Here is a 65,155-nt window from a genome sequence, read left to right on the forward strand (position 1 = left end):
TAGTGAATTTAACCATCACATTCTCTCTACATATCACAATCAAATCAGCTTCAAAAGTTAAATTTTTTTTCATTAAAGATATAATAATTAATATTGTCTTCTCTCATTAAAATTTTTGAGATGAGTAATTTTATAATATAGTATCAGAATTCTATGTCAGAAAGGTCAATAGTTCAATCTTTAATGAAACCCAAAAAATAAAAAAATAGCATAAGACAAAAAAAAAAAAACAACAACATTCCCAAATTTTTTTAAAAAGTTTTTTTTTATTATTTTTTTATATTTTTTGTATCGAAGACTTTGAAACTAAAACGTTAAACATAGACGTCAAATTTGCATTGTTTCTATGGTCATTTTAAGTTTCCTTAACAATATAATAAGAGTTAAGATTGTTATTAGAAAAGAATTCATCACTAGAAGTGTTGTTTAATTTCTGTGACGAACTGTAAATATAAAGCACTACATTAAAATGGGATTCAGTATAGTATCATGGGTAATTAAATCCATCAATTCACGGGTAATTAATGGTGAAAATTAACACCGCAATAATTTAATTAATATAACGTATGAGATGCATTCACCAGCTAGGAAAATAAGTTATATCACTTTCTTTTTCAGTAGTATCTACTAATGATTGAGACTAATTAATAAATAAATTAAATAATAGTAATTAACTTGGCTATTTTGAAGTCATGGTCAATTAAATTTGTCTTATATGAAGAAATACTAGAGACGACTTTGGAATTAATTAAAATAAGTTAAGCCTTGTTTTGTTTATACATTAATGGGAGGGGGACTTGTGTGATCCATTTGCAAAGTAGAAAGATCAAGGAAAATAAGTTTCAAATTAACTTCATTGACACTTCACATTTTTCTTTCAACAAAATTCATATATTTATTTTTATTTTTCAGTATATTCAATTTTTTGTTTTCAAAATATTCTTCAATTCGATCGATTAAAGATTAATTTGTTATAAATCTAAATTTTATTTAGATAAAAACTCACATGCATTTATATTCACGTAAAATTGATAACTAAAAATTATTAATTAAATTTGTCAAAAATTATTTAACGATTTTTAATTATCAAATTTATATAAAGACACTATTTAATTGAAGTCATGGGTATTGTGAAGTCAACAGTCACCTTCCACCTTCTGTCACTAACATATGCATGATATGTTAATTAACAGCAAACACATTAATCTCCAGTTTGGGTAATTTACTTAATTAAGCTATTTTTGATAAAATAACTTAAACAATAAATGATTCTGTTAAAAGTAACTTATAAATAAGTTATTTTGTATTTGGATTTTTAACTCTAAAAGTGCTTATTTTATAGAAATATGATGAAAAGTAGAAGTATTATGAGAGAAGTCATTTTTTTTTTACTTCTCTATAAGCTCCTAAATAGCTTCTTAGAAAGTCGTAATTTGGTTTTGAAAATTGCACCAGACATTAATACTACTACTTTTCATAAGTCAAAAGTTAAAAAAAGTTACTTTTAGAGTTCCAAACGGGCCTAATTCCCACAATTGAAGTAATTTTAACTTTAATTTGTCTTGTAAACACGAGTTCGAGATAATCTACATACATACGTCAAAACTACTTTTTTTTTCCCGGAATAAAAGAGGGAAATATCATAATAACAAATCAATGCCAAGTTCAATTCATTTTTCGTCTCCAACTTTGATGTTTTGTAGTGAATATTCATGTATATTATTCAAACATACATTAACATATTTAGGGGTTTATAGCATATATAAATTATATTAATTATTTTTTATTAAAGTATATTTAAATTTATAATTGTTTCTCTGTGTACTTTTATAATTTTGCTGGGAGGAGCAAGATTGTTTTGTCTAAAAATATTATTTATTATATAATTTATAAAACTATTATTTCTAATTAAAAAATGTTAGAAGACTAATATTTTTAGAATACAATAATAAAAAATTGATTAATATTATTAATTTTAAAATAAAAAATAAAGAAAAAGTGTTGGATCACCTAAAATTTTTCTTTCTAATATTTAAACCAAAACTCTTAGTTGAGATACGTAGTTATTAATGAACTAATATATTATTATATTTTTTTATACCATAAAAAGACTTTGAGAATTGAGGCTACCACTATATATATATAAAGTAATAAAGTATAGGTAACAAAATTTATTAAGAAGATGTTGATGACATTTTTAAAGTTTATTTATGGTTTTATATGGGTTTAGGAATTGGATTTGCGTCAAGTTTTTCGACAGTATTGACTACAGTTTTCTTTAATAGAAGATTGAGCATGCTTATTTCAAATTCTTAAGCCAGTTGTATTACATATTGATCCAAAAGTTTAACTCTATTTTTTAAAAGAAAAGTATAGGTAGCAAAATTTATTTAACTTTTAATTTGCTATAATGCTTCTTTAAATATAATATCTTGTATTCAATGCAAAAGTTTAAAGTTTGACATAATTGTATTTTATTATTAACTAAAATAATAATATTTGAAAAGAATATTATTTTATTATCATCAACCGTTTTTTTCCTTTATTTTTTTTCTAAAAATAAATATTAATAGACTAAGATTATATTTCATTGATAAAAACGATTTGTTAAGTTATTTTTAAATATATATACTAAAAATTTTAAAAACAGAAAGGGTTACGCATATTTTTGGTTTTGTAAAATTAGTAACTTATAATAATACTAGTCCTTGTAACTCTTTTTTTGCTTGTGTTTTAGTGGAAAATATTATTAGATATACCCATTTTTAAATTGATACATACATATGAAAAGAATTAATGATGATAATAACCGATTTTATTTATGTTTTAATTTTTTTTACCAAAACTACACTAAAAAAATTATACAAACCAAAAACATACATAAACTGCAAATAATTTCACTTTAATTTTCTCATCTTTTTCTGTCCTCTATGCACTAGTTAATGAAATCTCAAGTCTGTACTAAACTTTAACCTTAAGTTAATAATATATATCATTGTTTAAATAAATAAACGTTTAAAGAATTCTAACTTATCGTTGTCTTTATATATGTACAAAATTTGCAAGTTTCTGGGAGTGCATTGTGCATAACATGATTGGACTTGTTATTTTACCAAGGTTGGATGTGTGATATCACTTAGAGAATAATAAATTAATGGTTATAATAACCTGATATGTATTCATTAGATTTTTATGGTAAAGTTATTTTAATTTTTCTATTATAATTTTATTTTTATTTTTATCTTTTTCATCTGTTAGATCTATGTTGTAGTAAAAATGTATTTTTAGAATATACTTAAAGAGTTAAAGTTGATTTTATTATTTAACAATATATTGTAATAACTCATAATATATATATATATATTGTCATCATGTTCATTTTACTTTTTTTTTTTCTTTTCACTTGTAATAATAATTTCCAATATGCCAAAATATAATGATAATAAACATATAAACCATTCAATCTCGGTCTTTAAAGCCTTGCTTAGTTTCATTCTTCAATTTTATTTAAATATTAAAAAATGATGATCATGATTATGCATATATACCAATAAGAAGCATCCATATTGCTTCTAACAATTCTTCTTTTTCTCTCTCTCTTTCTGGACATTAATGAATATGATACATTTTTTTTAATTATTTTTCTTTTTTACACAACACACTAACTTACATACCCACTTCTATTATTACTCTATTAACATGATTCTATATTCCTTTATGGAAATTTAAATCAGGTGCAGCTTCAAGTGAAACAAACAAAATTGCCATATGATCTAAGCCTTAACTCCATACATTTCTTCAACATACATTATACAAATGGGTTAATTATATATTAAGCTTAATTTCAGCTCATTTGAGACATCAACTGCATATTTTTAGTGAAATTACCCCAAATGTACATTGCACAATAATGATAATGCACTTCGAGCATAACTTACTCCATGGCTGATATGAGACCTCTACAGTCACACAAACAACAACAATTAACAAGTTCAGTGAACCAAATGAACCAAAAAACAACAATTAACAATTACCTTCTGTTGGTCACTCATGAAGTTCCAACCATGCACCCTATAGTTCTCCAAATCATGATGCAGGAGTTCTAGAAACTATCTCCAGTTATCTCTTGTCTCCGAGTCAACAATTGCATACGCAATGGAAGAGATCTGATTGTTAGCATCTTGTCCCACTGTTATAAGCAACTGTCCACTGTAATACCCTTTTAGGAATGTACCTTCCAGTTCAATAAATGATCTGCAACTTTGTATGAATCCTTGTTTGCAAACATCAAAACAGAGTCTCTTAAAAATTGGGAGGGAATCAGGCATAGGGGTAGCGTCCATGTCAATAGTTGCTCCTGGGTTAGCTGTCAACAGGGTAAGGATGTAATGCCTCAACTCAGCATACTGCTCCCTCTCCGAACCCTTAATATTCTTCCTTGCCTTCTTCATTGCTCTTTGTATCTTCTTGTAGTTAATGGTTACATTGAACTCTCTCTTAATATAAACTATGCCTCAGCTTCAGCAGTTTTAAAGACCCTTTGATCCTTCAACTTTTTCTCCAGCTGTTCAATAACTCACTTTCTATCAGCTGATTTGTTGGTGTGGCTTCTTGCACAAACATGTTGGTTGACAAACATCTTTACTTGAAAGATCTTTAGTTCATTAGACCTTGAATAGTAGATAGTCTAAGGACAGTTGGCTTCAAAATAAATTGCCTTACACTTCATAGGTTCCATTCGGCTAAACATGATACTCCTTCCAACTTGTATATTGAACTTCCTAACTGCTCTTTTGAATTGGTCCATAATTTCAAATTCCATCCCCAGCTCTAAATATATTGAGCCAAAAGCAGCATTCGGATTTCTTTGAGGCCAAACAGTGCACTCTGCCTCATAGTCACTATCACAGTCTGATGAATAACGGTTGTGCAGCTCCTCAGATTCATATTGATGATAATATGGATCAGAGTCATCATCATCACTCTCTGAAGACTCATTGGTTGTACGAGGGACAAATATTTTTGGAGCTTCACCTTTTTCTCCTTGCACAAAGGTCTGTCCACTAGGAGCTGGCCTCTTGTAAGAATTTCTTCTGTTCTTTTGTTTTCCTCTTGATTCCTGAGTAGGGACCTCATTTTGTGCAAGTTTGGGTTGTGGTTGAGTTCTAGCCTCAGAATGTGTTGGTGGTTCAGTTTATGTGGTTTGGGTTTGGGCCACAGGTGGTGTGTGTTGGGCTTGGGCCACAGGTGTTGGATTAACTTGTTTGGGTTGGACTTGGGTTGTGGGTGAGATTGTTTTGGGTTGAGATTGGGCTCCAGTGGTTGTATCAAATTGTGTGGTTTTTTGTTGTCTTTCCCTTGGGTTGGTTCTTCTGGTTGAAATTAAGGATGTTTGGAATGACTTCTGACCTACTGTTGTTGTTAGTTTTCTTGGCCTCAGAATCCTGGCTGGTTTAAGAGTCCTTTGTGCCCTCTTTTTCGTCCTTCCACTAGGTGAAATTACAGTATCTGCGTTCACATTGGATGGTTCTGTTTCAGAGATAGGCACCTTTTCTGCATCTACATCAACCACCTCAACCTCAGTTGGAATGTCTACAGTATGCTCCCAATACACATGTACCACCCTATCATTATTTCTAATTGCATCTTCATACATGTTCACTACATCCCTGTCAAGCCTAAGTAGCTTAAGAGCAACACCAGCCCCAGCATCAGGCTTTTCCCAGTAAAAATCTTTCCAATGAATATATCCCAAATCCTTGAATAACCCTTCAGCGTATCCACATTGACTCTCGGTATTAAGGACACTTGACCACCACTGTATACTGTAACCCCTTTTGAATTTCTCTCCAACCTTCCCCTATGGTGATACACGAGCGTGATGTGACTTGACATCTACAAAGAAAACAAAACCCTCATAATCACTCCTAAACCCAGAAAACCCTCATTTTTTTCGGACAATCACTAACTAGTAACTAAACAAAGATGTAATAGCATGTTCGATCATAATCGGTATAGTCGAAAGTTCAAAAGATATTACCTTTAGATCGTCGCTGACTCCAGTGCGTGATCGTCACTGTGGTGGTATGGATTGCCTTCTTCGAGTAAACTAGCAAAGTATTCCTCCAACGATCAAGTGAGTGACGACTTCAGAGCAATGCCATTACCTCTCTGCTAGGGCTCTCTAACTCTCTCAACGTGCAAACTATCTTACATTGAACAACAAGCGACCTTGAAGGTTCATAATTCAATTAAGGGAGAGTTTTAGCCTTAATTTTGTTTAATTAATCATTAAAATAAAAAGTTTTTTCTGTTGGCACTAAATGGACAGCTCACTCAAACTAAAGGTGCCAGCAATGAGTAAAGAGAGCCACGTGTCCACTCAAACTAACAACATCACACACTGATAATCGAAAGGGTGAATGTGTCTGTTGAAGTGTATAATTACTGTGCACGCGTAACTCATTAAATGATTGAAGTGTATTTGTGTCTAGCGTTCCTAATAAAAATGTATTTTTAGAATATACTTAAAGAGTTAAAGTTGATTTTATTATTTAACAATATATTGTAATAACTCATAATACATATATATTGTCATCATGTCCCTTTTACTTTTTTTTTTCTTTTCACTTGTAATAATAATTTTCAATATGCCAAAATATAATGATAATAAACATATAAATCATTCAATCATCGGTCTTTAAAGCCTTGCTTAGCTTTATTCTCCAATTTTAGTTAAATATTAAAAAATAATTATCATGATTATGCATATATACCAATAAGAAGCATCCATATTTGCTTCTAACAATTCTTCTTCTTCTCTCTGTCTCTTTTGGACATTAACGAATATGATACATTTCTTTTTTTATTATTTTTTTCTTACACAACACACATCAACTCACATACCCACTTCTACTATTATTCTATTAACATGGTTTTATATTCCTTCATGAGAATTTAAATGGTTTAATTACTCTGCAGGTCCCTATAGTTTCACCGAATTTTCAATTAGGTCCCTATACTTTTTTCTTTTCAATTGGGTCCCTAGACATTAATTTTTTTTTCAATTTAGTACTTTCCATGACAAAATCATTTGAGATAACAGAATATTCTATTAAAAAAATCGAATATTCTTATAATTGGGTTAAAAAAAAAAAACTAAACCCACCTCTGATTTTTCAAAATTCCAAAACTACCCTTGACATTTTGTAGAACCCTAGCCAGCGCTTGAAGTCAGTGGCATTTCTCCTCTGTTCGCTGGTGTCGTCATCCATCTACGTTGTCGTCGTCCTTGGCGGTGTGAGCATCCGTCGTCGTCCGTCGTTCTTGGTCTATGCTGCACTGCTCTGCACTGTTAGTAGCAACTCCATAACACAGACGTCACTATCAAAGTCTTGGTTACCTCCAATTTCTCTTAAACTGAATTCATTGAGTTGAAGAATTCAAGAAAGAAAGAAGAACGAAATCGAAAATGGGTAATCAAAAGCAAATTCTCAAAGATCTCCAATTTGCACCCTTTCTCAGTTCACGTTCCAACATCAACTTCAAGGTGCAAAATACTCCTAATTAGCCTTTTCAATTTTGCATCTTATCTCAATTTAGGGTTTTAAATTTCATCGCAATGTGCCTAATTCCCTTTTATGTATTTTGTTTTTTTGGATAAATGGTGAAATTTGAGTGTGAGAAAACTAAGTCAAGGGTTTAGGATTTTTAATTTTTGTTCTTCTGTGGTAATTTAGGATAAGTGGCGAAATTTGAGCGTTAGCAATGGTACTCAAGGATCCAAAGAAAAATCTAGGATTCCTAGAATAAGGCCGCGGCCCCTGCTGCTGCTACCCAATTGTTGCTGGTAATGCTATTGTTGTTTTTGGGAAGATGCTACCCTGTCACGACTATGATTCATCAACCTGATCCTTCTGTTGGTGTAGGTGATTCCTCTCAAAATGACGAAGATGCTAAGAATCCTCTACAGTATGTGAATTAATGTCACTAATTTTATATGAATTATTGCAATTAAATGATGTGGATTAAGATTGTAATTCTGGTTAAAACTGTTGTATGCCTCAACAAAATAAGAAAGGTATTTTGTTACTTTTGAATTGTCCTGAGACTTGGTTGCTTTTGTTTATCTTCTCCCCAGGTACAATGCAATAATTTTAGAAGCGCGGTTAGCTCTGAAAGATGTTAAATCTGACATGAATGTCATTGTTAACTTTATTGAGGTCAGATTACGAACTTATAGCAAGTAAAGGTAGTAGTGAAGAAAGTGATGCTAATTCTCAGATTGTAAGTTAGTTTACTTGTCAGTTGTCAGCTTACCACTGTATTTCCAAGACATTTCTGTGGATTTTTTTCATCAATTATAAACTTGAAGGACTATAAGATATATAAAAAAAATTTAATTAAAAGTTTGTTATAAAACAGCATAACATATCATGAGGCATAGTGTTAATTCAGGAGTGTGCAGAGAAAATTTTGAACTATTTGTGTCTTATCTTTTGTTGATACTTGAGAAAATATGTATTGCTTGTTCTAGCCTGAATATAGAAAAAATTCATACCTTCAATATACTTTTGAATTTTTGTCAGTCAAATGGATTCTCTTGTTTGAAGAACTATATAGAAATAAGTTTTTTTAAACAATTCTAGTTATTTTTTTAAACAATTCGATCTGCAAAACAGGTAACGATTTCTGAATACTTATTTTTTGAATTGGTTTCTAAATTTTTTTTATGTAATGGTTTAAGGTTTCTAAATTTTTATGTAATGATTTCTATATATATTAGTGAGAAAAAGATTGAGCTGAGGAAACCTCATTTGGGTTTGGTTGGTAATGCGAAAATAGTTGTAGAGATTCTGGATAAGGAGACGGCAAAGATGAAGGCTTAGATTGCTAAGGATGTTATGCCATTCAATTTCTTGATGCCAATGAGTATCATAAGAATGTAATTCTTGGAGTCAGAAGCCGGCTCCGATAATGGTGTCTGAGGGTGCAAACACCATGGATGTAGGTATGACTGTGTTGGCTCAGACAGAGTCTAAGACGAGGTTCAGGTTTAATGCCATTGAAGTTAAGGTAGATACTACTGAACCCATGCTTATGTTTATCTATTTAATTGTCCTTCCATTGTGTTACATGGATTAATACCCTTATCTTTAGTTATATTTTCATCATCATATAATGAAATGGTTCTTATTTTAGTCTATACATGAAATTTTTACCGCCATTGTTTTGAATTAGGATCTTCTATGAACTATTTTATCTTTCTCTGTCCATAGCTAGTAGTTCTGTGATAGAGAGAATTACATAAGTTGGTGTAATTACTATGCGCCAACCTAAAATCCAAATTCATAGGAGACTTTTTCTACTAGTTACTAGTGAGTACTGAGTAGTGGTAAATGTAAATTATAAACGAATCTTGTTATCCTGAATTTGTCGGCATTATTTGCAAGAATTCCTTCTTTTGAAAACTAAATTATAAACAAGTCTGTGACTATTGATGATGTTTGTAATCGTTTAATCCAGGAATCTGGAGTGAAAATTCTGGACTGCTGCCTTATATGTCTTATCTTTTGTCGATACTTGAAAAAATATGTATTGCCTTATGTCTTATCTTTTTTTTTCAATCCAGACTTTAGTTCAGTACCAGTTACCTATGGTAGTGATTGTTTTCAACAATAGAGGTGTATATGGTGGTGACCGGAGAATTCCGAAGAGATGAATGGACCTCACAAGGATGATCCTACTCCGACTTCCTTTGTTTTGAAAGCAGGCTACTATGCTTTGGTTGAAGCTTTAGGTGAAAAAGACTATTTTATTGGGACACCTGATGAACTCAAGTTTGCTCTTTATTGTTGATTCCTATGTTGGTTGTGGGAGGCTTCAACACAAGAACTGATTTCTAGATTATCTGTATTACATTGAAATTACGTTTTCTATGATTTTCGTTTTTAGATTTCAAATTTCAATAACACAAATTACATAGCTTTGTGATTTTTTATAGTGTACCATGATATAATAAAGACACAAACTATATTCTATGAATCCACACAAATGTAAAATGTTACATGATCATAATAAATACTTGAATGATGAAAACTGAATTTTATACTACTATTTTTGTTTCATTTTATCCATTCTTTATTGTCTGTATGTTCTTAAGATAAGGTATTTTAAAAGCAAAAAAAAAAAAGAGAAAGTATTTTTAGTACAATTTGTATATAAACAAGCAAAAAAATGATAGTAACAAAATAAAAAGAATTATAGAAATATCTTTCATGTTGTAGAATCATTGAATAGGGATTATAGGAATATCTTTCATTGAATATTTATAGTTTTGTCGAATTTTCAATTAGGTCCCTATACTTTTTTTTCTTTTCAATTGGGTCTTAAGGATATACAAGTAATTTCATAATTTACTAATATTTTTTTTACGTTTAACATTAATAAGGACTAAATTGAAAAAAAATTAATATATAGGGACCCAATTAAAAAGAAAAAAAGTATAAGGACCTAATTAAAAATTCGATAAAATTATAAATAATTAAACCAATTTAAATTAGGTGCAGCTCCAAGTGAGACAAATAAAATTGTCATTTGACCTGCATACATTTCTTCAACAATACATTATACAAATGGGTTAATTATATATTGGGCTTAATTTCAGCTCATTTGAGGGCTTTTCTCTTTTGGGCTTTTAGCTATTCAAAATACTAAAATTTAAAATGACATTGTATCCTGACAAAAAAAAAAGTAACATTATATATCCCCACAAGTGTCACACTGTCACATGTTTTTGTTTATAAGCTAAACTAGCCTAAAATAAATTGAAGCCCAAATGTCACATGTTTTATATTATTTTATTATTTTAGCTTTTAAAACTTGGAATTACAATAATAATACAAGTCAATCAATTTAGGTTAGTCTAGTGATTAATTTACTAATCTGCTTAAATATTATTAGGAGTTTGAAATTCACATTATGCATATAATAATTTATTGACCAATAACCAACTCTTAAAAAAAATTAATTACTATTCAGTTTATAAATCGAAAGATATTGACATGTAATTATATTAAGTTAATAGTTAAAAATTATTAAATAATAATTTAATTAAATATTTTAAATTTCAATTATTATCTTCAAATAAAAATATTAATATAAAAATTTTTACTTTATAAATTTTTTCTTATTTTAAACTAGTGGTTAATCTTTAATATGTCTTATTTTACTTTGAGGTTTTATGGTGATCGCTCAACTTCTTTTCACTTTGCTTTCTTTAGTTAAAACTTAAAACACTTTTTTTATATCCATATATATCTATACCAATATATAATGAGGATATGGAAGTTTGGTATCCAAATCTTTCTTCCTATTTTACCCCTGTTTCTTTTTTAAACCAAAATGAGTTGACTCATGACAAACCTTAAAAATTGAACTATTTCCACGTACTCAAAAGACATAATATTTTGAAATTAAATTTATTAAATGTATTTTTATTTATAATAATTATTCATGATCATTTTTAAAAATTATTAAAAAATAAATAATTAATATAAATAACATTATACTACAATCATTATAATAATCTAAATAAAGTATTTAAAGTATCGAAATAATTAAATCTACAACACATGGTTTACATATTTTTTATGTCCAATATTTATTTTTTAAACAAAATTTACAGATAAAAGTGTACTCATTAATTAAATTTACAGATTTACAGATATATAAAAAAACTTGGTATACAATTTTTTCTTACTATTTTATCTCTGGTTATTTTTTTATTTATACACTGGATTCAATATATAAAAAAACTCTTACTACATCCTCCATATTTCTTATTTTTTATCAAGGAAAGAATTTACTCCACGATAGAATGTCAAACTAATTCCCATCAACCCACGATATATTTTAAAACTGTAAAAAACTGCTACTACTAAGTACTCGCTTTAAAAACTAACTCACTTTTAACTCTTAAGAGACTCTTTTCCTTTCAATCGTGCTCTCACAAACGTTTTTCCTCTGCATATTATTCCTATCTTTCTGACAAATAAAAATGGAAACTTCACGAAATTCACAGCCACGTCAACGTCGACCCAGTTGGACAGATTATGCTAGGCGAAGAAGACAGAACATGACCGAAGAACAGAGACAACAATACCTGGCTAGAAGATGTGCAAGTTATCGGGAGATGATTCGACAAGGAAAACAAGTTGCCATATCAACTGATACAACTTCAATGCCAAACACTGGTGGAGGTGCCGATTAACTACAAATATAGGGGTAGCCAGATTGACTGCAATTAGACAAATGGCCAGAGCTACCACTTATCATCAATCTGTTACGGGTAACACGATGACATCATTTAAATTTCTTTGTTATAAATTGAATTCGTTCTTAATAATTATATTTTACTTTTTAAAAATGCAGGAATGGAAGCGCATGGCAATAGAACTACCACAGGTACAGAAATAAAAATAACATAATTGGTTGCTATTTTATTATTAATATTTTGTAACAAAATTAATTAAATTAATATTACTATACATGGTTTACCATCCAAGCAATATCTTTCTTAATCAAACAATATATTAATCGTATATGAAGTTAAAAGTTAACATTCCAAATTTTTTATACATCATTCATCTATAAAAAATTTTTTTCAGAAATTAATGGTCAGTAATTAATAATAATATTTCTTTAATATATTTCATTCCCGTCGTCCAATATATAATATATAACGTAATATATAATTTTTATATATTTGTATTAAAAAATAAAAAAATGATGTCATGTAAGATTAACGACAAAAAGTACTTTTATATTAAAGTTTTTGATAATAATTTTATAATAAAAAATAAAATTTATATATTAAATTAATAAATCAATGCAACATTAAAATTCTTAATAACACTTTAATTTAATTTTTTTTAACTTTTTGTATTCTCAATTGGTAATGATATATAATTATAATAAATCAAAAATAAAATTAGGATATATCTCACCTACGTCAAATATAACAGCTATTTAAAATAATAAAAGTTATCTATCTATACCAATATATAATGGGAAAATACATGTTCTCATTTATTTTTTTTTATCCTTTTTTTTTATTAAAAAATGAACTTACCTACGAACAAAATTTAAAAATTGAACCACTTCTAATAAAGAAAACACATACTACGTACTTAGGATAAATGACACTCTGAAATAAAATTTATTAATTATATTTTTATCTTTAACTTTTCATGATATTTTTTTAAAATTTATTAAACTTTCAATAATTAATATAGATAACGTCATAACGTTATACTATAATAATCTATACCAATATATAAAGGCAATACTAGAGTTTGGTGTCCAATTTTGGTAGATATCATTTGCCCTCAAATAATTTATTTTACAAACTAAAATTATGGACAAAATAGTAAAAATACATTTTTGTTTTTAATTAAAAATCATTAACCCACAAAAAAGTCAAATAACTACCTACTAAAATGAAAACAATTTTGTTACTTCTATTAACTTCCCACTAAAATGAAAACAGTTCTGTTACTTCTATAAATATAACAACACATCTTCCATTGCTTCCATCCACTGCAGTTTGGATTTTACTTTTCTATATTTTTCTTGCTGTTTGGTTCTTCTCCTTCCTTCAACACTCTCGCCTCCATCCTCTTCCATTGCATTCATCCACTGCAGTTACAAATTTTATTCAATTACTACTTTTACGCATAACATTTACTTATATCTCTTCTTCTCTTTAGTTTACTTATCTAATCTATATTTTCAGTTATTTCTCTGCTTTTTTAATTTATTCCCAACTTTTGACGTATGAAACCAGTACTGTATCTCCGTTTATTTTTATCAATTTATTAGATTGATATATAACATTTAAATGTGGCAAGATAAGAACTATGTTATACATTTTTTATTGTTTTAATCTTTATGATTATTTTCTTCTCTTTATTTTTCTATCTCATGAACCATGTAAGTTTTAATTTATTATTTTTCATATATATTATACGTCTAACAACAATATATAGAGTCAATATAAAGAATTAACTATGACTTTGGTGTCTAATTCTTTGGACTATATTAATCCTACAATAAACTATTTTGGAAACTAAATTATAAGGACAAAATAGACATAAAATTTGTTTTGAAAAATTCAATAACTTCCTACTAAAATGACAGTTTTAAAAAATGTAAGACAGTCTGTAAATTGCTAATAAATAAAAAGAAAATGAACTGGTATGAATATCAATATCTTCACATTCTTCATCATCTTCATGCTTTGTTTAATTCTATGTTAGTTTTAGTTTATATTATTTGTTCTATCAATATCTTCATGCTTTGTTTAATTCTATGTTAGTTTTAGTTTATATAGTTTGTTCTATCAATGTCTTCGAATTCTTTATCATGTTCATATTTTGTTTAATTTTATATTAATTTTAATTTATATCCTTTTGTTTTGAGTACGTTATCCTTTCAGTAGTTTAGTTTTTACTTTTTTGTATTTTTCTTGCAACTGTTATTCTCCTTTCTTTAATACTCTCACCTTCGTCTTCTTCCATTGCCTTTATCAACTGCAGTTGTTAATTTCATTCAGTTTTACAGCGGTTACTACTTTCACATATAACATCCACTTATATCTTTTCTTCTCTTTAGTTTACTTATCTAATCTATATTTTCAATCATTCCTCTGTCTTTTTAATTTATTCTCAACTTTTGACGTATGAAAATACTACTAAGTCTTTTTTTTATCAATTTAATGTAGAAAAAAATATTTTTTTGTCTTATCAATTTGATGCAGAAAGAAAACAGTTTCTTTTTATTTGATATGTGTTTTATGTTTTTTATATATCCTTACCTATCACTAATTGAATGAAAGAGTTCCATAAATATTTTGTTAACTTATTTTTTTAAATTACTTTGTAATAATATTTTTTAAATTTTTTAAAATATTAATTATGTAGAGTATTATGTTCAAAATTTGAATACATAAATATTTACTTTGAAAATAAATTAAATTATTAATTTTGTCTACCACAATATTATTTATTTTGCATATTGGCTAAGTTATATGATTGGCATATATATATATAGGACACAAGAAAATTCGCACCCATCAAAGATTCGTTAAAAACATTAATATGTTAATTTTCTAAACTATCTAAGCTATTAATTATGTAGAGTACTGGATTTGATATTTAATTATATAGAGTACTATGGTTGACATTTATTAATTTCCTAAATTGTATTGCAAAAAAATTAGTTAATTTTATATTATTTATTTGTCACATAATTAACATATAACACATAAAAAAAAGCCTACACCTATCAGTAGAATGAAAAATTCTCACACATATTTTGTTTATTTCTTTTTTTTATTTGTAATCTATTTTACATTGGATAATATTATTTTTATTAATTATTAGTTCGACATATAACACAACAAATGTAGCAATATAAAAACTTTGTTAATTGATTTTTTAAATGATCTGGTGACCTAAGATAAGAATTTTGTTAATTGATTTTGTTAATCTCTTTTTTATTTTTAATCTATTTTATATTAGATAATATTTTTTTTTTATTAATTATTAGATTTACATATAACATTTAAATGTGGCAAAATAAAAACTATGTTATACATTTTTTATTATTTTAACCTTTATAATTATTTTCTTCTCTTTATGTTTCTAACTCATGAGCCATGTAAGTTTTAATTTATTGTATTTTTCTTTTACTTTAAAAACTTTAGGGGTCTAATGATCTTTCGTTTAAACAATTCCAATTATACAATCAAAAAGTAGTTCAAGAGAATAGGTTTGAATTTTGGTAATTTATTAAGTCTAATTTTTATACAAAAGGTTAAAAATATTCTGAATTTAAAAAACTATTTAATAATAAAATTGAGTTTGTTCAAAATCGTAGAGAGAGAAAAAAAAGTTAAAATTTTTTAACTAATTACAAAAATTCACCACCATCAAAGACATTAAATTTGAGTATATTAAGTGAGGATTAATAAGAAGCAAACCAGAACGATAAATCTAAAAGTTTTCAAAACTATTTTATGAACAAACAAAATAACAAACAAAATAATAAAAAGATTCGCATTAGATTATGAAAGTTAATCTCATCCTTATAATACAATGGCATTATTTCAAAACATGTAAAATAAAAAAATAAATTGCACTTAAATTAATGTGCACAATAAATAAATGTAAAACTTAGATAGTAGCAGTCAAATATGAATAGCAATGGTTGCCTTTTGTCCCAATGTACTATATTAAATTGCGACTTAAATTTATAATTATTAGTTTAAAAACTTATAATTATGTATTTTTTTATTATTTTAGTTAAAAGTAATATACGTTGATATTGTTTTTTAGGATTATTGACATCAAATTTTGATAATTTGAAAAAAATTAAATGCTTTATATCTTACTTCTTTTAACAAAACTTCAACAACTCATAAAAGTTAACAGAACAGATAGTTATAAATCAAAGTGATAGACAAGATTGAAAGTTGCGATAATAATACTTGGTGATAATTAATTACGGTCGAGTGAAGAGAAGGTGGAAGGAGAAGAAAAAAATGAGAAAGGAGAACAAGGTAATATAATAATGGCGATGAAACCATGACAAGTATGTGTATAAAGAATAATAATAAGAAAAAAAGTGTTTGATATAATAAAGGGATATAATAAAATATAAATTAATAATTTTGAAAAAATAACAAAATTAAAGATAATTTAAAAAAATTAAATATAAAATTAAAAAGAAAATTAAAATATTTTTTATCAATTAGAATTATGCATGAAGATAAATAATAGTGTTTTAAATACAAATTTTTATCTCGACTTCAAATTAAATACTATTAAAAATAAATAACTAAACTTAATAACGTTTATAAATAGTTAATTTATAAATAATGTTTTTAAATTTTTATTTTGATTTTGTTACCTATAATAACAACATACTAAATTTGTTTAAAATCTTATTTAATTTAAATTTATAAATTTTATACGTTCTAAAAGTTAATTTGATAATTTGGATAAAAATTTTAAATACTTTATGTCTTACTTCTTTTAGCGAAACTTCAACAACTCAAAAGTTAATATAATAGATGGTTATAAATCAAAGTGATAGACAATATTAAAAATTGCGATAATAATACTTGGTAATAATTAATTACGGTCGGGTGAAGAGAAGGTGCAAGAAGAAGGAAAAAATGAGAAAGAAAAATAAGGAAATATAATAATGGCGATCAGATAATGATAAGTATGTGTTTAGAGAAAGATAGTAAGAGAAAGAATAATATTTAATATAGTAAGGGGATATAATAAAAATATAAATTAAAAATTTTAAAAATAATAAGATTAAAAAAATTTAAAAATTAAATATAAAATTTAAAAAATAAAATATTTTTTAACAATTGGAATGATGCACGAAGATAAAGAGTCTTTTGAATATAAATTTTTATGTCGGTCTCAAATTAAATACTATTAAAAATAAATAATTAAACTACTTAATAACGTTTATGGTCAATAAATTGATAGTTTTTCAAAACTCGAAAAGTTATTGATAACGAGATTTATGATGAATTATGAATGATTTTTTCTAAATACATAATTTTTATACTCTCCTATTTTTTATTAATTATTCTTACAGTTTGATATTTAAAACAAAAAAAAAATAAGCACTCACATTTCTTCTATCTTTCACTATTTATAAAAAAATGAAGGCCTCTTTATATTCAGATTCATATTTTGACCTACCACTTAAAATATATGAAGACAAATATGAATATTCATGACATTTAAGTAAAAATTATTTTTTGTAAATAACTAACATATATTTTGGTTTATGTATACTCTTTTTGAATTAGGATAATGTTATTATCATTTTTTAAACTATATTTTTTCTGGTAATATATATACCTCTCTATTGCGAGTTTTTATAATTTAATATTTTAAAAAAAATTTATAGTAATTTTAATTTTAATAAAATATGATATAAATAAGGTCACGTCAATATTAAAATAAAAAATACTTATCTAATAAATTTAAAGAGGGAATAATATATTAAGAAAAAAAATCAAATTAATTTTTTAAAAATAATAGAAAAGCGGCTGAACAGGCACGATAGTGCCTGTTGAGCCGCTAGTTACCATAATAATTATAGTTATTAAATTCAACCAACCGAATTGAGTGCAAACTGCAAAGAAGTCAATCAATTTAAGAACTAAATCGTTTGGACACAAGTCTTTGAAGAATCAAACTTGATACTTTCATGTTCTTCCACTTTTCAAATATCTTATAAAATTATTTTATAATTCTTTGGGTTAAAATAATAATAAATCTTCTAATGTTACTATTAAGTATTAACTGGATATGTCTAAAATCAGCCCAATCATGCATTAGATGCATCACCTTTTATGAACCATTAGATTTTAATAAATAAAAATCAAAGGATATTATGAAAGAGGAATATTGATAGATTTTATAAATATAGAATATATTGGTATATACATACATAAATATATTTTAATATAGAATATTTTAAAAATGGTAAGTATAATCTTTTACTTTAAAATAAATATAAAACATATAAATATATAAAAAATATTTTTTATTTATTAAAATTAATTATTATACAGTACTATTTTAATTACATAATATAAAAAATTAAATTATTTTATATTACTTGACAATAATTAAATTATTTTATATTATTAAAAAATAATTAAATTATTCATTAAAAAATATTTATTAATAGTTAAATTTATTAAAAATATATTATTATATAACATAATTTTTTATTCAAATATTTGTAAACATACATTTTATTCAAAATAATATATATAATATTATTTTAACAAAATTAATTATTATATAATATTTGAAAAAAGTGTAATATTTTTATGTATTATATATAATTTAAAAAAATATTTTGACAAAATTAATTTTAAAAATATTAAACATGTAATATTTTTATGTATTATATATCACAATAAATGTGAAACAATAAACGTGTAATATCACAATAAAAAATTTAAAAAATAATATTTTCATATATTATATATAATATTTTAAATAATTTTATTTTAATAAATATTTTGATTAAAAAGTATATTATATAATAATATATTTAACAAAATAATTAGTTAATAAATTTTAAATATAATAATTTAATTATTTATTAAATAATATAAAATAAATTTTAATTATTTTATATTTTTATATTGTAATTTAAAATATCATTTTAATATAATTTTTTAATGTTATAATTTTTTTTACATAATAATTAATCTTAATAAATAAAAAATACATATATTTTTTATATTTATCTATTATATATTTTTTGGAAACAAAATTTTCTACCTTTATATAATAAAATATGTGATAATCTTCTTAAAGTTCTACCAAGAGCACATTTTTATATAGTTCGAATTAGAGCCACTCGAATTATACACACACTAACACACACTAATTCGAATCACCTTGATTCGAATTACACACACTAACACACACTAATTCGAAATAGCATCATTCGAACTAGCCATTTTGTCGTGCCCATAGTAATTCGAAACAGGCTATTTTAAATTACTCCCTGTTTTTCCTATATAAGGAGTTCGAAGTAACCTCATTCAAACCACTATTCCAAATTCATGCCCACTAAATCCCAGAGAAAACGACCCAGTACGACTCCAACAAAGGCTTGAGCAGAATATTTACCCGATGGGGATAATCCGGACCAACTTTATCGTTTGGATGAAGTAGCCCATATAGCTGGTGTTATCAATGAAGATGTTAGTGCGAACATGTTCTTTTAAAATATGAGTGAATAAATTTTTTTTTTAATATATTTTTACCTTTGGTGTGTTAGAATGGTAGTCATTATGTACCGTTGCTAAGTTAGATAAGAGTGCAATACAAGTGGTTTTGTTAGGGATTTTGTTGGTGGTTTTAAAAGTGAATGATATTAGTGGTTTTGTTAGTGATTTTGTTAGTGAATGATGTTAGCGAATGATGTTAGTGGTTTTGTTAGTAGTTTTGAAAGTGAATGATGTTAGTGGTTTTGTTAGTGGTTTTGATAGGGAATGATGTTAGTGGTTTTGTTAGTGGCTTTGCTAGTGGTTTTGTTAGTGAATGATGTTAGTGATTTTGTTAGTGGTTTTGTTAATGAATAATGTGAGCGAATGGTGTTAGTAGTTTTGTTAGTGAATGATGTTAGTGGTTTTATTAGTGGTTTTGTTAGTGGTTTTGTTAGTGAATGATATTTTATTAGTGAATGATTAAAAAATTAACTAGAAAAATAAAAAATATTTGAAAATAATAAAAAATAAAAAATATCTTATTATAAATATATAATTTAAATATTATATATATGAAACTATAAATATTAAATTTAAAATAAAATTTAAATTATTATCTCTTAATATTACAACAAATAAATATAAATAAGAAAGACTAGAGGAGAGAGTCATGAGGTAACATATATATTAAAGAGTCTAAAGAATAAAAGAATATATATTAATCCTATATCAGCCACTATTACATACACACATATGATACATATACGTAGTTGATACATATTATTTATTCAATTTTTTTAAAAAAATTAAAAAAATAATATTTTCATGTATTATATATACTATTTTAAATAAATTATATTTAGACAAATATTTGATAAAAAAAATTATATTATATAATAATAATTTTAATAAAAGTAATCAGTTAAGTATTGAATATAATAATCTAATTATTTATCAAATAATATAAAATAAAATTTAATTATTTTATATTTTTATGTTACAGTTTAAAATATTATTTTAATATAATTTTTTAATATTATAAAAAATTTTTTGCATAATAATTAATTTTAATGAATAAAAAATATTTATATGTTTTATATTTTTAATTACCTAAGTTTGATTAGTTTAGATCTTACTCATATAAGTAAATATATCATGTAATAGGCATGTATTTAGAATTATATTATTTATTCTATTTAAAAAAATTAAAATATTAATATTTTTATTTATTATATATAATATTTTAAATAAATTATATTTTTAAAATATTTTGATAAAAAAATATATTATATAATAATATCTTTAACAAAAATAGTTAATTAATAAATTTTGAATATAATAATCTAATTATTTATCAAGTAATATAAAATAAAATTTTAATTATTTTATATTTTTATATTAGAGTTTAAAATATTATTTTAATATAATTTTTTGATATTATAAAATTTTTTTGTATAATAATTAATCTTAATGAATAAAAAATACTCATATATTTTATATTTATATATTTTATATTTAATTAAAAATAAAAGATTTTGTTATTATTTAAAATATTTTATATTAAAATATTATCATTTAAAATATTTAATTATGTATATTTTATATTTATTAGAGTTTATTAATACTCTTCTTTTATATTAATTTTCAATTTTCATCTAATATAATATAATAATCTATATAAATATAACATATCCAATAAGTATATAATTATTGTGCTCATTTTACTATTTTAGACATTTCCAGTATTAACTCTCAGATAATCACCCCAAAAAAAAAAAAAAAAAAAACTCTCCGATAAGGATAAGGTTGAAAAGTGGCCCCACTTTATATCCCAGAAATAATAATAACATGGACACTGAAGTTCCATCACCTACTTAAAACCTGAAATTATAAACCGTACGATTGAAAACAAGTTCCCATCCAACGGTTCAGAAGCGTCCAAAACAAAAACACTGCATACAACTCAAACAAGCTATTATTTTCAGCGTTACACCTTCTCTTCTTTGTTTCTCTCTCTGAAACGCTTTCTTTGGTTGGTAAATTTGTTGTTAGAAAAAATAAAAAAAAAGGGGGGAAAAATTGGAAGGGGAAGAAACGGTGTTGAGCATCGAAAACCCCTTCTCTTGCATCAACGAAATTCAGCTCAATCAGGTGCAGTTTTTTTCTTCTTCCTTCTCGTCAAGTCTAAAATTTTCAACTTTAGTCTTCGCATTTTCAAAATAGGGTTTTATGCTCTCTGCAAATGCTGCGTCTTTTATTTTTATATTTATTTTTCGGTTAGATTTTGTTAATTACTACAATTCAACAGGTTTGGAATAGGTTTTTTATTTCTCCCTTTGAATTGCTGGGTTGGCTGGGTGAGTTAATATATTTATATTTTGGGGGTGGGGGTAATTTAATTTTGAGTATGTTAGATTTTTGTAGGGCTTTCAACTTAGAATTTGGAATGAAGTAGGGTTCTGTTTTATCGAGAGCGTTTCGATTTTGGTCACTATTTAGTCACCTGAAGGCATAAACCCTGGTTCCTCTAATTCCGTGTTCATAGGTGATGATGCTAGGTTGTTTCAGTTTATCAATCTAAATTACGCTGAAATTGCAGCCTTAATGTACAGCTTTAGAAGGAATTTGTGGGGGGAAAGGGGGGGGGTGATTCACCATTTCTTCCCTCAAGATTATTAATGTGTTCTTGCTAATATAAGCTCAATATAATGTTTTGTCAGATCAAGATATTCTTCATGTAGTAGTGCCATTTATAATAAAATTTTATGGTTACAGCTCAACATAATGTTTTGCTAATCCTGGTTGATTGTATGAAGGACTCTGATCTTATATGAATTGAAGTTGAAGTTGTCATTTATTCATTTATTTTTCCACTTTTAAGATATAGCAAATGTTGGAAACAGACTATGTACTTTGGTAATTAGACTTGCTAACAATCTATGATACTTCAACAGGACAAGAACTTGATATTTTACGACGCATAGTGCAAAGTGCTGCAAGATTTTGTGGCACTTGCCACAGTATATTAAAGCAGATTAATGTTTGGGAAGATCTTTGTATTATTGTCTTCTGGTATGGTAATTTAGATGGATATCACCGACACGCAACGGAATAGTAACACTGAAAGTGATCTATGTCCATTGCTGATGGAGCAGCTGGTATCCCGCAATGATCATCAGCACATAATTGATATTGCAAGGAACAATGATGGGTTATCCAACTCATCTAATAATCAACGCCCTGCAGTGCATGAAAATCAACCTAGTGTCAGCACGGATGTCCATACCCGTGAAACAGCTTCATTTGCTTCACCTAGATTTAGTCCTAGAAGTTCCACATTGACAAGAGGAGAGGGGTACAATCATCGCAGAAGGAGCCCACTAAATTCTGGTCTATGGGTCTCTGTTGAGCTTTTTGTCACTGTGGGTCAGATCATAGCATCTGTTGTTGTCTTGTCAATGTCAAGTGATGAACATCCCCAAGCCCCATTGTTCGCATGGATTGTGGGTTATGCAGCTGGTTGTGTTGCTACTCTTCCTATTCTTTACTGGCGATATCAAAACTATAATCAAATTGCGGAACCAGATATATCTCAATCATCTCAAGGATCTTCTTTAAGTAACCCTTCAGAAACTACTTATACTGCCATATCTGTTACCCATAATTCGAACAGCGACAATAGTCACACTACAGAATTGTCTGCAGGAAGTGCTAGAATTCCTGGAGTGTTTAGTTCTAGGTACGCATTTCATTTTTTGCAAGCTCTGATACTTTTGTTTTCATGGTTATGAGATTTGTTTAATTATTTATTTGTCCTTTTTTGGCACAAAGTTCTTCATATCGAAAAACAATAGAATGAGTAGATACTGGTGTTCCATAATCCACATTTTCCGCTTAAGTTTGTTGGTATAAATTATAAGTCAATTTGAGTATACAACATAACCATATCTTAGAATTGATTTGGATATTATGCTCATTTGGTGAAACCATTCTGAGCCTTTGTCAGGCTTTATTGAAATATAGATTTCTTAATCATTTGGATGATATTCAGGGCTTAGAAGAAGTTGGGGATATAACAATTTTAGAACAAGATTTTGTGTAGTTTGTTCTGAACTAGAGCCAAACAGACCCCAAATAGGGTACTTGCAGTGAACATGATCAGATTCATGGACCCTAGTCCAGATGGAGTAGGTAATGGGTGAAGCTGTCTTTTGTTCTCATCCATTGTTGGTATCATTTGGGAGAAAATAGTTGTAAAATTTAGGTGTGAATTCTTTAAAAATATTGTTAGCCATGAAATTTGTTGGTTTCCCCTTTGTCTTTCGTTTTTACAGAATTTTTTTTTCTAGAATATAACTGGCAAGCTATAGCTTGATGAGTTGATTTTAAATTTAAAACTAAAATCATATTAACGTGAAGCCGACTACTAAGTCCTATAAACCTTTTGAGCCTTTTAAAAATTGTGACACCTTGTTTCCGCTTAGTTATTCTGTGTTAAATTCAAGTTAATACAGAACCCGAACAACATCGTTCTATATTGTTCTGCATCTGGATTTAATCAATGTATTGCATAGGAGAACTTTCTTGTTCTTGCTTCCTTTAATATCAGTGAGTTGGGAAAGGGAAGTTTCCGTTATCATATATACCAAATTTATGCAGCTTATTTCCTGAGTTATTGAATCCCAAAGTACAAAACAAATTTATTGAAATACTCATTTTCATCTGATAAGTTCATTGGAAAATTCCAGGTTTAATGGATTAGTAGACCATTTCAAGATGGCCTTGGATTGCTTCTTTGCAGTTTGGTTTGTCGTAGGCAATGTGTGGATCTTTGGAGGTCACACTTCTCCTTCCGATGCTCCAAAATTGTATAGGTAATGTCATAACCCAAACAGTTTATTTTCACTTTATTTTTCACTTTCTCAGGTCTTCTAACAATATAGGTTTCTATCTGTGCAGGTTATGTATAGTCTTCCTTACCTTCAGCTGCATCGGATATGCCATGCCCTTTATACTGTGTGCAACAATTTGTTGCTGCCTACCTTGCATAATTTCTGTCTTCGGCATTCCTGAGGATTTTTCACCAAACAGAGGAGCCTCAATAGAATCCATTAACGCTCTGCCAATCTACAAGTTCAAATTGAAAAAAAATGAAAATAGTGGTGTTGAGGATGTCAATACCACTGCTGAAGATGACGGTGGAATTTTAGCTGCTGGGACTGAAAAGGAACGGCCTATATCAGGAGAAGATTCTGTAAGTTTTTGTTGGATATGTTTGGTAGTATTCATACTTCAGGCAATGTTGTTTAGGTTTAACTTTGCGTGTGCCTATATTCGATAATTATCGTGTCAATGATTCTCGTTACCCTCGCGCACCTTCTGAGGGGGAAAAAGAAGGAAAATCAAAATTAAGTATATACAGGTTTGACTTGGTTGGTTGTAAATTAATATCTTTTATCTTTCATGACTTAATTGCAGGCTTGCTGCATTTGCTTGGCAAAATATGTAGACAACGACGAACTTCGGGAGCTACCATGCTTTCATATCTTTCATGTAGGATGTATTGATAAATGGTTAAAGATAAATGCATCCTGTCCTCTTTGTAAATATGAAGTTGGTACAAACAATGAAGGGGCACATTCGGCCATGGGTTCCAATCAGCATTAGATGAGAAAACAAAAAGGGAGACGATTCTGTTGTTCGGTGGTATTCAATGTGCTAGTAATTGCTTACATGAAGTCACGTTACCAAAGAAGTTGCATTTTCCCTGATATTGGTCATATTTGGGTTCTTGCCTTGAAGTGTTTCTGTTTTTTGTTGCTAGAGAGATGAAGATAGATGCAACATTAGCACCTTTCCCCAATTTTCCATATCAAGTGTTGTTCTAGAATATAGGCTACACTAATCTTGTATTGTATGTATGTACATTGTAACCAAATATAATCAAAATGTTGATTTTGATTTACCTTGAGTTTAAAGTTATTCAGAAATAATTATACAAACCCGGCGGATTCAGTTACACAGGGAGTCAATATTCACTGAAATCTAAACATAACTATTATACACTCCTTTCAGATTTAACAGTATATGATCATCACGAAAACATGGACATTGTATCAAATTGTAGATAATCTATTATTATCTATTACACAATGTTAAACATGGTGGAAGTTGTCTTAGATGATCTTTCGCTAACTAAGCCAAAAAAGAGTTGACACAGGTAGTAGATACTCTAAATCATATTATGCAATCATGCAGGTTAGATCCTTTCTTCGGTTGTGAGGGCTCCTATACAATTTATAACATATCTGTGTAAGCGCTTACAAGCTGAAATATATTTTATTCTGTTGCCCCAGGTGAAAAAAGACACGTGTCATTTTCCCATCATTTTCCTACCAATATCAAGATTCAAGAGTGTGGGAATAATTGCAACTGGTAGTTATACTCGTTCTTTGTTTAGTGGTCCACTACTAGAGTACCAAGTATTTTAAGATTTGAAATCATGTCTTCGAAAAGCGTGAAGGACCATGTTATTACTTATTATTGCACAATCAGGTAACCGAGTGTAAAATACACTAATTATCGCTACGTCACACACACCGAAATGTCACCAAACTCAAGACAGACTTTCCCCTTTCGAGTTCCGCTAGAGAGACAATGACTTATTTATACAATGTCTACAATGGACTATATGAGTTACAAAATGAACATTCTCATACTATCTAGAATAACCATCCGAGTATTAGGGATAATAAACATCTTCCCAAAAGCTTAAACTGATTTTCAGGTTCATCAAGGATCGAACTCTTGACCTTTCGGATCTATAGTTCTAATATCATGTCATGATACCACTCATTCCAAAAGCTTCAGCTGATGAAAAAAAGTAACACTAATGATTATATTTCTAATACTCTCTAAACCTCCATTGTACGTATTGTACAAATATTCCATTGGCTCCTCATACTTTCCCCTTTCGATATATATACATGGCCGAGTTAGTTATAGATACTTCTCTTCCATTGGATTGGCTATAAAGAATGAACCCCATATCCCACATGATGGTGAAGAATACATATCCCAATACCAAATGTACAACAAAAATTAGTACGCAGCATTTCTCTTAATATAATATTACACCCATGCCTTCAACCAATAATCCTTTCCAATTACTAGAATCAATCCCAATATGCCAAGTTTTAAAACACCTCATATATCTCCCCTAATATAGATTTGGCTTGGTATAATCATAAGACATCCTTTTTTTTCGTCAATAACATCCTTTGAACTAACCTAAAACCGCACAACAGTACCAAGTTCCTAATCCACCATTGTGTCACGATTTTCGGATATCATAATCCCAAATTTGTACTCAACCTAGAATGCATTGCACACATCTAATGTACGCAATTCTTTCTAGTTCTTGTTAATACAACGGAAGATGCGCACTAGAATTCCTAAATAATCTTCCATCATAAGTACACCTTCGTGAGGAAACCAAACATTTCTTTCTCGAATGAAAAACAAACAGATGCTTCAAAACAAGATCGGTACTAAACCCCAATTCATTTTGGCTAAATTCATCCAAAATCAAAGCTGCCGTTTCAGCTTGCAGTGGCAAAAATTATAACATAATTCACTGCTTATACATGAAAATATAAGCAAATAAAATAGGGAAGGTACAACATGCTCTCCGACCGTATACTTTTTTTTATGTTGACTGGATGCAGGACCAGAACCTAAAACTCTGTAGCGCTCTCCCAATGACCAAAATGACAACCAGGACGACGGTGGAAATCCGGCGGCTCCGCTTACCACCTCTCCGGAAATAAGGGGTGAACAAAAAAAATATTCAATTCTAAAACACTTCTTTTGGTAAGATTATACACATTTGCAATCTGAATACATTTTCACAGTTGGGAGAGGGAGAACTTGCAAAGAAAAATACATGGGAGTGACGTGTGTGAAGATTTGCAATAAACCCGCACCAAAACTGTGGCCCTTGTCCCCAGCAAACAGCAAAAGGAGGGCCGTTTTTGGAATGTCAAATGCAGTTTGGTTAATCAAGCATCCAAACTAGGTACCTTCAATAAACTTAGCCTCATGGGTGTCCTCTACTTTGTCAGATAGTGAGATCTTTGAATGCATCCAGTTTCCCATTTGATTTGATAGGGCCCGCATTCTGACTACCCGTCGAATGGTTCGAACTTTCATGCTCAGAGTTTTTGCTTAACTGACTGTAGATCGAGTTTGGAGAGACTGAACTGCAGCTGCCTTCGAAGTATGTAGAATAAGGGAAGTACTCAGCACATCGTGATTTCCATCCTGCAAGAACATATAATTAACCTTGCAATGCACCAAACAGAACGTGAAATAGAAAAGAAGGGGAATGAAAAATAGACAATGGTATAAAATTTAGGCAACAAGTTAAGGATTATGCATCGGAATTTTCCTTAATTGAAATATAAGAATATCAAATTAAATGCCATATCAACTAAAATCTTGAAACAGGGTTAAAAGCGAGTACCAGACCCCATCCCAGAAGTGAAAAATTAAAACACTGTTTCAAGGAAACAATTTCCATTTCCTTTACCCTCTATCCCTTAATTATAACAGGATCTAGCTTGCTTCAGAGAATTGGTTGATCTCCAATACTTTTACACAGGAAAATGAACTCAAAATCACATTATTCTTGGCACATTTATGGCAAATATCAGGTACTAAAATTTTCATTAGCAGTGGTCCTCACATCTAACCAACAGAAAAACAACACACAACACAGCTGTCCAGTTTTACTTACTCAATGCAGCATCCTGATCATGTAGTATTGTCCCAAGAAGTTTGTGAACAGCAATACAGTCTTTAAGTGTCCATTCCCTGATTGGTCCAAGTGCTCCATTACTATCAAGACATTTGTGAACAGCAACAGAATGATTTATTATTGCCGAGTGAAACATCAAAACGAAATTGATATAGATAGAAACAAGAAACATTAACTGACAAACATGATACGATACAAGTTCCCAAAATTTTTTTCCACCTCAATTTCATTTCCTCATTTCATTTTTTATTTCCCTTTTCTTCCTCTTAATAAAGCTGTGGGAAATGTGTAACGGGTCGGGTAAACAGATCAAATCCCTATATAAATGCAAACATTCATGATATGATCCAAGGGAAGCACCACTTGAGCTATAGCTCATTGCATTGGCTGCTATTTTTTGGGTTGTACCCACTACTATTGGTTGATCGTTCCTTTGTGGGGGCACAATGGGGGGAACTTCCCTCCAACTCATCCTCATCCCCATCAAAGGAAAGATAGTTCATGATTCTATCTCATTTCAATTAATTTCTATTTTCGCAACGTTCAACTGAAGTCCTGTCTATATTACTAATGAGAACCCGCGCCCTTTTTCTTTCTCCCGCCGTGGAGTGAGATGATGACTTGCAGTCACAATCTGTATGAAAATGTTCTCTTACTCTAATACTTAACAGACTGATACACAAGAAATGTGTTTGTGGGCATAATACATGGCTTCAGATGTTGTAACTCATTACCTTGGCACAAAATTGTTTGTTGACTCTTCAACCAACTTGACAGCCTCAGACTTTCTGTTCAAATCCAAAATGCTCAAGATTTCTGCAAAAGCCGCTCTGTGCATGAGAGAATCTGGAAGGGAAAAAAAAGCGTCAGCAATCTTCAAAAAGAAACACAAAGGAATTTCCAATGCCATGTTGATAACAATGTTCACCACAACAACCTTTATGATTTTCAAGGAAAGCGTTGTTAGCCTCAACCAGAGATTTCTCATGCAGCTGGCTGCAGAAAGGGAATAAATGAAGAATTGAATTGTCATCATGAAATGAATACAGAAATGAATACACCAGCTTCAAGAATTACTATAGTAAAATCAATCACATCAAGAACCTGATGGTTGAGCGCTCAGCTTCTAAGACACTCCAAATCAGTTTCTCGCCATCAGTCACAGGTGCATTCATGGACCCCACTATATGGAATAATTTAATCTGCAAAAGATAGGCCGAAATTAATGACAGCAGAATAACTTCGTCTGTGCTTGGTAGACTAGAAGAAATCACAACATTAGAGAGGACATAGTATCCCAAAACATGAGAATATACAAATTTAATAATGAACAGGACGCAGCAGGTGCCAATATAAATGATCATTTTCTTTTGATTACTTAATATGCCCCATAAAAATTTCATGCAATTCATAATCTCCACTACAATCATAATTAAAAGAAAATTCATAACAATTATAATTTTGACAAGCATGGCTTTTTTTTGTGGGGGGGGATCAATTTGTAATAATATATTTTAAGAAAGAAATTTAAGAAACCAAACTTTCTAAACCCAACAGCAAGGAATTAATTCGATTTTTTTTTCAAGAGAGAGACCATACCAAGCAACGATGAGAATCGGGATGTTCGGCATCCAACCTCAGCAATCGCTTCACAGCCTACAATCAAATAAACACGGGAAATATTTAAGAGGCATTGTAATCTAACAATGATAAAGAAAAAGGTAGTACACTATAACCTCGTAAGAATGCAAATAAAAGTATTCAAGTAAACTAAGCTATACAATGGCTGTTAATTGTTGTTAAAAGTAGAGCTCCCCCATAAACATGAACTGTGTCCTGTTTTGGGGAATCATGGTCACAGGCATACAATAGCAAGGAAAACATCCACAACTGTTTTGCCCAAGTTAATTACTAGCTTGACAACACGAAAATTCAACAAGCCAGATAAAGTTACTGGGCTCCCCTAAAATCCAGAATTACCTGTAGTGCAAGCAAAATCTTATTTCGTCTTGTATAACATTCAAAAGCAAGCAAGTGTGTTTCCAAGGAATCAGGTGAATTCTTCTGCAGCAACTTCAAGTACTTCGTGGCTTCTGACAGTGGATCTTCCACCTAAGTCAGGAAAATACATGACATGCAAGACATTGTCCCCTTCACAATTAAAACAAGCACAGTATATAAATGACAGATGAATGTTTAAAATGAGACTTTTGCATAACATTGATTGACCTGACACTAAGTATCATATTTGATTTCCAGTTTCTCAAATATGAATATATAACATTTACATTATTAGAAAGATAGAGTTGATGCTAAACAGCTCTAGAGAGATTTAATTTATCAATTTAACGTGTTTGTACTCAAAAGGAAACGGCTAATGAACAAAAGAATTAGATCTGTACTCCTGGTCTATTCACTCATTCACCGTGATTTCCTATAGTTAGGATTTTCTGCAAAAATCCAAAATACCACAATACATGGTGGCAACTGTCAGAATGGTACCTATGTTTGACTCATTTTCTACATGGAACCCAGGGAGCAAAACTGTGTTTTGTATACTGAATCAAATTTGAAACAACCAAATAAGAGTCCCAATAGACATAGAGGAAACAAATTCAACCTGCAACAACTTCTCCCCATGTGGATCAGGATCAACAGGTTTTACATGTCGTTTCCCAGACTTTGAAGCCCCGCCGGCATTCAACTCTTCATTCTTTTCTTCTGCCTCCTAAAAAAATATAATGCCAGGATTAGTACCATTCCTTCAATAAGTTCCAAAGAAGCTATACAAGTGACTAACATACTTTCTTAGCTCTTGCTTCTGCCTTTCTCTGTTTTTGTCTCATTTTCTTCTTTTGAGAAGGAAGCAATTTTGACATTTCGTCGTCTTCCTCAGTTGTAGACTTCGGGGGAGAATCATGCAACTTAATATAGCATCTACAAATTGAAAAAGTTACAGACATGAGATCCATTGGTACAAAATAAGAAGTAAATAAGCTTTACAGTAAGAGCAGCCACTAAGGGGTGCTGTTCAGGTCATAAAACTAAAAAACCACACAGCTTAAAGCACATGTGAAACCCTATTCGCCTCGCATGAGCTGAGACTGAAAAAAATCAAAGACAATAGCTTTTAAAAAACAGCCACAAGTATAGTTTCACAAAATGCATTGTGACTAAAATGTAGTGTAGGGCTTCACACATGTGCTAACCCAGTTAGCCAAAGCATTAACAGCATTAATAAACCAACAAAAGAAAACATGACATTCACCTGATAGCTCCAGCTGCTGCTTTCTCAAAATAAACATGTGAGTGCAACCGGTCTTGAAATTTAAGCATTTCCACATAAGTACGCAAAGTCATTTTCCTCAAGCAGTATGAGTGAAAATCAAATTGATCTTCAGTAATATCTGCATAATGTTTTTCAACTGCTAAAAACTTCTTCAGTGCCCGTCCAAGATCACCCTGACGGAAATAGCTTTCACCAGAGGCTAGCTCATACCTTCATAAGATAAATGTCAAAATATATGGTCAGATGTTAAACCAAAATGTACACTGTATAATGCAAAATATCAAAAGCATCATTCTATACTGACCACATGCATTGCATGTCATGAAGGTTGTTGTGTTGATCACCATCTTTTGTAAACAGTACAGCAGTTTTTTCAGCCAAAGCCACCTTTTGGTAACAAGTGAATAGATAATAAAGCAGAGTCAGAAAAGGCAAACAAGGAAGCAACAAATATAACAGTTATGTGGTTGACGTTTACAAAACCTGATCAGCCTGCAGCATGCGCTTAACACATTCACTATTAACATAACGATCGGCAAGATCCATACACCTGGCTTCATCTGCAAATGCAGCAGCAGCAGCAAAATCACCAGCATGCTTCAGTATCCGACTCTGTTATACAAAGATATCAATTATGTTGTGGAAAATTGGCATTTGAAGAAATCATGGTTAGTTCCAAATTCAGTCTCAATTTACTTAGTTAAGCTTTGTTGTAAATTAGTGCCACATACAAATGCTTAAAGTTGACCCACCCAACCGAAACTTATGCTTCAACTACATTGTAGTTATAGTCTGTTAAGTGAACTTAAAATACAAAGCTTTAAAACATAAAAGGACTTGAAAAAAAATATAATCTTAGAAAATTATTAATAAGCAAACCTTGACGGAATATAGATCAATAACAGTAGGTGTGTGTTCTATGGCCTCGTCAATTTTGGAAAGAGCAACTTCATATTGGCCTCGTCTGTCATAATGCTGCACCAGAAAAAATCCTCATAAATAGGCCAAAATAGAAGGGGAAGAAAAGATAGTCAAGAAACCAATATGAAAACTAGCTACAGACCTGAGCCAATAAAAACAAAGTCCACATAAGAGTTGAAGGGGGTTCTTTTTCCACCCTGTATAAATTATAAAAATGAGTAAGTCACCAAAAAGAAGAAAAGAACTATTAACGTATTATGAGGGGTTTTGTGATTTATTTGTAATGGAATGGGGTTGAGTTTATGGTTTCTCTTTGGTGCTTAGCTTATAGTTGTTCCAAAGGTCATTTCAATCACTGATATGCAACGGCAACGGACAGCTTTTGTTTGCCTTGCAATTTGAGTCTCTTCCTCGGTTCAAGAGGTAACCAAGAGTATCACAACATGAGATTTACCCCATAGAATAGTTTTACCAAGTCATGAACTAAAACACAAAAAAAGTTAACAAGTATATCTTACCTCCCGGGATATTGGCCGGACGTCCTAATTGAATGCTCTAACTCGAGAATAAGTTGTTCCAAAATGTCTGCCTGAACAAAGTTCAAAAGAATAAAAAGAACAATCAGAACCCATAGGAAACTTATCTTCTTCCACTACATAACATGATGGAAGAAAAAATACAATCAAATATCTCAGTTTTTCAGTCATAGAAATGTAAGGGATAAAGCTGACCTTCCCAGGGTGATTATACAAAGACGAAAGATCTGAGAAAAGAGATGGAACTCCCTGGAGAGAATACAAAAGAAAGAAATCACAATCAACTTCCAAAAACCTGAACGAGGCATAATTTGAAGCTGAAAAGAAACTTGAATACCTTAGTAAGGAGAGGCCTAATATAATTATCTGCTGCTGCTCTAAATTTGTCACCTTGCAAAAAATCTAGGGGTATTCTCTGCCAAACGAGATTCAGCAAAGAATGAACTCAAAGAATTAACTTCATCAAAAGGTTTAAGCACTTGCACTTCAACAATAATTCTAGGTTTTACAAGAAATCATGAAATATACTACTGGTACTGGACCAGGAATCATTTTTTTTTCCTTCAAATAAATGAATATCATAAAGACAGAGAGCAGAATAATACGAGGAGGAGGAGGAAAAGAGATCCTCTATACATTAGCAAAAACTAGCCAAAAGAAAACCTATCTATAAAGAAAGGTTCTCCAATCTCTCAACATGCCAAGGAAGCCAAACATCTAATCCTATCTTATAAAACTTAACTGTCAGAAAACCTATCACTGGATGTACATAAATAGAGGTACAACCAAATAAAACAAGGAGAAGAACCAGGAATCATTTATCTATGCTAATATTCTAGAAGGCACACACAATGTTCAACGAAGAGACCACGAAACCAGGACTACCCTACTTTAGAATGCATTTTAAGAGATGGCTCTAGACGGGTAAATCACTAATACATAATAAAAATATCACCATAAACATTATGCTAATGGATATTCCATCCCAGTCATCAACATTTTCTACTATGGAAGAAACAATGAGATTCTTGTCACCTAGGGAACAGATACCAAGAAGCAATTATTGTTCTTTTATGAGAAAGCAAATACTCTAAATCTCAAAGGGGTTATGACATAAGAAGAAACAGACATCTTCCCTTGCACATAATTTAAAAATAGTAACGAGCTGATAACTTGGAGTTGGATACATTAAGGCGAGATATTTTATTGAACGCATCCATAACAAAATACTATAATGCAATACCTTAACAGCAGAAGACCATTTATACTGCTGGCCAAGTGATTTGTACAAGGAATCCAATCGATCTATTTCATCCGGTGAGTACTGGCCATTCACTGAATACAACCCAACACATTTTTGGAGACCTTCATAGTACCTGAGTTTTAACGCATGTGACGAATTATTAGTTAGACTCTGCAAGTCAACAATATCGTGGACAAAAAACAATCCAAAAGAAACTGCTTCCAAAGGGTTTAGAAAGTTAATAATTTACTATACAAATAGTATACACTATATAATATTAAAATGACATAAAAAGCTAACAGCCTGAGATATTGAGAGCAATTAAGGCTACAAGAATTTATTGATACCAAGGCTAAAAGAATTATGAACATGTTGAAAGACTTTGCAATTGAGATAGTCCAACAAAAGCATAAGCACCACAAAAATCACCTATAGTTATCAGGATTCATGGAAAGTAATGCCTGGTACAAGACTTCGCCTTCTTCTAAACGACCAAGCTTCACTAGAAGTGAAACCTCTTGTTCTTTATATTCAAGCTTATCAACCTATAAAGACAATCAGAAAACTCATTATACCATGAATCCTAAGATGCATCATTAAAATACCTAGGTACATATAACATACATACAATTTTTGATTCCTTTTTGCGCAACTCCTCCAAAGCGCTCTCAAGCAATCCGCATTCCTCTAATAAAGAGATCTGTAAAAGTATGAAAGGGAAAATCAGCTCGGAAATCGCCAGGACTTTTTATTCTTGTACATCAATAAATAGAAATGCAAGCAAAGTAATTCACATTCAACAAAATGTAACTAAGAAGAGTCAGAAAATTTTCAGAATCTTTGATGTTAGAATCAAGCAACTGAAATATTCTAAGAAAACCTCAGAAGACTCCCTTCAATTAGGTCGATTTGCACTTCTGCCACTGCATCTAATCCTGTTACTTTGAAACCGTGCAAACTACTCTTGATACTCTCGGGTATACTCTCTTACTTATTTGACAAAATCGGGCATCTAAGGTGCATATTATTTTCCTAAATTGCATTGACATGCTTCTAATCACTTAGTCACATTTTAGGCAACATGTGTATTTTACATGCATATTTCCCATAAAAAATAAAAAAATAAATATTTTTTTAAAAAAAAGCTCATTTCTGTTAACAAATTATACTGATATAGAAGTATCAGAACTATTTGCACTATTTTAAAGCAACAGGATCAAAGTTCACATCAACCCAAGTGGAAGAGAGTAGGATTGAACTTGTTGAGAAAATATTAATAGCTAAGGTTATATCAAACAACAACTATGTGGTAAACATTATGCATCGACAAGAAACAGCAGTAGACACACTGCAAGATGAAAACCTTATATAAAAGCATTTCCCCATGCTCACACCGTTCATTTTCCGGAGGATAATCATCTTCTAAAGTCCCTTCATATGCTTCCAAAATTTCAACTGCCTTGGATGCACTGTTACACATGTGAAAGATAATATTACAAAGTATCAGAAGAAAAATAACATGTTATTCTCAATAACAATTATTTATCATAAAGCAGCATAATATAGGGACACGATGCAAAGCTTCATAGTGCACACTTAATAAAGGAAAAGAAAGCTACGAAAGACACAAGTCAACATGTTTGCAATATCGAAGTCCTTTCAGGTAAACAAATAATGTAAATCATCTCAAAACTCTCTCTCAAAAAAAAGGACAAAACACCAAACAAAAGCTCTTTATCAGTTGGTGCAAAGCAGCCAAGGTGGGATGGTTAACAGAAACATAAATGAGAATTGGAATAAGAATAAGACGAACCACAGAATTTGATTCTTCTCATATTTTTACTTCATAAAGAAACATAATCATACTATAAAGTTTCATAAGACAGATTTGACTTGTGATGACAACAAAATTGATCATCTCACAATTATAACAATATATAATATATACTGATTACTTATCCAGTAACTTAGTAATAAATTTGAAGTTCAAAATCATCTATCTCAAGAATTAGGACAGAAGAAAAAGAGAAACTCTGACAACAAGATAATAGCTCACTTCCTACACGCACAGATGCACTAGGCCATATCAGATCAAGCTTAGGTCCTTGTAGTTTTATATAAGATAAAACAAGGAATCTCTAGCAAAGTATCCCAACAAGCATAGAAGAAAATATAATTGGGTGAACTGCCAGTTACACATAAAGTCAAAACCAACAGTAATAAAGACGAGACATTTATGAACTAAAGCATATGCTCTAAGATCAACATGCTACTAGTACTTTACATAGGCAGTTCAGAGAGCATCAATTGGAAAAGCATTTAACTCAATATAAATCCAAATCTTACTTAGAGTTCAAATGATGGGCAACAGAAAAACCAATCCAGTTCATGCGATGATTTGGTTTCAGAGTTAAAAGTTGCTGTCTTGTCTCAACAAAGCCACTTAAATCCCGCATTTGAGCCTGTGAGCGAGAATACAAAAAGCAACATGAGAAAAAAAATTACATTATAAAAGAATTCTCCACCTATATACATACTACGTGAAAAAATATGCATACAACAGTACAACATAGCAGAACTTTATGCGCTCCAGTTCATGTCTTCAAGCTGAGGGCAAGATCATTTTCTATGAAAATTAACTACAATAATTATAATTGTGAAGGTTATTCGTAGTACATTACACTAGTAAATAACATTACAAGTTGGCTTTTTACACATGGACAAATTCTTTGTCAGTTGTTACTACAAGTAACTTCAAAATGTATGGGCACAAAACATTATCAAATAGCACACTCCTCCGCCCTGTTCAAATTAGCTAACACTATATTAATTTGTATAAAACAAATTTAAAAAAAAAAAAAAAACCAAAATAAAGGAGTAACTATACAGATACTAATTAATTTATGCATTAATGCTTTCATTGTTAGAATTGTTTAGAATTGTTTTTTTTATTACTTATAAAAATGGTAATAAATGTGTCGATGAAATATGTGTGTGAACGGTAAGCTTAATAAAAAATTTATGATCGGAGTAACAGATAATTTGATCACAGAGACTATCGCATAAATCCTCAAGCTTTTTCACAAATATTTCATCATGCAAGGCACATCCACACAGCTAGTGAACTCTACATGATTTAACTCTCCAATCAAACATATCTCAAATTTAAAATCAGAAGATCAAAGTCATTTTCCAGTTTTATAAATATACATTTGCTTTAAATACACAATTAGAAGCAAAAGACATTTAATAATTAATACACTACCTGTAAGAGAGACAGGTCACGTAGGATTTCAATATTGTCAGGATCAATTTTCAGTGCATTTCGGTAGCACTTGATCGCCTCCCTGTATTCTCTGTCTGATCGATAAAGGAGACCAAAGACATGCCAGCAAACATGACTTTTAAGGTCATTCTGCATAGAAAAATTATTAAGAATGGATCATCTAACCAATGATCATAGGATTGACAAATGATGTAACATGAACAAACACACACAGACCTTTAATCCTTGACGGACAAGTTCATATGCTTCTGACTTACGATCCATGCAATTTAATGTCAAACCCTTCATCGATAAAGTTTCTAGCATCCAGAAAAGGGAACAGATATATAAATAGAAATAAAATATAGCCAAAGGAGATAAACATGATGCAATGAAAATGAAGAGATAGTGAAGGCAGAAGTCGCAATTTTGGAAATCTTTTTATTTTGGTGGTTGAGGGTTGGAACTAATGTTCATTTTTTCACTGAATAAAACAACTAAGAAATAAATAAAATGCCCGCAATCAAGCAGAAGCATGAACAAAGAATGTTCAAAACAAAGTATACCTCCATGATCTGGGAATTTTTTCAAGATGGCATCTGCTGCTTTGAGGCCCTTTTTGTATTGTTTGGTTTCATACGATTTCTGCAGCACCAATAACAAGGATAAATAAACCTCATGACACTTTTCCGTCACCTCAAAAATCAAAAAGTACTTCACTTACATAAATATCCTAACAAGATATAAAATAAATAAATAAATAAATAAAGATTAGTTACATAAGCTTGCAAGCAATAACGAAGTCCTCAAAAGAAAAGTCATTTAAAGTGGAAAATACTCAAAGCAAGGTATTCACTTCAACTACTTTCACTCTTCCGTTATAATATCTTGAAAGAGTAATGAGCACAATAATCACGCTTATATCAATGGGCATTCCTTCATAACTCGTATTTTTGCAAGGGTATTAACACACTCACCCAGTTATCAGGTTATCTTATAATTTCTCTGTTGATCATGTTTTATGTCATCATGTTTCAACTTTTAATCATTACCAATGGTTGACAGCTTGACATTGTTGCACATGAGAAAATCAAGTAAAATTGGGAATAAAACATATATTCGCAAGTACCGAGACCTTTAAGTAAAAAATAGTTTATATTAAATATTTTCTTCTACATTTCCAATTATGTAAAAAATACGTCACATAGTTCCATATCAACCACTAAGCACTAAAAAGCCCTCTAAAACAGTTCACATTTCCTCAACATCCAATGTCTGCAGCTTGCAGGAGAAACGGAAGAATTGTTTCAAAGAAAACAATTCAAAACCCTCTAAACTATAAGAATCATCAACAGACAAGCAAAGCAGTAAGAAAAACCAGCTTCCTACATAGAACCAATAAAGTTAAAAGCTCCAAAGTACACAACAGAATTATTCACTATCCAGTCATGAATGAAATCCACGCTGAAAACCACAAAATCACAACACCACAAAACAAAGCCGAAGATCCCCCAAACAATCCACTGTTTTCAGATACAATAAACACAGGAATCAGATTCTCGAGAGGCGAAACAATAAAGCGGCGATAACCTAGGGTTTCAAGAGATTGATAAGGATGCAAAAAATCGAGATTCGAGAACGAGATTGAAGTTGGATCAATAGAAGTAGAAAAGAGAAAGAGAGAGAGAATCGAAGCTTACAACAATGAGCTTGAAGAGGTTGGCCTCCTTCGGGGGCAGCGAAGCACCCATTGTTACTGCTGCAGAGAGAGAAAGTGTGTGTGTGTGTGTGTGAGAGAGAGAGAGAGAGAGAATTAGGGTTTATGAAACAGAGAGAGGAGAATGAGTGATACTGATAGATAGGGTCGAAGGAGAGAGAGAAAGAGAGAGGTCGCGTTTTGTTTGTTGTGAAGTGCGATAAGAAAACGAAACGCAACCCTACTGTGAAGAAGAAGCTAAGAGCTGAAATGAAATGGTTGAGGGAGTGAGTGAGGGTTATGTTGTTATGTGCTGCGAGCTACTTAGTTGAATCTTCAAAGGGTTAGATTTAGATATTAGATAGACCCAAGTGAGGTTTGAGGTTTCTATTCTACTTTTCAGAACCATGAAATTACCACTTCACTTCACTATGTCCTTATTTTTCTTTCGTTGCATATCCTATTAAATTCTCTCTTCACATAAAGGGTAATGTATACAGGTGTTAGACACAGGTGTGGGATAGCGAGAAATCGGACCGTCCGAATTTTTTGTTAAAAAATTTGTTAACTACAAATCGGACCGTTCGATTAGTTTTTGTTTTTTTTTTAAATAAAATCGGACCCTTCGTTTACACTTTTTATTTTTTTTTTTATTTTTTAAACCGAAAACGGACCCTCCGTTTTACAAGTTTTGTTTTTTTAATGTTTCCTTAAGAGAAAACGGACACTCCGTTTTTGGATTTTTCTTTGTTTTTTTTTTAAAAAAATCAAAACGGATCCTCCGAGTTTCATTAAAAAAATATTTTTTTGTAGATTTTCCTTAATCGGACCGTTCGACTTTCTTGTTCTAAATCGCTCGGTCCGATTTCCGCCCTCTAACATCACATGCAGAGAAAGCACCCCTATTCTTCATAATGCTGTATCACTCCACACCTTCCTCCATATTAAAAATAAAAAGTGGTTTAATACACACTTGTCTCAACCTTTTTTAATTAAAAAAAAACGATTTATTTGGGTTTTTTTGGCATGGTCCATATAAATATTTTTGGTCTAGTCAATATTTAACATGTGACGTCAATATTTAATAAAACAAATTGCTAACAAGAGTTAAAATAAATAAATAATTTTTAAATTTGACAGTCCAAAGTCAAAAAATTATATTTTATAAAAAGTAAATTAAAAAATTAAATATTTTGTAGAGTCTAAAACATTAATTAAAAGTAAAACATTATTGTTTTAAACAAATTCCAAATGTTTATCATCTAGATCAATTTTCCTTTTGTGACTTCTCTTACATTAAGTGATATTATATACCGTTTTATTTTTGAAAATATTTAGTAATAAAAAAATAGCCAAAATCAACCAAAATTTATATTATTTAGTATTTATTAATTACTGTAGTAATTAATAAATAATAAATAAGACAAATTTTAATTTTTTTTGTTTTTCTAATATTATTGTTTTATTTTTTAGTCAATATGAAACAATTATTTAGATATTTAGTCATCTATTGTTTTATATCAATAAATTTGACTTAATTATCTATTAATTTATGAATTTTATGAATAGATGCATGCAATTATAAAGTAATTCTGTACATCAAATAATTGTGAATTGTCGGCAATTTTTTTAACTTTCATAATATTTTCCAAATAAGAACCACAAACTTCAAGGAAATTGTTTACATTCTTCTTAAAAGTTTTAGTTCACATATCATACATTCATACGTGTTACGTATACAATAAGGTTGAGGGGAAATTTTTCGGTCTTCAAAGTTATTACTCTATATTTAATTAATAAAGTTTCAAGTTCAATTCTATATCTTTATCTTAAAGTACCAAAAATAAATAAATAAAATTGTTTTACCTTAAAAAACACATAGAAAATGACACTAACTTGATGCAATGAATAGTTACGGGAAATAAGATAAGTATGTTAATCTAGTACGAAAATTCAGATATGTAGTTTGTTGGGAATAAGTAGTATGACCACAATCCAATCAATCGCGTGTCAAATAATTTGTTATTGTTATTATATTAAAATGTTAATATAATAACGTCCTTGATTAAATTTATAAATTTATCATTGTGATAGTGATCACAATATTGAGAGATAAATCTTTTATAATTTAATCTAAATTGTTCTTGGTCATAGGATTATTAAAAATGACATTAATAATCCGGAAAGATCAATATATATATATATAATGGTCTTCATTGGATGAAGATTAATAGATCTCATTTATTAAATTATATATATAGATGGTGCATATAGAGATATGGCCATTAAACTGACTCACTTTGAGAATTCCTAATGGTTATAATTACCGTATATTTGTCAATAGGATATTCTCAAGATGAACACAGTAATAGAGTTTCCTTTGACCTGCGACTGTCATAGTAATTAACAATGTATTTATTATACTTTGATTCCGGACATCTAATACCCTAGGGTGCTAGTTGAATGGATATTGAGTATGATTTAAATACTTGTAGAATTAATGATTAGTCAATAAGGAATCCGTCAACTCTCGGTAAAGAGTTTTAGCTCTATGATTATAATGACTGAGATGAATAAAACCTTGGTCAAGGGGATTGAATGAATGAAGAAATGAGTTTCTTAGGTCATTCACAGTTCATTATAATAATGGTAACAAGTTAGAGTTTGACAATTAAACCATACTCTAAGGGTTAACCAAGAGCTGGAAAGATGGAAGGAATTATACTTTGTTCTTCTAATGTTCTTAGTAAAAATATATTACTTCATACTATCGGGTCGTTGAGGAGTGTTGCTAGACGCCAACCTTGATTAGTAAATTTAGTATGACTAATTTACTACCCGCTTAGTATTGAACCTATGGAGTCACACACTAACGAGTGTTCTAATCTTTGCTGTAGAATTATTTAATTATTAATTTGATTTGATCAAATAAATAATTATATTAATTCAAATGGAATATTATTATATTTTTTGCTAGCACCAAGAATATAATAATAATATGATAATTGAGAATATTAAATGAGATTTGAGAATAATTAGTTATTCTATTTCTGAATTTGAATTATAAATTTGGATGAGATCCAAATCGATTATGTTTTAAATTGTTATGATATGATTCATAAAATTTGAAGGATTCAGATTTGGAATTTAAAGATATGATTTAAATTTGAATTGAGAATCAAATTTAAAATCAGTAACAAATCTCATACTATATATATGTATGCCAAGAGTAGAGGAATGTGAAAGAGACGAGAATAAAACACAAAGGTTTTATTCCTTTACCTCTACACACATAAATGTATGTGTGCCTGATTCTTCGAGAAGAATTTAATGGCATGCAAAGAGTTGCAAGAGGTTTCTCAATTATGTCCATTGGTCAAGGAGTTGACAGCAAAGGTTAGTCTCGGTGTGGATACGCATAGCGCCTTCGTACCATCGAAGGAGAAAAAGATTTTTACGAGCGTACTCAGGTATTTAGATCTGATCTATATATTAAATTATTGGAATAAAATTTAAGCACAAAATAGATCTTTAGGATTACTTTCTTTTCTTCCGCTGCGTGTTATGAACACATGGTAATCCTTTAGTGGTATCAGAGCTTTGGCTTTTTTGTGTTTAAATCTTTATTCCTATTTTTTTTTTTTAATTTGTGAATTAATAGGATTAATTCAAATATTTTTTTAAGCATGTGATGCAGTTATTTCCATTGAGATGGTTTTCTAATAAATTAATAATTAAATAATTCTACAGCAAATATTAGAACACTCGTTAGTGTGTGACCCCATAGGTTCAATACTAAGCAGGTAGTAAATTAGTCATACTAAATTTACTAATCAAGGTTGGCGTCTAGCAACATTCCTCAACGACCCGATAGTATAAAGTAATATATTTTTACTAAGAACCTTAGAAGAACAAAGTATAATTCCTTCCATCTTTCCAGCTCTTGGTTAACCCTTAGAGTATGGTTTAATTGTCAAACTCTAACTTGTTACCATTATTATAATGAACTGTGAATGACCTAAGAAACTCATTTCTTCATTCATTCAATCCCCTTGGCCAAGGTTTTATTCATCTCAGTCATTATAATCATAGAGCTAAAACTCTTTACCGAGAGTTGACAGATTCCTTATTGACTAATCATTAATTCTACAAGTATTTAAATCATACCCAATATCCATTCAACTAGCACCCTAGGGTATTAGGTGTCCGAAATCAAAGTATAATAAATACATTGTTAATTACTATGACAGTCGCAGGTCAAAGGAAACTCTATTACTGTATTCATCTTGAGAATATCCTATTGATAAATATACGGTAATTATAACCATTAGGAATTCTCAAAGTGAGTCAGTTTAATGGCCATATCTCTATATGCACCATCTATATATATAATTTAATAAATGAGATCTATTAATCTTCATCCAATGAAGACCATTATATATATATATATATATTGATCTTTCCGGATTATTAATGTCCTTTTTAATAATCCTATGACCAAGAATAATTTAGATTAAATTATAAAAGATTTATCTCTCAATATTGTGATCACTATCACAATGATAAATCTATAAATTTAATCAAAGACGTTATTATATTAACATTTTAATATAATAACAATAACAAATTATTTGACACGCGATTGATTGGATTGTGGTCATACTACTTATTCCCAACAATCTCCCACTTGCACGAGAGCCAATCATGATGGATTAGATCTTGGGCATACTATTATCACAATATAGTTCTATTCTATTTATCTGTTTATAAAATAAGAGAAAAAAAAAAGCTAGGACACTTGTTTATATTAATTTTTGGATTTCTTTTGTTCAAACTTCAAAGGATTAGTTATTTGTCTTTAAATTGGTATATGTTATTATAGTATATCTACAAGGTTTTAAGATTCAAGGATATTTGAGAATTACTTTAGAAGAAATTGTTCATTGTAATTATTTAGCATGCATGATTTCAATATTAACTATTAAGGTTACAAATTTCCAAAAGAATTGATGAACTTTTTTTCTTTTTGGACTTAGTTATTTGATTGGACTGGATCGGCACGGCCCATTAACGAGTAAGAAGCAGCAAATGCAAACCGAACCACGGGCCTAAAGCCCAATATTAATGTTCACGATTCTTAACCAACTGGATTCTTCAGTGGCCAAAAACGCATGATGCTTTGACTTTGCCACGAACTGGAAAAAAACTGGAAACAATTGAACAAAACTATGGGGGAAGAGCCCTGCAGAAAATTTATGACCTGTTTGGTTGAAAAAATATTTTTATTTTTATATTTTATGAAAATGAAAACACAAATTAAAGACGACATTTTTCTTTTAAATAGACACTTAATTTCTTAAATTAAATTTAGGTTATTTAACACGTGTATTTACTTTCCCTTAATCAAAATAATTGTTATTCTTTTTAAAAAACTACATATTATTATAAAAATAATAAGTTGAAACTAAAAAATGCGTTTATTTACCGGCACAACAGGAATACATAGATACAAAATTATATTTGGCAAATATGATGAAAGGTGAGTTTGGACTGCATCTAAAGAGAGTGACTCAATAACTAATGGAGTGTGGGAAGAATATTTCTCCACACATTCTCTTGTTGAGAGTAATTGAATTGATTCTATTAGTCACATGTTTGTGTATTTATACAAAACTTGCTAACAAAACTAGCTGAATAACTATAAATAGAGTCGATGCTAATTAATTCTAACAAACTTAAAGCAGTGCTAACTAATCTAATTAGGCTTAAAGCTTGAGTTATCAAGTCACACCCTCCCTCAAGTCAGGTGCATGTATGTTGAGGAGCCTGAACTTGTGATGATGTAACGACCCAACTTCTAGCACGTCATGACCATTGCTAACCGTCAAGCGCTACTACACGGCTTTTTCTAGAGACTCTAGATAATATACATGTGAGCCTATAGCGCTAGTCGAGATCACGTGTCAGATATATAGATATAACGAAATAGATAATAGTTAAATAAATAATATATACATGATGCATAGAAAATACAAAAAACATAGTAATATCAACATATATGTCCGAAAGCTTATTTAGTACATCATAATTCACACCAGGTTACGTCATTGCTTATTCATGAAAATATTTACAGACTCCATATTTATACTAACAGGCCTCGACTCGCAAGAATTACTCTAGTTTGGGACCATTCTAACTTGTTTATATAGGTATTTACAAAAGCACCTAGCCCTCTAAAAGTCTATACAAAACGAGGGCAAAGATAACTACTACCACTGCTACTATTATAACTACTGCTGGTCATTCGATCCCTTGTAGCTGAAGAAACACGGAAGTACTGTGTGGAAGTAAGAGAAGTCGCTCTGACCCTCCGGTAATGCTACTGCTGCTCACTAGTCCCAAGACTGGAAACTCAAAGAAGATCTCGCCGATTTGCATCTGCGGAATGGGAAAGTAAAGGGTGAGAACCTAAGGTTCCCAGCAGGGTACTACACAGGAATTCTATGGGGTTCCGCAGCCTAAGTCTAAGACTTCGCACAGTTAGGTCGGTAAATCACACAAACAAGTACAAGCACAAGTATATAGCAGAATAGTAAACAAACACAAAGTAAAGGAAGCAGAGACAAAATACAACCATAGGTACAAGTAAGCAATCACAAACATAGATAATGCAGCAACCAAGTATGATGCATGTCTAGTTCTATACAGGCCATGAGCTCATGCGTCGGTTGACTACCCGCAACCTGACGTTACTTAGGAACTAGTCCTAGATATGGTTTCCCAATTGCGTCCGTCCGTGTATACGTGTCGATGTGGTTAAGCATACCACCAGTCCGTGACAACAGGCAATCGTCGTAAACTTGAAGCCATAATATACGCACAAAAGGGAAACATAGTTTTAGCAATTAATGGGTAATACCCACCTCCAAACAACCTCAAGCACCTTGGGGTTTACAGTTCTTTTTCCACGGCACATCTCAATAAAATTTATCTCTAAGGAACTTCTCTGCCTTTCTTTTTGAAAACTTGTACCCGATTCTTTCTTAAAATATCTCAGCCTTGTCACATATTTTACCATTTCTACCCTTTGTATTTTTGTACATTTTCAATTTTACCCCTTTTGTACTTAACTTTGTTTTTCTAGTTTTCTTTAGACTTTTAGTGACGCTTTCACCACTAGTGTTATTACTTCACCATTTTGCCCTCATATTTTTTTTTTCAATAGACCTTTTCTCCTTCATTGAGTTAATTAATTATTTTTAATTTGACTTTATGCCTAAAATTACTAATATGCCCCTAAGTACTCTAGTTTTACCGTTTAACCTGATTTAGCGTCAAAAAGTTACCGAGTTAATCCTAATATTTTTCTATGACCAAATTATCCATAATAATTTTAATTAATACCAATTCTATCCTTAGGGACCTAAAAGATTATTTTACCCTTTATTAATTTATTTACTTATTCTAGTTACCACTTTTTACCATTTTACTTCTAATTTTTACTAAAACTTTTATTTAGGCCTAAAACTTTATTATAATTATAATTTTGATCCAATTAATTTATATAATTATTATTTTACTCCTAATTATATTAAGTTCAAAATTTTATTTATTTTTTATTTAAATTACATTTTTTACTCTCTTTTTACCCAAAAATAACCATAACACCTTTTTTATTTTTACAGCTTTGTTACATAGGATTAAAATAAGTTTTCTAACCCTTATACATGTGAATTTCATGATCATTTAGTGGCTGAATTTTCAGGGGTGCAGTTTTTTATTTTTATCCAAATTTAGTGACTTTTAAGGCTTGAAACTTAAACCCCAAGTACTCCAAATAATTTCAGTAATTTTATACAATTTTCAGAGGTAAATAAGCTTCATATATCACTCAAATAACAGTCTAAAAACAGAGAAGCATTACTGAATTTTCAGAATTAAGAAACAAGCACAAAATTACCACAAAGTGGCTCATTTGAACACCGAAAACAAGCACAAACATACTCTAACTAATCCTAATCCTTACCTCTTATGTAATTCAGTTAGCAAACATTTCTCATACTAGAAAATATGCATACAAGGGAAGAAACACAGCTGGTGGTAGTGAGTTTCGTTTTTGGGCCTAAAGTGTCGCAAAACGTCGAAATTCAACCACTTTGAGCTCGAATATCTCTAATTCCTTAGGCGTGATCTATGGTTACTTCAAGAGGAGTTTTCTATACATAGAGAAGAGTAGGAATTCATCATATCTACTGTTTTAAAAAATAGAAAAGAAAAAGAGAAAGAACAAGAGTTTACCTAGCCGAAATTTCGGTATAAACGCAAGGATTAGCGAAAACGGGCAACAGTTTATGCTTGTATGGTTTGAGTCCTCAAAGAACACATGAAGAAAAATGGAAGAAGAGTTGAAATAGGGGTTGGGGCACAGAGAACAAGTTTAAGAATTTTTTGTCTTTCTCTCTCAAGAATTCGGTTAAAAGAGTGCAAAAATGTGTAAAGTGTTTTGTAAATTTTGTGGCAAATGCTTCCTTAAATAAAAAATCAAAGTCTTGATGAATTTATGGTGGTAGAAGGGGCTAAAATTTTCGTGGTCAAGGGCTGGGCTTCAATGAATAAGGGGCGTGAAAACGAGGAAGCTTGGTCAGCGCTTACGTGTCGAGTTTATCCACAGTTAACCGCAGTAAGCTACTCGAGGTTAAAAACACAGCAGAGAGGGGTGATAGGCTGAGATAATCTTGGCCTAGAGGCTAAAAGAGAGACAAGTTACTTGGGTGGTAAGTAAGAAGATTTGGGGTCTCTAGAAGTCGTTTGCGGAATACTAGTAAGAAATTCGGTTCGGGTAACTTTTACCGTGTGGTAAAATAATTAATGGCTAAGATTTATTCTTAAACAAATAAATCATGAATGAATGGCTAATATTAATCTTGGGACACAATTATCAAGGTAGAAATTATTTTTACCACTGGTTTCGAAGTTTTCGGTTACAAGAGTTTTTTTCTGCGCACGCAAAACTGTCACTAAAAGTGAATTTCCGGATCAAAAAGTCTCTAGTAAAAAAATAAACCAATGGTAATTTAATATCTATTATTTATTAGTCAAACTTGACTTAGAGAAAATTAATTACCCTCATAAAGTCAATTTTGACCTTATTAATGGTCTTTTTCTTTTTAATTTTTAAATTTTTTTCTTTCTTTTTTTATTTTTTATTTTTTTATCATTGGGTCAGCCTCACTATTTCCTATTGGTCCGTGATTTGAGATATTGCAAAATAAATTTTCAAATAGCCAGAAAATTCTGTTTATCAAAAACCGGGTTCTTACAGATGACGTGAATTGAACAACTTGGGACTCAATGCTTTAGTGAAGATATCTGCAACTTGCTCTGCAGACTTAATGGGTAGTAGTTTGATCATTTTTTCCTTGGCTTTGTCGCGAATGATATGGCAATCCGCTTCTATACGCTTTGTTCTCCCATAAAATACTGAGTTAGCAGCTATGTATAATGCTGCATGGTTGTCGCAGTAGATGGCTATTGGCACCATTGGTGGGAATTTGAGCTCATTCATGATGAAACGTATCCACTGGACTTCACATGTTGCTTCCGCGAGATTCAGCTACCACATTTTGTTTCTTGCTCTTCTATGTTATCAAACTTGTTCCCAGGTAGAAGCAATAGCCCGTTACTGACCTTCTGGAATCGGGACATGCAGCCCAATCGCTATCCGAATATTCAATCACTTCAAGATCTGACTTGGTGAAAAATAATAGGCCTTGTGTTGGAGAGGATTTCAAGTATCTTAGTACTCTTATACCAGTTTCGAAGTGTTTGTCAGTGAAACATTCCAGAAATTGGCCTAACTTGCCGACTGCATAGCTGATTTTGGATCTTCTATTTGCTAAGTAGAGTAGGTGCTCAATTAGTCTTCGATATTCAGTGTTGGCCTCTAATCTTTTTCTTGTGGATTTTGATAGTTGACTGGAGTAATCTATTGGATTTGTGGCACTATTGGCAGCCAGCATGCCATAATCTTCAAGTAGTTCAAGGCAATATTTGTATTGGTACATTGCAAATCCCTTTTCCTGCTTCTGGCAAACTTGATGCCAAAGAAGTACTTAAGTTCACCAATGTCCTTGATTTGAAACAGTTTGTGCAAATGATCCTTGACAACCTAAATCTCAACCATACAGTTTTTTGCCAAGACGAGGTCATCCACATACACAAGTAAGGCGGTGAAGGAATAATAGGAGTCCTTGGTGAAGAGACAATCATCATGCTTCGATTGATGGTACCTAAAACTGGTGTGAGTGGTGGCAATTTTGGTGTGCCATTATCTACTTGCTTGTTTTAAACCATAAAGAGATCGTGTAAGCTTGCAAACCGAAGTAGAATTATCAACCTTAAGGCTTGGCGGCACTGTCATATGCACATCTTCAGGGAGTTTGCTATGAAGGAAGGTCGTGTTGACATCAAGATGAACGATCCAATCACTTGTGGTTGCAACAGCAAGGAGAATTTTAAGTTTGTTCATTTTAATCACAGGGCCAGGGACTTGGATGAAACCTTTTGTAATAAGACGCGTCTTGTACCTCTCAACACTTCCATCAACTTTGAGTTTAGTTTTGAATACCCATATGCAGCCAATCGCACGTTTTCCTTTTGGCATAGTAGTAATAAATTAAGTGTTGTTCTTCTCTAAAGTTTCAAGTTATGCAGTAATGGCCTGCTGCTAACAAAGATGCACAATTGCTTCTTGATAGGTTTTTGGTTATTCAACGGTGGAAAGCGCTAAGGATAGGTTTCTATGTGAAGGTGATAGTGACTCGTAGGATAAGACATCACTTAGTGGATATTTGCATCGGGTTACTGAAGATGATTGATAAGTTGGTCATATGTTTAATAAGGAGCAGTGAAAGTCTCTTAGGTAAGAAGGGGGTCCATTCTCTTGAGGATCGCCTAATAGGCCCAGCAGGCATTATAGTGTTTTGATGTTGTGTAATAGTGTGTGATGCAGTTTGAAATATGTTATGATGGTGAATGATTATGCGGTGATATATATGAGGAAAACTCGAAATTAATTGAAAAGATGTGTTTGAATTAGGAGATGCACACGGTGTATTATTAGATGAGAAGCGAGTGATATTTTATAAATTAGAGTGAATGGTTGAACTAAAAGGATCTATGAATTGATGAATATGATTTTCTGGTTTTGATATAGTATCAGAGATACCATGAGTAATTGAATGAAAGGAAAAAGGTGCTTATAGAACTCAACATCTCTAAAAAGAAGCATTTCTCTAGTTTTTAGATCATAGAGAAGGTAGTCTTTAACTCTTTGTTTATGCCAAAAAAAAAAAAAAATACTCGAAAGACAACTAAATACTCAAAAGTAGTTGATATCTGGTAGTTTGTCATATAAAATTTAGTATGGGGACTTATTTTTAAAATTGTGCTGGTAATCCTATTGATTATGTGAATAGCTTGAGCATTTGTATAGTTCAAAAAATATTTTGGAATATTTCCTTGAAACATGAGTGTTCGAGTAACTCATAGTATGTGTTGATGTTTTTTCTCAACAATGCTATTTTATTGAGGAGTTTCAACATAATTAGTTTGGTGAATAATGCCCATGGCTTCATAATATGCTTGCATTTAAAACTCTAATCCATTATCAGTTCAGATTTTTTTAATTATTTTGTTGAACTAAGTTTAGATTAGTGTTACAAAACTCTTGATTAAGTCTCTTACTTCAAATTTTAATTTCATAAAAAATAGCCATGTATATCTACTTCTGTCATCCACGATTATAAGAGTATTTATGACCAGCAGTAGATAAGTGATTAATGGGTTCCATATATCCAAATGAATCAAATCAAAATTATTTATGACCAGCAGTAGATATGGATAGCGATATTGTGTCTAGAAATACTGAATTAGTATATTTTGTATCCTTTCTGATAGGAAAGACCCAGAGACAACTTATTTTTTATTTTTCATTGTTTTAATCAAATTTTCATAATTATAGTTTTTATCATTAGGGTAAAGTATTAAATTGGTCTCCTATGTTTGGGCGTAATCCTGTTTTGGTCCTTAAGGTTTAAAGTGTCCTATTTGAATCAAAAAAGTTTTATTTAGTTTCGATATAATCCCACCGTGAGGTTAAAGTTAAATAATTAATGAAATATCTTATATGACAGCAGTACAAGAACATAGTCGATAATTTGGAGAACAAGTACAAGCTCCAAAGACACAAAATCAACTGTGGATGCATTAATACATTTATTTATCATTCTCCTTAGTTCTATAGAAAATATTTCATTTAGATTGTAAGAAAAATGATAAATAAATGTATTGGTGCATCCACGGTTGATTTTGTGTCTCTGGAGCTTGTACTTGTTCTCTGTATTATCGACCTTGTTCTTGTACTGCTGTTAATCTGTCATATAGGACATTCCATTAATTATTTAATTTTGACCTTACGGTAGGACTACATTGAAGCTAAATGAAATTTTTTTGAATTCAAATAGGACACTTTAAACTTTAAGGACCAAAACAGAATTACGCCCAAACGTAGGGACTAATTTAATACTTTACTCTTATCATTATATTTTTTTCTTATTTGTTTAATGAAAAAAATGAGATTAAATTAAATTTTTATAATTGTTTTAGTTTATTACTGAATAAAATAAAAAATACTACTTTTTGTGTCTTTGTGTTTTGTGTTTTATTTTTAGTGTCCTATCTCATCATATTTTTAAAATCAAATGAAACCTAATAATGTATAAAATTGTAGAAATTAATAAATTATGTTTAAATAAATAAATTCACCAAAAGAAAAAGTTAAAAAAGATAAGTATCTCTTTCCTCTTATTGCATTCTTAGCTATACTTATGAACGAATAGTATTAGTATAGAAGATAAAGTTCAATTTGATCTGAATGTTTTCATGGAGTCAACTCAATTGTGGCATGGATTAAGTGACCCATCAAATCTTTCTATATGATGGTCCACAACCACGACTTTTATTCTTATCCGTTACTCCCTTAATCATTAAACTTCCTACATCTCTAATAATTCAATAATTTAATCTAATCAGATGCTAACCATGTTACAGATAAGATACATTTATGGTTGAACAAGTTTATTGCATGGAACAAGTAGCCATTATTTCTCTCTCTTTTTTTTTATTGGCTAATTAATGTTTGGTTTGTTTTTTTTTTTGGTGACTTAATGTTTGGTTTGTTTAATATAAATCCATCGTTCTATTAAGATCAAAATATACCTTTTAAATATTTGAAAAAAAAAAACAGACAAATAATCTATTAAAATGATTCCCATGTTACATTATAGAAATATAAGTCACAATATTAATAGTTGATTTAGTATCTGTGCTATTAAATTTATAAAAAAAAAATTATATTTTTTGTTTTTTAGCGTATTTAATAAATTTTTAATAATAAAAATAAAAATAATAAATTTTTTTTTAAGAAGTTATAATTTATATTTTTTTTAAAAAATTTTTTTAAAATATATTTTTTATATAATAAATAAATAAATAATATTTTTATATCGTTATATCCAAACATAATTGATAAATAAAAAAAAATTATATAAAATATTTAAACATAATTTTTTTTAAAATCTTTAAAAAAATAACTCAAAAAAAAATATTTTTTTTAGAAATTTATCCAAACCAACCTTTAATTTTTACTATTTTTCAATTGTATTATATATATGACTTTATGACACTTAGCTTAGGCCTATTATAAAATTGACGTTAGTTTATGTTATTATGTATTGAGGAATCTGCCACTCTAAATTATTACAAACGTTAACATAGAGATGAAGTAGAGTAGAAAAACTATCATTTTAAATTATAAACAGAGTACAGAAGGGATAACATTATAATAACCACTCTATAACTAACCAACAACTAACCAACAACAACTACTTTTAAATAATTCAGTTTTAATTAAAAAAGTACATGGTGACTTCTGTTTTTTTTTTTTTTTGATAAAATATATATATTTTTTTAAATTTATTTAAGATTTTAAAAATATCTCTAAGTTTTATTTTGCTTTAATTTTATTCTTACGTTTTTTATTTATATCAAATATATATTTAATAGCTAATTTTTCAAAAAGTTTAGAACTAATCCAACAATAATACATGATAACTATATCTAATTTATTTGTGTTAAACATTATTTTTATGAAATTATTGTTAGAAAATTAGCTCTCATAGAGGTTATTTGATATAAATAAAAAATTTAAAATAAAATTTAAAACAAAATAAAATTTAAGAATATTTTTAAAAATTTTAACAAATTTCACAAAAATTATATTTTATTTTTTTTTCACTTGGAGTGTTCTTTTTTATTGTATTTCTTAGTTCACAAATCAAAAACTAAATTATCATATATCTACATTTTTTTTCGAGTTATTGGCTTGATATTTTTTTTTTGTTTGATCAAATAAATTAGACAACACCTAATTTTAAGTATCACAACACATTTATACCATCCAGTCATTAAAAAACACATAAATTATCATCTGAAGCAAGCTCAGCTACGCTTGGTAACCTTCTTAATACTTTATTTTATATCTATGGGCTCTCTTATAATAGAACATATAAACCCCCCTACAATGGACAAAACTCTGGGAGCATATCATGTGTGTCTTGTCTCTTTGTCCTCACAAAATATGATTAATTATGTGAAAAGCTACAAAAATAGGATCCAATCATAAAGATAAATTAGGTTGTTACATCACTAACTACTAGTCTACTAGCCAGGTGGAAGCCAATTAAACTTCACTAATGTATAACCCCCCCCCCCCTCCCCCCTCTCCCCCAAAAGGGAAAAAAGAGAGTTTACTAATGTCAATGTCGGTTGAAAATTTTTTTGTTAAGATTGTAACAATATTTAAGGTAAAACATCGAAAGTCTTTTCGACAAAGATAATTCGGGCGGCGTGTTTTACGATATTTTGCGGCGATGTGATAGACGAATACCCGTGATGGAGGAACTAGAAAAAGGGAGAGTTGATATTTGATGTGAAGGCTCATACTTGAGGAGAAGATTATTAATGTTGCAAATGTAAGGAGTGTTAAAGTAAGTCCCACATCAAAAAAAGCAAGGAAGAGTGAGGAGTTTATAAGATTAGAGATCCATTAATTTATTACTTTAAGATTTTGAGTTGAATGTGGTATATTCTCATTTTATGTTATCTCACTTTATTTCTTTCTAAAATTTTTTCAGTGGTCGAGAGTTCCTCACAGTTGGCTCAACATTTTTAAGTTATTTTTTTATAAACATTTATGTTCAAATTATTACCCTATATTCCTTTCATTTTATAGAAAAGGACAAATAGGTCCCTGACCTTTTGTCCTGCGGACATTTTTATCCTTGACCATTGAAAAATACTTTTAAGTCCCTAACCTTCACAAAACTTGGACATGTCAGTCCCTGACGAAGGCATTTGGACGGATCAGTCCCTGACGGAGGCATTTGGACGGAGGGACTGATTCGTCCAAGTTTTGTGAAGGTCAGGGACTTAAAAGTATTTTTCAATGGTCAGGGACGAAAATGTCCGCGGGACAAAAAATTAAGGACCTATTTGTCCTTTTCTCTTCATTTTAAAATAAATGTCACTTTCACTTTTTAGTTTATTGAAAAATTAATCAATTGATAATACATATAAAGGTTTAGGATTGAATCAACTTCATTTTTTTACAAAGCCAGCTCAATCCCAATAGATCCAATTAGAAATGGCCAAATGGGTTGGTTCAAAACAAATTGTCGGGTCTCCATCTTTTTTATTTTGGACCTTTTTACAATCCATTTTCTAATCATTTTCTTTTTTTAGGTCTAGATTTAACGAAAATTCCCAATCCTATGTTTGGTTAGTGTATGTTCTAAGCATATATATCTACAGAGATATAGACAAAAAAAATTCTATATTACTCCTAATATTTATTTAAAAAAATAAGTTATTATTTATTTCTATCATAAAATTGAGAATATTAGTTGAAACAAAGCTAAAGCTCCAACAGTGATTGTCAATTAAAAAAACTATGAATTTGTGCGGGTGTAATGCTAACTTGCTAAGGGTCTTAGACTCTTAGGTTATAAAGTGTGACTGGTTGTGAGGGTGCAAAGGAATATTAATTTGGAATTTAGGATTAATCGCGAGATAAATCTCAAAGTGGTTCCTGAAATTGCACTCGAGTTTTATAGTAGTCCTTGAACTTAAAAGTTACTCATATTCGTCGCTGAAGTTGTACTCCGGAATTTAGATTCGTCCTTCCGACACATTCTGTTCACCTGGCACCACCGGAAAACTGATATGGACTCCTCCATGACACGCTGGCCAGGTAACGGCTAACTGACGTGGATTAGTAAACTTTTATGGTACAATTTGGTCCCTAAATCAAAATTAAAAATTTTAATCTCCAAATTTAATTATTATTCTCTTCTCTATAGTAATCCCTCTCTTTTCTTTTCTTCTCTTCTCTTTTCCATATGGATGTGAAAGAGACTATAAATTACAACTTCATTGAAAGCACTCATATGTTTTGTTAATTAAAAGTCACATACTATGTCTTTGTATTTAACATTTTATGCACTCATTTAACTCTAGTTTAATTAAAATGTTTTACAAAATTCAATTTTATATTTTTATATGATTTTACAAAAATCTATTTCTTGTATTTACAGAATTAAAAGTTACATCGTTATTATTATATACTACATTACATTTCCTTTCGAATTCTATTCCAAAATAACCATACATCATCCTAATTTAACTGTCATTCACATAGTATTAATATAAAGTGTTGCATTATGGCATTTCAAATCGTATGACATCTCCATTAAAATGACGTGTCTAAGATTTTATTGTAATTAAATAGGTATTTCAAATTAATTAAGGGTAATTTTAGAGAAACAAAAAAATAAAAAAAAATTTACCTAATTTAATATTTATTATTTTAGTCTCTAATTAATAAAAACTAATTAAGCAAAATAAATATAATTAACTAATTTAAGATATTAATTTGATCATATTAAAAATATTAATCATATCATCTTTTTTTAGCAAATGTCATACTGACATTTTAACATTTTATATTAGCATTAGATATGAGTTGAGATTCACAATTTATGAATTTAAGAATCAATTTAATCATTTTTAAAAGTCAACAAATTTTTATGAACGTTCACCATTTTAGAAACTAAACTTTGTATTATTTCTTTAATTATATATATCACATAACTTTTATGTTATAATCTCACCATCTTTCTTACAGCAAAAAGGGATAAAAACGGTTAAACTGTTCAAATAATGGTTGTTAAGAAGACTCTAGTTGTTACTGTTATAAGATACTTCAATTAAAAATAAACAAAAAGAAAAATTTTGTGAATTTGGAATATGAAAATCTATACCTGGAGAGAAAAGAGGAATTATTGTAGAAAAGAGAATGATGATTAAATTTGGGGATTAAAATTTTTAATTTTGATTTAGGGACCAAATTGCACCATAAAAATTTACTAATCCACGTCAGCTAGCCGTTACCTGACCAGCGTGTCACGGAGGAGTCTAGATAAACTTTTTGGTGGTGCCAGGTGGATGGAATGTGCCAGAAAGACAAATCTGAGTCCCGAAGTGCAACTTTAGAGACGAATATAGATAACTTTTAAGTTTAGGGACTACTATGAGGCTCGAGACCACTTTAAGACTTATCTCGATTAATCGCATTAATTTTTTGTATATAAAAAAAAAACCTAAGTTGATTTGGTATATAGAATAGATAGAAACTCAGGTGTAGTTAATTTTATGTGAAATTGATAGATAAAAATCGTTAAATAATTTGATATATTTAACTAAATTACCATCTAACAGCTCTCAATCGTCTACTTCATATATATAAAATTAACTGCATCTAATGATTTTTCACTTAAGAATACAACCTTCAATACCTATACCCTCAAATCGGGCTAGTTGCGCTAAATTATCCAATTTTATGTCAATACCTACACTTTGTAACCAGGTCACAATAGGAAATTAATTTTAATTAATTAATTTTAAGATTTAAATTTATGATTTATGATTTAGAGACAAAAATTTAAAATAAACAAAATAACTATAAAAAAATTAATTGATGTTGACTAAAAAAGGTTGGTTTTTTAACATTATTCTTTTTACTCATACTAGTCTCATCGTACATTTATTTTCAAGATTTTCCTTCTTTTTTCTTTGTTTTTGCATATGAAAATTAAATATTATATATATATATGTTATAGGAAATTATGTTTCTAACTCTCAGTACATAAACGAATTCAGGGATAAAGAGAAGCCGAGGGTCAACAAAGACCTTTGGAGTACTGAAAAGTTGAAAGAATCTACTGTTGTGGTGGTACTTATCATCATGAACTTGCATAGTCATATTCAAAAATGCTTTAATTTGCCCCCATTATGCCACATGCATTCGGTGATAAACGAATAATGTTATTTAATTTAGAGAAAGTATGGGGAGCCAATGGAATATTTGTACAATGTGTACAATGGAGGTTTAGAGAGTATTAGAGATATAACCATCAATGCTATTTTTTTTCATTAGCGTAAGCTTCTGGGATGAGTGGTATCATGATATAGTATTAGAACTCTAAATCTGAAAGGTTAAACTTTTGGGATAGGTGGTTTTATAATATGAGATGTTTATTATCCCTAATACTCGAATGGTTATTCTGAACATTATAGATGATGTTCATTTTATAACTCATATAGTCCATTATACACTTCTTTAATTTATTTGGATATAGCTTCACAAAAAGTATGTTTAATTTAATTTACATATTCACTACACTTAAGAGTGAAGAAAAAATAACGTTTGTAAAATAAAAAAGTAAAAGAACTAACTAAGTTTATTATTTTTTTTAACATGGATCAAGATATATTGTATATCAATATCAAACGATTGAATATAATGATGATTAACCTCTTATATATATGTTATCATTTTGATGAGTAGGCCTAGGGGATACATCACAATCGTCTATATTACTATTTACTAGTTTAATTTGCTAGAATAGTAACATTAAATTTGCAACAAAAATGCATAGGTACAAAATAAGATGTATTTGGCTTTATTTCTAACATTATTTATCCCAAGAGACAAATCATTAATAACCTATGAAGCACGCACACTTTGCTGAGTTGCTGTGTCTGCGTATCGAACACATTTCGGACACGACACTCACCGACACTCGTCCGACACGCGTGTCTGCTGTGTCCAAATCGTGTCTCAATAAAAAATAAAAAATTCTTCTCCGGACACACTTGGACACACCTAAATACCATCACATGTCAGCGTGTTCGGTCTTATTCTTAATATATATTCTTAAAATAAATTTAGATATAGTATATATTATTATTTATTAAAACAAAAAATATTTTAAATAATTGATATAATTAAAATAAAATATTAAAAATAATTTAAAATATTAATTTATATTTTAATATCAATAAAATATTAAAATATCATTACGATTTATCTAAAAAATACTTTATATTTTATATGTATGCGTGTCCCCGTGTCATGTAAGATTTTAAAATTTATGTATCGGAGTGTTCCGTGTCGTGTCGTGTTCCGTGCATCGTAGTTAATAACCCTATTGATGAAAATGTGCTTGGGTTTCTACTACCACCATCAGGATGAGGGGCATCTCTCAAGAAAGTGATGCATGCCAATGGTGTATGCCTTCAATAATAATGAAGAATCTTTATGTAGGGGGATAAGTACAAACAACTTTTGGAGGCCACATTTGGCTTTACCAAAAATTCAAAATAGAGTAATATAATGGTTAGTTCCTACAAATAGTGTTGTTTAAATTTCCATGTGCTTATGTCTTAATTTTATCCATGAAATTTCATTTATTTATGATCAAATATATTTTTGTTCGGTTCCAAATGGTCCATTTTTATATAAAATTTGATTTTGTTCCAAATAAATGTTCATTTAAAAAATTAGGTCAGATTGCTATTTTTCCTTGTACTAGTAACCTTAATTAAATGGAGGGGAGAGAGAGCAATATAAGTGAAAAAAAAAAGGAGTAAATTAAATAAAATGAACATTAAAAATATAGATACATTATTGAGAACAAAAATTTTAAATCGTTTAGTGAGCAAATATAGAGACGGAACAATAAATTTTAATAAAAACAAAACAATTCTTAAACTAATAAAAATTTTAATAAAAACAAAACAATACAAATCTAACGAGCATTAATCAATATTCAATTAAATAAAAAATTAAATACACATCTTTTATTTTTTGTATAAAAAAAAAAAAAAAAAACCAAGAGAAGATATGGAGTGGAGAATAAAAGTGAAAGTGGAAAGACCGATCTAAAAATTGGAAAAGCGCAATAGCAGAGGCAATTTTGGTAGAGGTGGAGGCAGCGATTCTAACAAAAGCGGTGGCAACGACGGTCTATATTTTCATGTAGAAAAAATATAGGTAAACAATGTGAACAATTGATATATTAGATGTTCAATTTATTAGGTGTGCGGATGGTTATCCTAATATTAATATTTAGGTAAGTAATTTAGGGTGTAGTATATTTTTATTATATTGGGTCAATTTTAAAGTCTATTATTCATATTGTTCACAAAAATCATGATCTACTTAACAAAGTCCGATAGAAAATAGTAGTAACAGTTCTAGCAAAGGTAACGGCAATGACAATTATGGCAGAGGTGATGGCAAATTGGCAGCGACAACTCTATAATTTTGAGAGAGGCAATAGTGGCAGATCCGGCAAAGCCAAAGACAGTGATGGTTTTGCGATTATGGGAGAGACAACACTCACAATTCTGGCAAAGGCAGCAGCATCGATTTTCGAAAAGGAGCGACAACAATTTTGACAGAAAAATGACGATTTTTATAGAAGTGTGAATTCAAGAAGATAAAGTGATTTTAAAGACTAAGATATATGAAATATATATGAAGAAGATGAGAGTGTAAAATTTGAAAGGAATGAAGTACAAATGATGGTAGATTTAAAAAATTTATAAGTTAATTAAAGATAAAATTATCTAAAAATTTAGTATAGATCTTTGTTCATTTTTTAAAATTCGTGTCTTACTATTTTTAAGAGACATAAATTATATGATTCTATTGTGTAAGTGTGTATAAATGTATATTTTATAAATTTATATCTCATAAAACAAACTATGTCTATCCATATAGTTATGAACAGTAAATAAATGCAGTTTAAATGAATTGAATTGAAGGAGAGAAAAGAGATTAAATAAGAAGAAAAAGAGTATGAAAATGTTTGGTAACTAAAAAAAATTAATAAAAAACGACTATAACTTACTTTATTTAACATTTATTAATTGTTGCGACAATTAGTGAATGTTAAATAAGACAAGTTCTGATTATTTTTTTTTTCCTAATATTACCGAGTAACGGAAATAGTAATTAGTTTAAGAAAAATGAATTAATAAAAGCAATTTGGTGCAATTAGTTTTATTTATATTTATACAAAATAAAATTAATTATTGTTTAGTCTATACTAGTAGTAGTAATAATAATAATAATAATAATAATAATAATAATAATAATAATAATAATAATAATAATAATAATTTAGAAGAAATAAAAAAAAAAAAGAGTACAACCCAACAATAATAATAATCCGAACAAAAACAATCCCCCATCACAATATACACACAAGCATTTATATAAGAACTTGAGTTAACTCCTTAGATCTCTTATCTACTTTTATCTTTTTATTATTATGTATTTATAAATTTTATTGGTGGTTACTAGATCTCTTATCTTAATTGTGGCATATATGACATTTGTATTCATTTGTAGCCATGGAGGGCATGGTGATCCATGAGCATCCAAAACCAACTCATAGTATTTTTGAAAGAGTTAAAATTTAAACTGGTTTTTGAAATTATATTTAAATATTAATATTTTGGTTTTTAAAGTTTTAATTGATTTAATTTGGTCTTTTAACTTAATATTTATTATTCATATTAGTCTCTGGCTTTATTTTTGTCATAGAATTATTAACGACATATTGAGATAAACTGATGACCATAATTATTAGAATCGAACAAATAATTGAACCAATTAAATTATTGGGTCAATAGATTATTGGTTCAACTAGTAGATCACAGATTGAACCGATTGATCCAGTTATAATTAAATAATTATATAAAATTTTACTATTATTTTTATAATAAGTGTCTTTAATTTTATTTTTATATTTTAATAATTTATTATATTATTATATACTATAAATATTTATTAAAAAGATATATTGTGATGAGTAAAAAAAGTTTTTGTTTTCTTAATTTGTATATAATTAAAAATATAATTAATTTAATATTTAAAAATGAGTGATAAAATGAAATTAAATTTGTAATGAAAACGTTAAAGGTATTAATATATAATAATTAGCAATTTAGCATATAAAGTGTCAAAGAGCAAGATAGTCTGATGGCAATGTTAGTAGTTTGCTATGCTAAGATTAAGTTCGGTTTGATTCTGATAACTATGTTGACGACTATTATATTAGATTTTCTAACAATATTATTATTTGAGATATTTGTTATAAAGTCTAGTGAGATAGTCATTATTAGTCTATTTCAATACGTTGTTAATAGTTTTGTGATAAAAATAAAATCTGAAGCTAACACGAATCATTAATATTAAATTAAGAGAATAAATTAAATAAATTAAAATTTTAAAATAAAATTGAGATATAAAAATAATTTCAGAGATAAGTAAAAATATTAACTCATTTTAGGATGTACTTCCAAGTTGGCACACTGAGTCTATGACACTAACAAAGGTCATGATGAGTGCTGTATATAGAAAGTGGTCATGGACCATGACAAATTGGCAAATTGCATTGCAGGAAATATCAACAAGAAACGACCCAACAATATGGAGTATGTTTAAAGTTTAATCATGTAATATTAATTGTACTTATTGTTTAATTAGGCTTAAATAATTCATTTATTAAAAATTAAAATACATGTATTTTGCTTTTGTCTATATTGGTTATATAATAAAATTTAAAGTTTATATCTGCCCGTGATCCATGCGATAAAAGAAATTATTAAATAATATATAATATGATAAGTCAAATATTGTCATATGACAAATTAAAATATATATCGACGTGGCAAAATATATTACGTCAATATTTAATAAAATAATCTGTCTGTAATTACTAAAATAAATAACTTTAAAGTTTTACTCGACCAATATTAGAAAAAAAAAATGTATTTTATATGAAAAAACATATTTAAAGTTTTAAACACATATTTTTGAAACAGGCATGAGTTTTAAACACAAATTGTTTATGTCAAGTCAACTCTAGCTGCCTCCTTTTATTTTCTTCATCAAATAAAAAAATAAATTCGAAATTACCAACGAATTTTAGAACCAAATTATCATCGAACTCCAATTTTTGTTATATTTGAGTCCATTCTTCACAAATTGCAATAATCTCCAATCATATCTAAACATATCCTTAAATATTTTGATATTTTTGTAAGAATATATATAACTCGAAGAATTCATATTTAAAATAAAATAAAAATTCCATTGACTCTATTGAAGATATTTTTACTTTTATGGATCTCTTCAAACTTTTTGTGAACATATCGAAGCATGAATCATTAGATTTATGGTGATTGCTATGATGTCTAAAAGTGTTTGCCTAACTTACTAAAAAGAGTTAAAAATTAATATTTAATTTAAAAAGTATAAAAATAAATAATTATTAAATATTTAAAAATTACCATAAAAAATAAGTTAAACAAAAATTAGACACCAAATTATAGACACCATAAAATTCACCTAAATTTATATACGATCATTTCAACATTTTTTCATGTGCCCTTAATTAACTTTAAGGTGTCACCATCAACGGTGTACAAAAAGCTCTTGCAACTATATATATGTATATAAACCGTTACCACTTTTTCTAGAAGCGCTGCAATTTCTTGGCTAAATTTATTTTAACTTTTTTTTAGTGGACCATGCACTGAGTATAATTTAAAAAAAAATGTGATATGATAATCATGTGATGATTTCTAGTTATGTTGCGCCGTTCACTACGCATTTACATGATTTTGATTTTTGATTTTTGATTTTTTAATTTTATATGAATATTTTAACATGCTACAATAGTACAATGTTCAGCTTTCTTCGATCTTAATTGGACATTAAGTACATTTAGAATAGGATGGAAATTTTGGTGATACTTTAGATATTAATAAAAAATTCTCCACAAACCTAAATTTAACTATCAATTAGTTATTAATTCATAATGATGTATTACATAGTTTTATTTTTATTTGCATTTCACACAAAATAGGTTTAAAATATTTTTGTAAGAATGCTTAGATGTTACAACGTGGTTGGATATATTTATTACATCGGTTTAATAGTTTAAATTAAAAAAAAAACAGAAAAAATTGATTTTTTTTATGGTTTGAATGCCGCTATGGCTATTGTCAGCCTTATTGGCATCGACATCACTAGGACTGCGTTTGTTTTTAGAGACATGACACAACATGACATTGAAATGGAGACAATAGGATGGAGACACTAAAAATTATTTTTTGTGTATTGTGTTTGGATACGATGGACAAGACACTAATGTAATGTTTAATATTATGTTTGGATATACATGGACAAGACTAAAATATTATATGAAATGACTAAAATAGCCCTGTGATTCCAAATTTTTTACATCAATATAAATTAATTTAATAAAAAATGAGAGTACGTAGAAGTACAAACGGAATTTGAAAAAAATATTTGAAGAGGCAAAAAATTTTAATAAAAAAATATATTAGTATTTATATTAAAATTAAATTTATAAATATAATTATTTTATTTTAAAATTTATTATTAATATATAGGAATACATATGGTTAAGATTAACAAAAAAAAAATAAATTTAAATTTAATTAATAAAAAATTTTGTTTAAGTTAATAAGCTAAATTAATTTTAAATAAAAAATTAATTTTAAAAAAAATCTATTTTTACATGAAAAAATAATTAGTTTTTGCATATAAATTTTTTTTTTATTTAAAAAAAACTATTTTTTTTTTATCTAAAAACTGATTTTTCTTTAAATTATATAAAATCAATTACAATTTATAAATTATTTTTTAGCATTTTAAAAGATTAATTTTACTTTTACTAATATTTATCTTTCAAAAGTTTTAAGATTAATTATTTTTGTTATTATTTTTATTACAAATCAAATAATATAATATAAAGTTAAAATGGTATTGAAGTAAAACGATAAAAAGAAAAGAATTATCTACCCCCAATAAAAAATTCTACAAAAAGGAGAGAGTACCTGGAAAGAAAGAGATAGAGGAAGAACAGGAAGAAAAAGGTATCTCTGAACAACGCAATAGGAAAAATAAGAAGGGGTAATAGTGGAAAAAAAGGAAAACAAAATTTATAAAATTGTCCGTGTCCATCATTGTCCAGTTGTCCTTCGTGAAAGAGTGGACACAA

The 65,155-nt window shown here is 29.4% G+C and overlaps 2 protein-coding genes across 3 annotated transcripts; one reads left to right on the forward strand and one right to left on the reverse strand.

Annotated features, from left to right (window-relative positions):
- Positions 1 to 21,799: 21,799 nt before the first annotated feature.
- LOC112775820 (E3 ubiquitin-protein ligase At1g63170) lies at positions 21,800 to 25,790 on the forward strand. Its single transcript, XM_025819703.2, has 5 exons — positions 21,800 to 21,976; positions 22,780 to 23,564; positions 24,574 to 24,699; positions 24,785 to 25,079; positions 25,304 to 25,790. The coding sequence occupies exons 2-5, from the start codon at positions 22,912 to 22,914 to the stop codon at positions 25,490 to 25,492; spliced, it is 1,263 nt and encodes a 420-aa protein (XP_025675488.1). The 5' UTR covers positions 21,800 to 21,976; positions 22,780 to 22,911; the 3' UTR covers positions 25,493 to 25,790.
- A 1,581-nt stretch (positions 25,791 to 27,371) lies between these two features.
- LOC112779668 (N-terminal acetyltransferase A complex auxiliary subunit NAA15) lies at positions 27,372 to 40,032 on the reverse strand. Of its 2 annotated transcripts, XM_072227951.1 has the most exons (27): positions 39,598 to 40,032; positions 38,464 to 38,542; positions 38,135 to 38,217; positions 37,898 to 38,047; positions 36,979 to 37,094; positions 35,996 to 36,101; positions 35,261 to 35,332; positions 35,062 to 35,177; positions 34,633 to 34,765; positions 33,727 to 33,804; positions 33,585 to 33,638; positions 33,372 to 33,442; positions 32,996 to 33,050; positions 32,812 to 32,907; positions 32,416 to 32,544; positions 32,237 to 32,319; positions 31,912 to 32,142; positions 31,448 to 31,580; positions 31,264 to 31,371; positions 30,624 to 30,755; positions 30,243 to 30,299; positions 29,748 to 29,845; positions 29,581 to 29,639; positions 29,378 to 29,489; positions 28,623 to 28,723; positions 27,907 to 28,147; positions 27,372 to 27,640 (listed from the first exon to the last, which is right to left on the reverse strand). In XM_072227951.1, the coding sequence occupies exons 1-26, from the start codon at positions 39,646 to 39,648 to the stop codon at positions 27,945 to 27,947; spliced, it is 2,706 nt and encodes a 901-aa protein (XP_072084052.1). In that variant the 5' UTR covers positions 39,649 to 40,032; the 3' UTR covers positions 27,372 to 27,640; positions 27,907 to 27,944. The 2 variants fall into 2 exon arrangements, with proteins under 2 accessions (XP_072084052.1, XP_025679793.1); XM_025824008.3 differs by having other exon boundaries at positions 27,372 to 28,147.
- Positions 40,033 to 65,155: the final 25,123 nt, after the last annotated feature.

Source organism: Arachis hypogaea, chromosome 19, assembly GCF_003086295.3.
Source record: "Arachis hypogaea cultivar Tifrunner chromosome 19, arahy.Tifrunner.gnm2.J5K5, whole genome shotgun sequence".
Classification (NCBI taxonomy): Eukaryota; Viridiplantae; Streptophyta; class Magnoliopsida; order Fabales; family Fabaceae; genus Arachis; species Arachis hypogaea.

What these genes read in the sequence shown, in the direction of transcription:
- LOC112775820 (XM_025819703.2), top strand. Translation starts at nt 22,912, where the DNA reads ATGGATATCACCGACACGCAACGGAATAGTAACACTGAAAGTGATCTA. An exon ending in CCTGGAGTGTTTAGTTCTAG is followed by an intron (nt 23,565 to 24,573) that starts GTACGCATTTCA and finishes GGAAAATTCCAG; the next exon opens with GTTTAATGGATTAGTAGACC. An exon ending in GATGCTCCAAAATTGTATAG is followed by an intron (nt 24,700 to 24,784) that starts GTAATGTCATAA and finishes CTATCTGTGCAG; the next exon opens with GTTATGTATAGTCTTCCTTA.
- LOC112779668 (XM_072227951.1), bottom strand. Translation starts at nt 39,648, where the DNA reads ATGGGTGCTTCGCTGCCCCCGAAGGAGGCCAACCTCTTCAAGCTCATT. An exon ending in GCTGAGCGCTCAACCATCAG is followed by an intron (nt 29,640 to 29,747) that starts GTTCTTGATGTG and finishes CCCTTTCTGCAG; the next exon opens with CCAGCTGCATGAGAAATCTC. An exon ending in TGATCAGGATGCTGCATTGA is followed by an intron (nt 28,148 to 28,622) that starts GTAAGTAAAACT and finishes ATGTTCTTGCAG; the next exon opens with GATGGAAATCACGATGTGCT.